Source organism: Corylus avellana, chromosome ca11 (genome assembly GCF_901000735.1).
Source record: "Corylus avellana chromosome ca11, CavTom2PMs-1.0".
Taxonomy (NCBI): domain Eukaryota; kingdom Viridiplantae; phylum Streptophyta; class Magnoliopsida; order Fagales; family Betulaceae; genus Corylus; species Corylus avellana.
In genome coordinates, this window is record NC_081551.1 from 9,679,602 (window position 1) to 9,743,853 (window position 64,252).

The 64,252-nt window shown below is 35.6% G+C and overlaps 2 protein-coding genes and 1 pseudogene across 4 annotated transcripts; 1 reads left to right on the forward strand and 2 right to left on the reverse strand.

The window, feature by feature from the left end:
* Positions 1-11,547: 11,547 nt before the first annotated feature.
* LOC132165402 (probable methyltransferase PMT26) lies at positions 11,548-17,929 on the reverse strand. The gene is made up of 9 exons (XM_059575944.1): positions 17,623-17,929; positions 15,590-16,790; positions 15,357-15,506; positions 14,516-14,786; positions 14,179-14,289; positions 13,910-14,084; positions 12,421-12,693; positions 12,117-12,311; positions 11,548-12,017 (listed from the first exon to the last, which is right to left on the reverse strand). The coding sequence occupies exons 2-9, from the start codon at positions 16,751-16,753 to the stop codon at positions 11,789-11,791; spliced, it is 2,568 nt and encodes an 855-aa protein (XP_059431927.1). The 5' UTR covers positions 16,754-16,790; positions 17,623-17,929; the 3' UTR covers positions 11,548-11,788.
* Positions 17,930-35,752: 17,823 nt separating this feature from the next.
* On the reverse strand, positions 35,753-36,677 carry LOC132165029 (4-hydroxyphenylpyruvate dioxygenase-like; annotated as a pseudogene).
* Positions 36,678-40,939: 4,262 nt separating this feature from the next.
* Positions 40,940-49,401, forward strand: LOC132166381 (protein trichome birefringence-like 14). 3 transcript variants are annotated; one of them, XM_059577185.1, is made up of 6 exons: positions 40,940-41,074; positions 43,714-44,008; positions 45,916-46,119; positions 47,098-47,293; positions 48,053-48,896; positions 49,083-49,401. In XM_059577185.1, exons 2-5 carry the CDS (start codon positions 43,852-43,854, stop codon positions 48,879-48,881), a joined length of 1,386 nt encoding a protein of 461 aa, XP_059433168.1. In that variant the 5' UTR covers positions 40,940-41,074; positions 43,714-43,851; the 3' UTR covers positions 48,882-48,896; positions 49,083-49,401. The 3 variants fall into 3 exon arrangements, with proteins under 3 accessions (XP_059433168.1, XP_059433165.1, XP_059433167.1); XM_059577182.1 differs by having other exon boundaries at positions 48,053-49,401; XM_059577184.1 differs by lacking the exon at positions 40,940-41,074 and adding an exon at positions 43,010-43,221 and having other exon boundaries at positions 48,053-49,401.
* Positions 49,402-64,252: the final 14,851 nt, after the last annotated feature.

Below are 64,252 nucleotides of genomic sequence, written 5' to 3' on the forward strand. Positions count from 1 at the left end.
TGAATGTAGCCGTTCTGTAAAGTATCCATCTAATAAGTCATCCAGTTTCACCCAAGATATAGAAACACACACATCAAACTTTCATGTCATACCCCACAAATTATGTACTAATGTGCTTGTGTAAGATCAGATCAAACATGTGAATTCTCAACTGCCAAAAGCAAGTAACCAAACTGAAAAATCCTATCATCACATCATGTGTTCAAACTTTTAAGCTCACCAATGAGAATCAAATCACAATTTATATGATCAACCAAAATTTTAAGACAACATGAACATGCATATATAATTTTGTTTTAAAAAATAGGACAAATTGTGTGTAAAGTGTCTCCCATACCCCCAAACCTAAATTACACATTATCTCCAATGTGTGTATAACATGGAAAGAATTTACCTGGGAGATGGATGAACTGTTTGGAATAGTATGGCTCATAGCACACCCCCAAACTTGAATTGAAACACATTTGTCCCTGCAAAACACTAAAGTAACAAAGGAAAACAAAAACAAAATAAAAAATAAAAATAAAACAAAATAAAATAAAAATAAAACAAACAAACAAAATAAAAAGGATATGTTGTGGGATGCCTCCCATGGCGCTAAATTTAACTTCTTCAGCCAGACTGTGGCACTTTAAACTTGAAGCACCAGTCTTTCCTTCTCTTGCACCAAAGGGAATGAATTCTTCCTATTGTAAAATGCTTCCAAATGTCTACAGATTGGGGATGACCATTTTAAGTTTTCTCAAACAGTTTCTCATCCGGTGGAGAATCATGAACTGGAATAAAGTAAGAAGAAAACTCGGGGAGCTTTTCTATCTTGATGTCCTTAATTTGCTCAAGTGGTAGCTCTAACAGACTTCTCTTTTGGCCTCTTGGTGTTTCAGGAATAAGAGCTAATGTTGAAGAAATCTCAGTGCTCTCTTCTTTTTCCTGATGTAGCTGAAGTCCTTCCCCTCTTTCACTTGATTTTCAACCACCTCTTCACTCCTCAATATGACAACTTGCTCATGATAGTAGATGCATTCTTCCTCCATGTAATGTTCATTAGGATTTGCCACCAACTGACCTTGACACTCTTCTTCTTCTTCTTCTTCTTTAAGTGTATATGATTTTTGCTTGAGGTGGGCCTCCATCCATTCAAATGATTGTGTGTGAGAGGCCTCCATCCTTTCAAATGATCGCTCTCTTTCCTCCATGCAGCTAAGATAAGCTGACACTTCTTCTTTATAGGCAGCATACTCTTTTTCTTAGGCAGCAACTGCTTCTTTTAAGGCAGACCTTTTTGGAGGAGGTGGTTCTTCTTGATATTGTTGTTGTGGAGCTGATTGAGAGGAATATGCATGATCATAGAATTGTTGATATGAGTGATGTTGTAGTCTATGAGATTGTGAAGCATGAATTCCAAGAACTTGATCTTGCCATAAGAGATTGGACTATTGGCTCTATGATGGGCTATAGGAATCAAAATAGCGGTCGTTCCCCAGTCTAGAGAACGATGTGTTCTTATGCCCAAAATTTTTTTTAGAAATTTGTCTCATTGAAGGACATTCTTTAACATGGTGATAAGGGTCATGGCATAATGAACATGGTCCATGGGGTGTTGGAATGCCTCCCCACATGTGTGAAATTAAAAATAAAATAACAAAAAGTTAAAAGAAAAAAATAAATAAAATAAAAATAAAACTTACGAAGATGCAGACTCAATTGACCCTGCATGAAAAGAAAAGGACTAAAAAAAATCAGATCTATAATTAGTGCAGTAACTGTCCTGCTATCCGAATGTGCGATCGATCGTACCGTGAGGTGCGCTCGATCGCCTTGGAATGGGCCCTTGAGCGCACCTCTAGAGGCAGAACAGGAACTACGAAAAAAAAACTAGAAAAACAAAAAAAAATTAAAACAAAAATAAACTAAGGAAAAAAAAAATCCAAACAAAATCAAACAATCCCCAGCAACGATGCCAAAAACTTGTTGTGCCAAATACTACCTAAATTAATAAATAATATTTAGTACGTTTTACTCGTAAGTGCACAAGATCAAACGATAGTATAGTGCAACAAGTACAAGATCGATCCCACGAACATTGTTAATTTTGTTTTAGAAGTAATTAAAATACCAAAATTGTCACGAGATTGATATTGATACTAAGGAAAAGAAATAAAGATAAAGATAAGGTAAAGGTAGGGCTTTGATATCCACCACTAATTATACTCAAATAATATAACAATATGCCAATGATCCAATCATAATGTTTGCCAACCTAAGGGTATGGGTGTCTACTCTTTAAGCTATTGATCTCCCTAAGCAATGAATTAGGTATGGGAGTCTACTCTAATTCTTTTCTTTCTTAAAGGATTTAGCATGGGTATTTACTAAGTTGTTCTTTAAGAAAGTATAAAACTGTAGAAATCGACAAACACATGAGGCCTAGGGCATGGGTGTCTATTCCCGGTTCCCCATGTTGATTAACCCAAGAACCCGGTGTGGATTACTTTTGTTACTCTTTTTAAACCCAGGACTCAATCATCCAAATTGATTTAATTAACTAGTCCATGCCACATGCATATGTTGATCAGACAAACACATATAAGGAATTCAAGAAAACAGGAATTAATCAAGTTAAGCAACACAATTTGATTATCACAAAGGCGCCAATATTGAAATATTAAATAAACATAATTAGGGCTTCAATCTAGCCCTCCTAAAGAGTTAGTTACACATAATTAAAGTAGAACTAAAAAGAAATGGGAAAGAGGTTTAGAGCTCTTACTTATAGGCTTAGGAATACTCTAGAAAGCTTAGAAACCTTAGTAAAATCGTAGGGTTTAGTCCTAGTGCAACTAGGACTAGAAAAACCCTAATATGGAAATCAATATAGGTCTGGCCGCAGTTTCTGGAATTCTCCAGCGCATGGATACCCTCGATCGCAATCCGTGTGTGCTCAATCGCACCTCTGCGATCGATCGTATGTCTTCTCTTCTCTTGTGCGCGCGAGCGCACACCTTGCTCTTCACGTTTGGACCTCTCTGGAAGTGCGCTCAATTGCAGATCCCCTATGATCGATCGCACTACCAGAATGCTTTTGCTTGTTTCAAATCTTCTAGCTTTTTTCTTTTTCTTTTTTTTTTTCCAATTTTGTCCTTTAAGCTTGATACTTTCAAGAATGCTTTTTTTTTTCTTCCAAAAACCTATACAACAAAGAAAATACAACAAGAAAATAAAAATAGCATAAACTAACAAAACTAAGGAATTAACAAATATAAGTTAAGGGCTAAAATATGAATATTTTGGCACTTCACAATCATCAGGACATCCAAAAATCATTCAAGTCATAGATAAAAATTTAAGACAACATATACTCCAATAAGTGCAACGTGAGACTAATATATAATCATGAGGCTTCAATTTTTCTCAAAATTTGGTGTACCTCAAAATTCATAGGAATTCACTCAGATGAAAACAACCAAGGCTTAGATCAAGATATGCATTTTTGTGTAGGTTGTGCAATGCTTGTTTCCCTTAAGCTTTCTAATTAACTCATGTAACGAGTAATGGGCTAGTGATTATATGTAGAAACATCCCTAAGGGCTTAATTACTCAAGTCAAAAAGGCTACGAAGCCAAACTAGCCATACAAACAACCAAATATTTTTCATCTTTTTACGCGAACACTCAATGCTTAGTGAGACATAAGGTCCGATTACTCAATGAGAAGCTCAAACTGATTTTGAATTTTTTTTTATTATTATTATTATTATTATTATTTTTTATCTATTTTCAAGCCAAGGTTTCATCAACAATTCATCCTACAAATCTCAAGATACACCCTAATCAATTCAAATCTCATACCTCACAAACTCTCTACTAATGTGCTTGTAGTGATTAACTTAGACATGTGAAGTCTCTCTAATCCAACAAATGAGTCAAAAGACTCGGATTTCTAATGACATGTTGTGTCTAAGATGTTAAACAAACCAATGACATGCAAACCACATTTTAAGGTGTAACCCATCCTCAATCAACAACATAGCAATTTTTTTTTTTTTTTTTAACAAAAAAAACAGACAAAATAAAACAATCAAACAGACATAAACAAACAAACAGACAATGTGTTTTATTCCACAAATACCCCCAAACTTAAATGACACATTGTCACCAATGTGGCAAGAAATACAATACAGTGGGATGAGGAAACCAGAGTGTGCAAAGGCCAGGGCGTCCCCCAAACTTGAACACCAAAACACCTGTCAAAAACTTACATCAATTTTTTTCACAGAACAAGCATCATCAGATCAGTTTGTTGTTACAAAAACAGAAAATAAAATAACGAAAAAATAAAATGAAAAAGGAAAGAAATTATGAAATGAAGTACGGAAATTAAAATGGAACAAAAAATTTATAGAGTTTTCCCCAATCATTTGTATGCCCAACCAATCCCTTCTACCCTTTCTTCTTTAAAATTTCATAGCCCTCTGGAAGGATGTTCCACCATCTTAGGTAGTCAATCTTGTTGCTTGGAAGGATCTTCTTAGGACGATGGTTCCTAGATTTGCTCGCTTGTTTGTATAGATCCTTGAGAATCTTGGCAAAAGATGGCTCTTTAAGACATTGAATAAATGAAGCTTGAGGTTCATGATGTGTCTCAAGAGGGATTGTGATGAAGGAATGAGCTTCAATACTCACTTCCTTGTCATTGGACAAACTTGGAGTTGACGAGGGCTAAATTTGCTCCTCTTTTTCTTCCACCTTGTTGTTCGTAATAATGAGAGGCTCGGCTGCTAACGAAGATGGGTTAGGGAAGGATATCTCAGTAGTTTTCCCATTCTCAGTCCGCATCTTGGGAGTGGAGTCCAATAAGGTATCAGCTTGCTCAAGTAACTTGTCAAGGTCTAGGTCAAATCCAAATTGAGCAATGCACTCTCCCAATGGATCCTCCAGACTTGGCTCATTACCAGTCTCCTCAATGGTTTCCTCACTCCCAATTGTGGTGGTGGCTTGGACATGCTCATGATAAGGATTGCTGGTATCATCCTCATCAATCATGTATTGCCCTCTCACCATCTCCTGACTTTAAAGCTCCTCTTCCTCGATTATATTGAATTCTGCAACTAGATGATCAATCTGTCCTTCCAACCTTGCAATTTCTTGAGTGTTGGCCATGGTGGCATCCTTGAGTTCTTGAATGGGTTGGTTGGCTACTTGCCTGAACGCATTGAGTGTGTCTTCCAACGATAATTCTAATTGTGGCATTTGAACAGTGGATTGGCCAATTAGTTGCTTGAAGGATTTGAGTCTTCCAATGAGGATTGATAGTCGTAGGATGAAGGATGGGAAGATTGGTTGTTGAACTACAGATATTCAGGATGGTGCAATTCATTGACTTGGGGAGCATAATTTCCCATAGCATGAGCTTGCCACAAGCAATTAGAATGGTTGCTTCAGTCTGGGATGTAAAATTGGAATTTGATTTAAACCTCGGACTGGAGAAATTGGTGTTCATTTGCTCATATGAAAAATTGGAAAATTGTCCAAATGATGGACAATTTCCAACCTGACGATGAGGATTGAAGCAATATGAGCATGGTTCATGTGAATTAAAATGGTGAGATGAGTTGATAGGAGTGGATATCCTACAACTAGTTGGAACATGTTGCAACCAATTAAAATCTTTCAAAGAATACATTCTCACTCTTGAAAATGCAAATATTCCACATAAAACAATAACAAATTTTTTTTTAAAAGAAATAAAATAAACAAAAATGAAAACTAACATAGAAACACAAAACTAAATAGAAATACCAAAAATTAAAAACAAAAAACTCACAAACGGACCAAACATAACTTTGGCAAAATTTTAGGTATTGTCATGTTTTGGTGCAGCCTACGGAGGTGTGCTCGAGCGCAGACTAGGTGGGATCGAGCACAGGCGCGTTGATCTGTCAGTGGTGTTGCCTGCTGCGTATGTATGCCCGGGCTTGTGCAACAATAGGTCCCGCGCAAGTGCGCTCCAGTGTAAGTGCCTTGCACTCGAGCATGCGTCTACTGTGCGCTTGAGCGCAGGTGCGGCTCGCCTTGCTGCCTTGTGCTCGAGTGCACTCGAGCGTGCTAAGTTGTGCTCGAGCATACTTCGTTTAGTTCCTTTGGCAGGGACTACAACAGAAACGAAAAACACCATAAAAACACTCTTTTTTTATTATTATTAGTAATTGCAGAAACAAATAAATTAAAATTAAAATTGCACAAAAGAAAAATAAAACAAAAGTGCTAATTATACCTAGTAGAAAAAAAAAATCAATTTAAAAAAAAAAAAATCTATTTTCACAAATACAAACTCCCCGACAACGGCGCCAAAAACTTGTTGTGAGTTTTAATGTTACTCGCAAGTGCACGAGTCATTTGCAAGTGTGAGGTCGAATCCACAGGAAATTGTATTCGTGCAAATAAACTTCTATCTAAACTAATCATATTTTAACTTAGTTCCAAATTTGTGTGATTTTTGTAAATTGAAAATAAACAAACATGAATTGAAACAAAATGAAATTAAACAATGGATAAAATACTAAGGTAATGGAATCAGCCCTCACAAACTCATAGCAACAACTTTCACGTTTATCAATATTTTTCGACGTTTCAAACGATACAAAGGATATCCGATTTAGTTCAAAATATCTGTTGTATCCATGCTTTGCACAAATCACAAGAGATATCCAAAGTAAACCAAAAGATTCTATGTATCTGTTGAACAAAAGACAATGGATATCCAATATATAACAAACAAAACAAGCAATAAATTAAAAGTGATTAACAATTAATTGAAAGAAATAGAACCATGAGAAATACGATTCTTATCAATGGAAAATATCAATGTACATGAAAATTAATTGTTGATACTCATCTATGAGGCTTCATCCTCAGCCGTAGTTAAAGGATTTAGCCTCTCATGACTACAAACATCATATAATTGATAAATGAATTCATGAAAACTAAAAACTTACAAAGAGAAACAAATTCAGGGCTACAAATGCGAAGAAAACGTCAAAATTACATTGAACGGCACCCCTTGGGCGGCTTCCCCCCGTTTTCCTAAAAAACTATGATATTTATAAGCTAATTTTAGGGTTTCAGCGCTTCCAGGTGAGACGAGTGCGCTCAAGCGCACACTAGGTGGGCTCGATCGCACTCGTGCAACTATCAATTCTTCTTGGGGCAAAACGCTCAAGCACTGGTGTTGGCTTGTGGGCGTGGGTGCGCTCGAGCGCAACCCATCTACGATCAAGCCCACATGCGCTCGAGCGTAGGGTTGTGCGCTTGAACCTAATCCTCCAGATTGCTCTTTTTCCAACTTTCTTCAAGACTTTGCAATTTTCACCTTAAAGCTGCAATTTTCTCTTAACAACCTGCAAAATGCTACGGCACCAAAACTAACAAAAACATCAGAAAATAACGAAACTAAAAGCTTAACAAATATAAATTAAGGGTCTGAAATATGTAATATTTGGTACTCAACAACTACAATCATGAGAATCGGTGATAGTTCAACTATATAATCTACCCTAAATATTACCCATTCTCAACAAGGTTGGCGCTATCCCAAGGAACCTGTAATACAATGCCGATGCCCCGACCATTGTAAACTACTGTCAATAACACTATCAGCCTGACTGAATGCAACCTTGGGTGGCCTATACTACTAATGATGTACGTCCTGTAGTGACCCACCCGTTAGGGCTACACTAGTCACAAATTAACCATTGGATTCAAGGCCCATATAACACATCTTCACACACATTTGACCATAGAGTTAACATGTATAGCAAGCCCATGGCGGTTATCCCGCACGTACCAGTGTACCATGTCATATGATGCGATTAGTCTTGTTCGTATTTTACATGCATGATTTTGTAAGTCTCATCGTTCCATTATCTTGTTAAGTAGTACAGTTTCACAAATGGTAAAGTTCATGATGCAACAAAATGTATTTCATGAGAGTTGTAAATATGCATGTTTAGTACACAAAATAGTCGTACAATGCGGGAAAAGAAATGGCAAGCATTATGTGAGTTCGTACTCACCTGAGTCGTATAAGTCCTCCGAAAAGTCCTTTAAGGGGTCCGAGTTCTTCAAATTTGTGGAAAGCCTACTATTAGTCCTAAGTTCAAGCTAAAACGAACCTAGAATATAAAGTAGGGGCTATTGGACGTTGAGCCGAGATGATGTTCCCCTGAAGCGTTTATGGGCGAGCGCTCGGACCCTAGGTCAAGCGTTCGGCCAAAGAGGTTCAAGTAGAACCTCATTTGGTCCAATGCCCTCCCAAGCCATCCTGCAAGTTCTAGGGTCACAAAAAGGGTTTCTAACACTTCCTAACCCAAAACAACATCATCATGCAACAAAAACGAATCTAACGGAAAAGAAAAAGCTTATAACATGATCAAGACTTCAACGTCTAGGTTTCTAACAACTAAGCTACCATAAAGCTAACATAACTTCTAAAGGAAAACACTTGAGAGAGATGATTACCTTGACACATCAAGAACCTCAAGAAGCTCTATCTTCTTTCCAAGAACACCAAGGCAACCACTCAAGGCTCACAACAACACTCAAGCAGCAATTCTAAAGGGCAACAGAGGCTAAATAAGCTTAAGGGGTCAAATGGGGGGTCCTATTTATAGGGAGAAAAGGTTGAGGGCTCTACAGGAGCTAGCCTGCAGAGCAACGAGCACTCAGTACTACAGTGCCGAGCATTCACGTATTGTTTACCTAGTGGTTTTTGGATTGCAGTCGTATGTTCGGGCAATATCCAATGGTCAACCAAAAGTCAACATACGCTCGGACTAGTCCCTACACGAGCACTCGTGTACTATTGACAAGCGAGCGCTCGTATGGTCCCCACACGAGTGTTTAGCCAAAGAGTTTGAAATCCCCAAAAAATGACCTCTAGGCTAGTGACCCAAAGTCCAATTATCCCCTAACCAAACTATCTTAGCCTAGTTGATTATTTTTGTCACTACATATCCACTTAGTCAATTACCAATTAACTGCACTAGAGAAATTGTCAGTAACCCTACCAAGATAGGTGGAATTAATCAACTTATTTTTGGGGGCATTACAATCAAAGAGTGAGAAACTCATATTCAATTTTATTACAAAGCCTAATTTTGACAATATTCATGATTGAAAATGCTTAATTCTGCGTTGCTGCATTAAAGTGATACTTTCTATTTTATTAGGTAATTCATTTAAAGTTTCTTTAGTCTCTTGTTTGAGGTCTAAATTAACTATTGAACTTATTTGTTTTATTTCATTATCTATTTTATCTACCATGATTTCTATCGACATCAACTTAGACTCAATGTAATTATGATTAATTATTTAATTTTTTTTTTCTAGATTTTTAAAACCATGAGTGACTACTATCACTAATACTATTTAGATTAGCACAAACATTATTAAGATTATTTTCAGACTTATGTTGTATATGCAACATATGTCCATAATCATCCTTATCATGTCCTAACCATGAATTAATACATTCTATCTTATTATTATTATGTGATGTCATTCTATATTATGTGATGTCATTCGATGGCTAATAGGAAATATAGGCTTTGAAGCAAACACATGCATATGGGTGTTACTTCGGCTAGAAATGTAACAACACACAATAATAATAATCAACAAGATCTGAAATAGAATAGAACAAGATAAAATGACATAGATAATTAGATATCTTTACTTAAAGTACAAACATACCTTATGGACTTGATTATAGACTCTCACAAGTAGTAATTTACAAAAGCTCAGAGGTTTTTTTTAGGGAGAAGAAGGTTGTTGAGTTGAGTGTCCAATCATTTTATGTGGGTCGTGGTAGACTTTCCCGTTATTGTAACTATGTAAAGAGTGCCTCAAGATCTCTCAATACATAGTTCTCCTACCATTTTCTTCTTTTAAGAGAAAAATACATTTTATCTTCCAAAGTTGAACCACATTTTTTATTTTACTTCAAATGTTTAAAAATTGGCAATGTTCTCTCCTAAAGTTTCTAAAATTATCAATTTTACCTATCCATTAACAAATTCCGCCTTCTCTAATGGAATATGGCCCATGTGCGCCACACATGGATTTTTAGGAGATGAAAAGGCCAAAATGCCCCTATTTTCTTAGGGAAAAAAATTGGTGGTAGCTCAACCACCCCCATTTGAGTCAAGGGGGTGACTTGGCAATCCCCCACTAGCCGGAATGGGGGTGGCGATCCACCCTTAATTGGATAGAATAGGGGTGGCCAGACCACCACATGGGGCGCAATAGGGGCAGCCAAAACCACCCACAAAAGTTTTTGGGACAGTTTGGCCACCCCTATTTGGGCCAAGTGTCAACAGATAAAATAGAACCAAGACAACAGAAAATGCAACAAATGAAAAGAGCCCATAATAGATTGAATTTCATCACAATAATACATTTTGATATCATTTAATTGTACAACAGTTTTCCATGTATATTTTCAAATTCAAAACATAAATGTTATCTCAAAAACAAAAAAATGTAATTGTATATAAATACACAAGTAATACAATTATGTGTTATCACTATCAGCATTTCAAATTTGATTTCTAACTTGGTATCAGAGCCTCCTAATCTTAAACCACCATTTCATTTAGAATCCCTTCGCACGCAATGGCAACGTCAGACATCTCAACAACCTTTGTTCTACCCAATATTACTCCTTCGGCATCTATCAAACTTGATGAGTCCAATTATCACAATTGAATTTCTCAATTTTTACTTGTTCGTAGCCATTACAAATTCACAATTTTTACTTGTTCGTAGCCATTACAAATTCATTTTGGCTCGGTTAAATGCCATATTCACATACTTCCACCGTCTATTCTTGCTTCTAATTTTCTCGTAAAAAAGAGAAAAAATAAATAAATAAATAAAGAGAAATGCTTCTTTGTATCTTAACATCCATCTAGCATACATACTGAGTTGGCATGCTCCATCCATCCTTATATATATATATATATATATATATATATATATATTAAAAAAATATTAAAAATTAAAAAACTAATGATGAATGGAGCAGGCCAACTCAACTAAAATTGACGCAAAATAAAATAATATAAAAAGATAAAAATAAAAAGCATTTTTCAAAAATAAATGAGTCCAATAAAGAACTTCGATGCTGCTTGTCCACCGTCTATTTTTGCCAGTTATTCTGGGCAATGCCAAAATTTGCACCTTAAGGAAACTCCCATTCAAACAGGGATTTTTGTCATCGGCTTTAAAAAAATACAAAGTCATAAGTAGATATCCATACTTCAAGTTACTTTAAATAAAAAGGATTGAAATTGAATGCACAAAATATTCTCTATCCAGGGAGGCAGAAGCAGCCCTCTGCCATACACAATTTCAGTAAATTGCAAAGAGTAAAACAAAACAGCATGTACAAAAATTCAGCACAAAAACGTCATTTCACCAGTCATAAATTCCAAAATCTTAGTTACATTAGAAATTTTGACCATTGAGCTTCTTTACACTTGCAAGAATGTTTCATTTTCTCCATCAATGACTCGTATATAATAAGATATTACAGTAAAAACTTCTGACAACCTCTTAATATAGAAATACAAACATATAAATCCGTGATTAAAAATAACAAGAGACTGAAAGACCTATCTAACATGATACATGTGCTAAGATAGAAGTACAGTTACCATGAATAGCAATTGCCAAGCAACAACAACAAAGAATATCTAATCAGTATGACTCCCTCAAGCACACCCACAAGCTTAAGCAATTGCATACTTGATCGTCTCCGACTCTTCCGGCCGCCACATGGACTTCTGAACACACAGCAATCCCTCACTGTCCTTAGAGTAGGTCAAGCGGACTTCCCAGTGCATGGACTTGAGCATGTTCTCCAGCTCATTGATGGTCTCAACATTGTCACGAACTATAAGCTTTCCTTCTGGCCTGAGGATCCGATCAACCTCTGCGACTACAGCAACTAAGTTGCACCTGTAAGACCCCGCACACAATTGTAAATTAGAGCAAAACAAATCAAGCAAACAATATTTTAGTGCGAAGAAAGAGAAGTGGAGTATTATTTCTACACACCTCTTTTTAACCTTGGAGAACAGATGGTCTGCATGGAGAAGATCATAGGACCTAGGGTACGTGTTAAATGATTCACACCAATCATGATATATACCAAATAGACCTCGTTCATAAATAATGGGTAGCGTATCTGGGGAGTCTATGGAGACCACATTCATGACCCAAACGCTCAAGTCTTTCAAAGCTGCAGCAAATCTGCAAGCACAAGCAAATATCAGAAGCAAAGAGAATAAACAAAGCTTTCTCCCACCCAAACAATCGAAAGAACTAAATGCTACTCAAGAAACAAATCAATTTTGCTTACCCTCCATAAACAGAATTCATGTCCATGGCATTCCTCACATTTGACCAGTTAATCCCAATCCCATTAAGATAGGACTTGGTCACTACGTGTTTCCAGTGCTCATGATCTGCAGTAAAATCCTCAGGAGCAGTTTTACCATAAACACCGACCTGAGAACTCAACAACCAGTAAGGTGCTTTTTCCAACCTAGCTGGCCATTGCTCTGGCCATTGTGATCCACGCACTGATGCATCTACAGGCACTTTGTGCATGCACGCTTGCAACGGCACATTCCTATGCCCATCAAGCAGATAAACAGTCAATCGGTTAGCCACAGTGCTAGAAAATTATGGGTGATTCTGGGTTCTGGGTTCACATCAGACAAAATGCTTTTTTGGCAATAACTTTCAGCTAACGGGGGACACAGTTTATGTTTCTTCCCAGTCTTTTGTGCAAATTTAGGAACACCGAGAAAATGTGTTACAGAGTAGAAAACATATCACTGGGCTCATTCAGCCATAACCAGAGCATATTTCTTTTACTCCAACCAAAATGAATCTTTAGCCAACAAATCTCCAGGAAAAAGGAAATCTAAGGGTCGATTTGATAAAATTTTGAGAAGTGATTTTTGTTTTAGATTTTGAAAAGAGTTTTGAAAAAAGTAAAAATTGAAAATTGATTTGGTGGAAGATAGATTTGAAAAAAGTGTTACATGTGGGATCCACAAGCAAAAATTCGTTTGGTAAAATTTTGCATAGTGTTTTTATAAAATAAAAAATTGAATAGTGTTCCCCAAAATTTAAAAAGAACAAAAATATTGTAATTTACGCTCCACAATGGTCACTGCTGAGCCATCATTCCTACGGGGCAGCTGGACATTCCTGGCCATCGTATGCCTGTCAGAAGTTCGTTGCAGCCATCGCAAGGTGGCCAGAAGTTCATGCCAGCCACCACGGGCCCATCAAAAAGTTCATGGCAGCCACGCGGAGCTGGCGGAAGTTCATGGCAGGCACCACAAGGCCACCGGGCAACCCTTACAAAGCTGCCAGACGTTCCTAGCAGCCACCATATGGCAGCCAGAAGTTCCTGGAAGCCACCACAGGGCAACTAAAAGTTCCTAATCGTCACTGGGAGGCCATTGACAGTTCATTGCGGCCACCGCAGGGCCTTCGAAAGTTCCTAGCGGCCACCTCGAGGTTGCCGGAAGTTCATGGTGACCACAGCAGGGATGCCAGAAGTTCCTAGCAATTATTTTTAAAGAAGTGTTTTGTGTATTTTTTTTTATAACTATTTTGTGGAAAGCTATTTTTTAAAAAAACGAGTTTTGTGGTTTGTTTTGAAAAGTATGTTAGTGGTGGGGGCCACATCCAAAAATCCATTGGTTATTTGAGAGAGTTTTCTGCGTTTGAGAAGTGAAAAGACTCTTTGAAAAGTTTGCCAAGCAGACCCTTAAATTCTACATTCGATGATATAATATAACTTTCATGTGTCAACTATTGAGAAAGATTACCAGGCTGCATTTGGATCATCATGCTCTGGGCACATAGGAGGTTCACTTTTTGATCTTTTCTCATAGCACTCATTAGAAGTAGGCTTCTTAAATATAGCAGCACCTACTTTGTTTACTTTATCCTTGCTAATCGACACTAGTTCCCAGCACATTGCTTTTGTTAGATCCTTCATCGCTGCAAAATTTTCCCACAAAATGCCCAAGTTGTGAGATTCATTATCAACTCAAGCTCTGTCAAGCGATTCAGAAATAAGGGATTCAGAACCTACCACTCCATATTCCAACATCTTCAGGAAGCTTCTGATAAACTGGAGTAGCAGACCAGACAAAGAAACCACCAGGTCGCAACACACGGTTCAGCTCCAATAGAAGTTTACCACCTGCATAGAGTAATTAGAAGTTAACTTCCAAAACAAAGGGAACTGTCAAATGGACGCCAGCCAGATCACGACAATCTGTCAGAGCAGGTAGGTTCAAGACCCAAAACATCAAAATATAAATAAGATTTCAAATTTAGTAAGAGAGAAAACAGCATTAAAAAATATCAAGCTTGAATCACTTTGAGCTCATTCAATCACCACTCTCCAAATTTAACCATTGGTGTACCTTCAATGTGCCATGGAACTCTACAGCGTGCACAGTGGACAACATCAAAAACTCTACTGGGGAATGGAAGTCTCTTTGTGCCCATCACAGCAGATATACCAGGAATTCCCCTTTCAAGTGCAAATTGAACTTGGGCTTCATGTTCATCCTTTGGAGCAAATGACATAGCAAGCACGTCTCTGTCAAAGAGATAGCCTCCAAAGCTAGCAACCCCACATCCAACATCCAAAATAACACGGGAGCGTTTCCCCCAGGCAACATCAGACACAGACTGCATAAAACATGCCATTGAAATTTAGCAAAATTTGTTCAACAATGTCAAGGAAAAAAAAACTCGTTATTAACATTTTTTCCCAAGCGTTGTGAGAACTAACTAAGATTGTGTATAGCTAATTAATAACCAATCAAAAATAATGTCAAATATTTTTTTTTAAAGCAGAAAAATATATGAGAATATTTCCTAGCGGAATAAAGCTTCCTTATTTCCAGGACATGTTTTCCCCAATTCTTAATTGGTTTTGATTGCTCACAAGTTTGAGCCAACAATTATTACTTATTAGATGTAAGGTTGCTTAAATCATCATGTTTGAAAGGAAATTTTTCCAAAGCAGGGTTTCAGGGCATGGTTTAGAGAACTATGATGATATTCAGAAAGAAGCGTCATGTACCCATCAACTGTCAAAAGAACAATGAACAAATTTCTGTGTACACACTCACAAACAAGCACGCATACAATTGGTAAGAAAAATGCAACCAATTAATGTACAAAAGTTGAAGAAGCAAGAGCAGCATGAAAGGTAATATGGAAATAATGGAGTTTGATAAGTATCAAATGACTTACTTCTTGTATAAAGTCAATGTAATGAAGAGCACCATGCTTAAATTGGGTTCCCCCACCAGGAAAAGTAAGATATTCGCCAGTAACTTTCACCCAATTCTGATGTCCCTTAATTTGCGCAAGCTTGGTGTGGGGAACATTATAGTACCAGATCTGCAGGAAAGTGCTTTATCAGTTCATCTCACAAAGAAGAAGACAAAGTACAAATGAATTTGATATAATTTTATTGAGTATACCTTTTCCCTGCATTTAGGCCACTCAATTGAGCGTCTATATCCTTCAGGAAGAGAAACCAGGCAGGTGGGGGATGCTTCTGGGCAGTGCCTCTCTCGATGTTCATAATGCTTGGTACTTCTAAGACTCTTGATTGCTTGCAAATTGTCGAGGCATGGGATGTAATCAGGCCCAGCAGTGACATTGCAAACTTTCCAAGTATAACCAGTCTGTTGTGTAGATGTTTGAACCTCCTCATTCTTTGACTCTGTCGCTTGAGTTGACCAAGCCCCAACTTTAGTAGTAGTTTCATTCAAAAGCTCCGATTGAGCCCCAGAAGGAAATACCTCACTTGAACTCTGGTTTGGGGCCTGACCATTTTCCTTTTTCTCGCTGGATTTTTCATCCGACTCCTTATTATCATTTTGCTCCACCTTCTCCTCTATCTGACCATCCACCTTTTCTTCTTCCTTTGTTTCATCCAGGTTCTCTGATTTCTTCTCACTCTCACTCGAATTAGATTTCTGTTCGGTCTCATCCAAGTCAGATTTTTTCTCACCAGAGCCCTCTTCAGAATCACCTTGTCCATCAGAACCATTCTCACCTCCATCAGTTTTTGTCTCCCCACCGTCTGAATTTGTTTCTTCCTTATCTGTTTTAGTTTCCTCGATATCTTTTTTAGTTTCCTCGGTATCTGTTTTTCTTTCTCCATCTTCTGTTTCAGTATTTGATCCATCATCTGACTTAGTATCTTCATTTGGATCAGGCTTTTCCTCCGGCTTCTCTTCAAGCTTTTCCTCCGCCTTCTCTTCAGGCTTTTCCTCCAGCTTCTCTTCAGGCTTTTCCTCAGGCTTCTCTTCCAGCTTCTCCTCATCTTGGACTTTTTGTGAATTAGAGTTGCTCTCAGAATTCACATTAATGTCTCCTTTAGTTGCGTCCTCAGGCAAATCACCCGGATTATCCTCAAATTGCGGAGTATTACCCACATCCTTCTCGCTCACTCCTCCCTTCACCTCATTCTTATTCTCCTGGGGCACATCCACATTTTGCACAGGAACCACGGACGATGATGTCATCATCCAAACGCCAACCAAGCAAAGTCCCACGAAAATTACAATCGACACTGTCGAGCAGTAAGATGACGATGATCTTCTGTTGTCTACTCTAGTATATTTCCCTAACGCCATGTTTTCTTCACACAACTATTCCTGGATAATTTAAAACCTGGAAAATCAAAACATAGTCAAAACCCATCTAACAAAACTCCAACAAATCCAACAGAATTGACTTATAAGTTCAACAATCACACCTCTGTCTAACAACAAGATCCACCTAGTCTACGACATTAATAACAATAAGAAAGAATTGCCAACATGTCCAAATCTGCAACTACTAAAACCCATTAACTGCTGTACTAGATTCAAACATTTAATGATGAAAGACAACAGATTGGCCTATCAATACCAATAAATATCAAAATGATGACTATATTTAGTAGCGTTTCATAGAGCATCCATCTCAAAAGCTTAAGTTAGTAAGTGGAAAGGCTCAATTAGTACATAAATCCATGTCAAAAGTACACAAATAATCAATGCGGTAATCACCGAGATCCCAACACTATGATTCATAAATGGCATCCAAACCTTGAACTTCACAAACATACAGCCTATTCATGTTCAGATTCAAGAAATCAAGAAATGACACCTAAGAGCAGTCACTATGGACACAATACACGAGAAACTAAATAGATCTCCACCGCATCTTAGCGAAAATCGGCTGAAATAGCTGGGCCAAAGTATACGCAATAAGAAACAAACAAAATCAACGACCTTGCATTAGATCTGCATGTAATCGCATTACAACTATGGAATTCACCAACATTAGAATATGAAAATTAGGAAATCTAGCATTAATTCAGCTCAAATGCGAGTGTGATAAACACATACACACAGACAAAAAAAAAAAAGAAAGAAAGAAAGAAAAAGAAAATACAAGAATACATAATCAAAGGAATGGCAAGAGATCCAGCTATCTGAATAAACCGAATTCCAGGTACCTTTATCGGAAAAATGAGAGCAGATCTGAGTGGAGCAGAGGTAGAGGCTAGTCCTCCATTTTCTGAGAGAGGGAGAGAGAGAGAGAGAGAGAGAGAGAGATTGATTGTTGCTTGGAACAGAGAATGAATCGAAGAAGTGAATGACTATTAATAGCAAAGAGAAAGCGAGGATTGGAGTTGCTTGCTCTTCAAATTACTTCCTCCTATCCATGTATTATAAAATAATAAATTCGAAAGATTTGAGAAAGAGAGGAAGAAAGGGACGGCCTTTGATTCTTGAAGAACGCAGAGAGAGAGAGAGAGAGAGAGAGAGCCTGCCACAAGAAGGCCGTAAAATCAGTGGGGATAAATATATTTACACACGACATGGTGCAGTAAAATCGTAACTCCGCAGTAAAACAATATTAACCTCTTATTATACAATTCTTTCTCAACTGTTGTAAATATAACTAAAAGTAGGTCATATTTCACTAACAATATATGGTTTTTCAATGGATATAACTAAAAGTAGGTCAAATTTCACTAACATGATAATTCACTTCATCACATATTGATAAAGTATAACGTTTGCTTAGTTTTTAAGTTTTCATGATAATTATGAACCGTAATGATGGCCTTCACCTTATTCAATATAAAATTTGGTGCATAATTTGTATAAAAATTACAACACATATGCCGTAATTTAGATTCTGTTAAAAAAATTACAACACATATACCTTTATGCACAATGTCCATAAGGTAACCATAAGCTGATACAAAATAAATTTGGACTTTTAATAAAGGGAAAATTACAGTTTATCACTTTAAAGTTGACAGCGTTTTTCAATTTGAACACCAAAGTTTTAATTTTTACAATTTTACCAATTGTATCAAAAACTTCCTATATTGCCCCTACTTTTTATTTTTTTATTTTTTATAAAAAAAAAATTAAAAAAAAATTCAGGGTGGCCGTAGCCACCCATTTGCTCATCTGGCCAATTTTGCACCCTTAAATTTTTTTTTTTCATAAAAAAAAAATAAAAAAAATTAGTGGCAATATGGGAATTTTGGGATAATATTGGTCGAATTGAAAAAAAAAATTGAAACTTTGTGGAGGTGGATTGCAAAAATTGAAACTTTGATGTTTAAATTGAAAAACGATGTCAACTTTGGGAGGATAAACTTTGGAGTCGATATGAACAATTGATAGACAGTGCAAAAATTGTATTAAAAAGTATACAATTTTGACGCGTGAGACACATCAAACAAGAAGTAAATTCAACAACTTACTACCTTGCAAAAACAGCCACAAATCAATAACAAATGAAAGTTTATCCCAAATCCATCTTAGATATTATACTTAATGAACAAATTGTTTCATCTTGATATATTAACTAAAGTCTTAAAGCTTTACTTTAAAAAATAATAATAATAATGTTAATGTGCAACTGATAGTGACGGTAATATAAATAGTATTACGGCTAATACAAAACGACGTGAAACATACAGCCGATCCACTATCTAAAGAAGAAGAAATCGAAGCACCGACTCAAGTAAGACAGCCACTGCAAGCGACATTTATGCCATTGTAATAGATTATTAATTGGTCCAAGCCATCCACGCAAGAGTCAAAATCGATCGTTACTGTTCATCCATCACAGATCTAAGACCATAACAGTGATGGTATGAGAACTCAAAAAGGAAAACAAAAAATTATATCTGGATTAGAAGATTAATATTATGTTTTTTATATTAAGGGTTAAATACTCTTTTGCCAAATAATTCTAAAAGTCTCTCTTGTGTTCATCTTAAGTCTCTCTAAGAATGACGTGACTATTAAAATCATTATTTGATCAAAATTCAATAATAATCAATTACACGTCCAATTGTGATTTTAATAGTCATATCATTCTTAAAGAGACTCAAGATGAACATAAGAGGGACTTGTAGCATTACTTCTCTTTTGCCCCTAGCGTTTCAATACTTTATTTTTTTTTTCCTTTTAAGGTTTCATTTTTATCACTAGAGTTATATGTGATTTTCATAAAGATCAAGACAATACTTCTGTTAAAATTTCATTCAAAACTTAACAGAATGCCATGTCAACACCAATCAAAAGTCGCCACAATACTTTATTTTTTTTTCCTTTTAAGGCTTCATTTCTATCACTAGAGTTATATGTGATTTTCATAAAGATCAAGACAGTACTTCTGTTAAAATTTCATTCAAAACTTAACAGAATGTCATGTCAACACCAATCAAAAGTCGTCACATGTCATCTTGATATATTTTTTGAAAAAATTATATTTTTTTAAAAAATATAATTATATGAAATTATATAATTTTATATTATATATAATTTTTTATATATTTTTTAAATTATAATTTTTTTTTTTCTGAGGATCTAGGGTCTTATTTCATTGGAAACAAAAATAATAATAAAATAACAAAATGAAAATACAAAAAAATAAATAAAAGAGCAGGCCATGCAAACACGTTCAATCATTTCTCTTATTAAAAATGATTGAGTGCTGGCTTTAATTAGTGAATGTCGGTGCAAGAGAATTTTCCGTCAGGAAGACCGCAAGACGCGCCATGTGCCTGAATTAAACCAAACACCGACTAATGATAATAAAGACGAATCTAGAAAAAAACAAAATTTATATGACAAACACTAATTTCCGACTTTTACTCGAGAGAGATCATCCAATTGCCGACAGCTCCATTCCTGGGTCCCGCTAAGCGTGATTGTTGGAAATTTGACTGGGCCCGGCAGCATCATGTACCGTCACCATGATGATCTTACGGTTCTAAATGTCTACGCTGGTGTACGCAAATATAACTCAGACGCGCCGTTCGCTGCCTTCTACAATTCCTAATTTCCTAGGATCCAGATCCTGTGAGGTTTTTTTTTTATTTTTTATTTTCGAGCAAATAAGGCAAGGTAAATGAATAAAAAACTGAAAAAGGGTTTCGCACCTCAACAACAAACTCAAAACAGTAATAAAAAACTGAAAAAGGGTTTCGCACCTCAACAACAAACTCAAAACAGTAATACAATGCAAAAAATATAAATAAATAAGAAATGGGCCAAAAAATGCTTGGTCCTCTGAATCTTGGTTAACAGACCAAGAAATGACACGATCAAAGTAATGTTTTAAGTAAACCAAAGATCTAACTAACTTTGAAACAATAACATCCTACAAAAGGAAGCCGATGAAAGGAGCAGATCCCCGTGAGGTTGGGAAGAGGTGCGATAAACTAACAGAAATTATCTTCTACTACTTGAGGACGGTGAGCTTATGGTGAACCTCATTGCGATTTACTGTTTGACCGTTGGATTCTAGGCTATGCACAAATTTTGGGTGCACCGTGCATGGATGCCATCTTGATCAGCTTGGAGCAAAATATGTACAAACTGAAACTCAAGTGAGATACTTACAAAAGAATTAAGGGCGGGTTTGGCAAAACATTCCTCTCTTTTACCTTTTTTTTTTTTTTTTTTTTTTTTTTTTTTTTTTGTTTTCTTTCTTTTCTTTTTCTATTATCAAACAATTTCCTTCGCTCTTTTCTCACCAAAAAAAATAAATAAATAAATTGTTTCACTTTTATATCATATCAATTTTCGTATTGCTATTCAAACAAATACCCACAACAAAACTTTTAAACAAATAGTCCCTTAGTGCTTGCAGAAGTGTTTGTTTTTTTTTAGCTTGTAAGAGCATGTTTGAAATTATATTTAAAACATAGAACTTTTAACTTAAAAAGCGTTTTTTAACAAAATCTTTATTTTTAAATTTTTGCCAAAAGTGGGTTTTGGTCATTTTTATGCTTTTTAAACCTTTAAAATCGCTTTTAATTTTTTGAACCAAACGAATACTTTTTTCTTTAAACGGACTTTTTGAATATTAAACGCACTTTTGAGCCCATCAAACACAATTCCAAACAGGCCTTAAGTCTGGATAGTGCTTGCTTTTGTAACACCCTCCATAAGCTCCTTGCATAATTCAGCCTTGTCGGTCATGCAGTGCTTGCATATAAACTCTCCATATTTTACAAAAGAAATGAAGAAGTAATATGGTATAATTCTAATAACAATCATTGATATTTTAATACAGAGAAATTATAAAAAATAAAAAATAAAAAAAATAAAAAATAAAAAATAAAAAAAAATAAAAAATAAAAAAATAAAAAAAATAAAAAATAAAAATAAAAAATAAAAATAAAAAATAAAAAAAAAAAAAAATACAGAGAAATTATGCTATATATATATACTAGTTGGAAGGCACATGCTTGAATCCCTGTGTACAACAAAAAGAACTCTATGTACGAGTTAATCTCAATGGCACATACAAAAAAGAGCATATGGTTTTGTTCTTAATCTACTAATCAGGGGCGGAACTAGGATTTTTGGATTGGGGGACGAACTTATATAATACATAAATATATAGATATATATAGTCTTTATTTATAGGTATGTTTGTGCGTGTTTATGCTAAATAAAAACAAAGAACTCTTAAATTTAATTTCATATTAAATTGTACGCTATTACAAAAGTTGCATGTCTATAGAATCATCGTAGAAAAGATCAAGAGAACTTTCTTTTCGAATACACAAGTTTCATATTTTGCTATAGACATGTACAAAAAAACAAAAAAACAAAAAAAAAAAATCCAAAAAAAGAACATTTCTCCTTTAAATTACGCTCGACGACGATCGCTAATGGAATAAAATTCATCCATTATCATCTCTGAAGTGAAAATTCTTAGCAATTTTTTTCTCAGTATAAACTACCAATTGGTCTACAAGAAACTCATCTTCTATTCATGTACGTAATCTAATCTTTATAAGTTTCATGACATAAAAAGCTCGTTCTACAGTCGCAATAGAAACAAGGAGAGTCAACACTAGGCGAATCAATCTGTCAATCAAAGGATAAATCTTTGACTTTCTTGAAAATGTCAATCCTCTGCATAATTCAGATAATGTAAATATATTTTGAAAATCTTGATGAAGCATAGCAAGGATAAATCGGCTACTTCGAAAGAGCCATGATCTCTAATGGTTACTTCGAGGGAGCCTTAACCTCCAAAACAAAGTAAATTATATTATAAAACAATAATCAGCTCATATCTGTTTATTGATAGTCTCTCCTTTAAATAGAAGAATAGTTACATAGAGCAATAGAAGACCTGATTTGGCGAGGACTAGGATTCTATTTTATTTCATGCTAAGACCTTTCCATATTGGATTCTGATTTGTGTAGAATTAGAATCAACCTAGGACTAGGAGATTTACTCTCCTTATTGGACTCTAACACGACATCGGACAATATCAAATAATTATGATTATATCACTTTGGCACATCAAGCTTATAATGCTACAATTGAAACTTCTTAGTTAACTTGCATATATCATCAATCTTAAATGATTTGTATACATCTTTAGAGCTTAAAGCGACGCTAAGAATGAGGAATTCCACAGCCAACTCACTAAATCTATTTTTCAATTCTTGTAATTGGAAGTTTATTGCAACAGTAAATATATCAACTCTAAAATAATGCTCCACCGTTGTTGGAGACCCTTCATCTTAACGATGAGATCTACTTTGAGCTCTAGTATAATGAGCATTCATAATAGGAATATCAATATCATTTTCTTCACAAAATGATTTAACAGTAGCAAGCAAAGGCTCCCACCCGTCATCACTCCTCGTTTCAATGGGTGATTGTGTAGTTGAAACTTGACTCATGGCATTTAAAATGTCTAGGGATTTTTGTTGCAAAGTTTGGCAAAGCATGTTAGTGAGTCACATAATTTCTTTTATCAAATGCAATATCAAAATAAATTCAAATGATGTTAATATCATGTAAGCCGCTTCAGCATCACCACATTGAGAATAATTAGCTCCCTCCTTTGAGATCTTGTTGATAACTGAACAAGTTGCACCAAACATTGTTATCATGCTACAAATAGATTGATAATGAGATGACCATCAAGGATCTCTAAGTCGTTGCAAAGTATCAATTTGGTTTGCCCCCATTCCAGTCTCAATTACATTAGAAGCAATCAAAATTTCAATTTCATGAGCGTAAATAGATTGCAATTCATCATGACGTTTAGAAGAACCCCCAACAATATTAATAATTGAAGCCAACTGGATAAAGAATTAATGAATATGATTGGATTCTCTAGATGCTGCAACTAAAGCTAATTGTAGTTGTAACCTATTCCATTCACCACGCATATTACTACCTCCATCATATCCTTGGCCTCGAATATTCTCGATTCGGTGGTTGTAACGAGAAAGAATAACACATATCTCATTTTTCAAAGATGATGCAGTAGTATCTTTTACATGCACAATATTAAAGAATCACTCCCTAATAAAACCATCTTTATCAATAAACCTCAAAATAATAACCTCAAAATAATAGCCATTTGCTCATTTTTTTGATTCATCCCAAGCTTCATCAACGAGAATGCAAAATTTGGCATTCCCAATTTCTTTTTGAATCGCATCCCATACTTTATTTGCAATGATATGTAGCATTTCCATTTGAATTTTATGTGATGTAAATTTGGCATTTTTTGGAGCATTTTTCAAGACAAGTCCAGCAACATCATCATTATAGCTTGCTAGGAGCTTGTAGTGACCCAAATAATTAACTAAGCTCAAGTATCTTAGTTAGAGAGTTAATTTGGGTTTTGGGTCACTAGGAATAGCTGGGAGGGCATTTTGGAAAATTTGGACTTTCTGATCATACATACACATGGAGGACCACGCGGATGTACGCCTACAAATAGTACACAGACGTACGCATGTGGACCACCCGAACGTACACTGACTTTTGGTTGACCATTGGTTAATGCATGTACATACGATGCAGCCTTTGGTCCTATGGGTAAACAGTACGCGAACGCACGCCCCAATAGTACTATACGTATTCCGCTTTTCAGAACAGCCCTGCAGTGCTCACAGCTTTTTCCTGCCTATAAATACCCTACCCCCTCGACTTTTATGCTCCATTTTTGCCCCTGAACCCTCTGGAGACCCTGTGTGAGTGATCTTGTAAGTTTATGAGTTCTTGAAGGAGAAGAGGTGGTTTCTTGGAGGTTTTGCTTCAAGGAGGTAACCTTCTTTGCGTAAGCTTTCTCTTTAGTTGTTATATTGCTTCTCTAGACTAGCTTAGTTGTTGGTTTGAGCCTCTAACTAGGTTATGCCTTTAATCTTTGTTTAAGTTTGGTTTAGCATTTCATCTTTGTTGAGCGGATTTTCTTGAGCATTGGAGGTATTATTTTGAGATAGGAGGTCCTAGAAATATTTTTGGTAGCTTTAAAACGAGTTTGGGAGGATAGCAAGATGTTTGGAACAAATAAGGTTCTACCTAAACCTTCTAGGTGGATGTACAACCAAGATCCTGGACGTACGGCCGGCCAGAAGCGTTCCAGGGAATGTCATTTTGGCCAGTTGTCCGATAGCCTATATTTCCATGTTCTAGGTTCGTTTCAGTTGGACTTAGTACTAATAGAATGTTTTTCACAGATTTGGAGAACCTAGATCGTTTAGAGGAGTACTTGGAGAACTTGTTTGCCCCAGGTGAGTTTTAACTCACATAATGCTTGCCCTTTATTTTCTCACATCGCACGACTATTTTGTGTACCAAAACATGCATATTTACAACTCCCACAATATACACTTTGTGGCACATGAACTCTATCATTTGTGAAAATGTGCTACTTAAGAAGATAATAACATTAAGATTTGTAAAAGCATGCATGTAAAATACGGATAAGGCTAATTGCATCATATAACATGGTACACTGGTACGTGTGGGATAACGGCCATGGATTTATTATACATGTTAACTTTATGGTCAAATGTGTATGTTGTTACATGGGCCTTGGATCCAATGATTATTTCATGACCAGCGCAGGTTTAATGAGCGGTTACTACACTATGTACATCATTAGTAAGGTGGGCCACCCGAGGTCGGACTCGGTCGGGCTGCTAGTATTATGGACTGTAGCGTACAATGTTCGGGGCACCAGCATTGTATTACAGGTCCCTCGAGATAGCGCCAACCCTACTGAGAAGGGGTAAAATCTTAGGTAGACCATACAGTTGAACTATCACTGTTACTCATAATTATAAGTATGTATTATATCTATATTGCATCCACGAATAACTGTCACATCTAAACTGTTGCATTCTTTACCAAATGGAGTTCATCATTAAATGGTATGGATATTGTGTGCATTATTACTCACTAAATCTTCAAAGACTTACCCCTTTTATTCTTTCCCCTCCATTATGTATAAATTACGTGGTCTAGCTAGCATAGAGGGAGATGTTTATGGACCAGACTTGGGTGATTGTTCAAGATTTGATTAGAGTCATTTTTTAAGATGTGGATCCAGTGTACCCGAAATCCATGTGGGATGATGGACGAACCACATAGGCAGGCATCATAGAGATCGTTATCGCGTTGGCATTACTCACGATTATGCGTTAATTTTATTACCTTATTTCCAGAAATTTATATTTTGGGATGTAATATTTTGATGGTCGGTCTATGACCAGCACATTGTATGACCTATTTATATTATGATGTTTCATCATTAGTCTGATGATTGTATGTGTGGAATTTAGTTGTTGCTTTCTATTCTTGTAGTTTAAAAGTCTTTGTTGTATTCTCTCGGTTAGGAGAGATAATGATCCCTGAGTCTTGTCCCGTGAAGAATGTAGGCTGGAAGACGAACCATAGAGTTAATTAACAGTTAATTGATTTTCACAGGGCATTACAGAGCTTTATCAATTTAATGAAGTTACCTTAATTTTTCGATTTAGTGCTTTCATCGTGACCTCTAAAGGTACATGCTTGGAATGCTAGTGTTATGTGCTAAAATATTCATATTTTAGCCCATTGATTTACACTTGTTAATTTCTTAGTCTTGTTATTTTGTGTTATTTTATTTTCTTTTTGTGTTTTCTGTGTTTTTGTAGGTCATGGAAGAAAATGAAGCATTTCTAGAAATCTCAGGCTTAAAGGGCAATTTGGAAAAAAAAAAAAGGGCTAGAAGTTTTGGATCAAGCACAAGCATCCAGATGCAGTGCGATCGAGCGCACTACACCTAGGCTCGAGCGCATCAGCGCTCGAGCGCCCAAGCCAAGGAGCGAGCGCAACATGTGATCGTGAGCAAGAAGAAGGCTTGAGCGCATATGCGCTCGAGCGCCCAACACAGAAGATCGATCACACAACTGCAATCAAGCGCACTCATATGCTGAAAAAAAAAAAAAAAAAAAAAAAAAAAAAAAAAAAAAAAAAAAAAAAAAAAAAAAGGACATGTGGCTAGACTCCTTTTCCTCATCAAACTAGGTTTTCCAAACTTAAACATACGAGTTTACGTGAGACCTCTCTGCATCATCCAAGTAAGTACACCCTTCCCTTTGAAACTCTTGTGCCTACTAATACTACTCTTGTCCCTTCTACTATCAAGGCACTAGAATTGGAGCTGAAGCAGTTACCAGAACATCTCACATATGCTTACTTGGGAGAGAACCATATACTACCTGTTATAGTTGCTGCAAACCTAAGTTTTGGGGAAGAGGAGAAGCTATTGAGAGTTCTTAGAGAGCATAAAACTGCGTTAGGATGGACTAGTGCCGACATCAAAGGCATAAGTCCGGCCAAGTGCATGCAACAAATCTTCCTTGAGGATGAAGCAAAGCCAACTAGGGATGCACAAAGAAGACTCAACCTGTATGAAGGAGGTAGTCAAGGTTGAGGTTTTGAAATTGTTGGATGTTAGCATTATCTACTCCATCTCAGACAGTAAATGGGTAAGTGCAGTTCAAGTAGTGCTGAAGAAGAGTGGGATCACAGTGGTGAAAAACGAAGAAGATGAGCTGGTACCTACAAGAATAACCATTGGTTGGAGGGTATGTATTGACTACCGAAGACTGAACAAGGTGACCCGAAAAGATCATTTTCCTCTGCCCTTCATTGATCAAAAGCTAGAGAGGTTAGCTGGCCATAGATATTACTGCTTTCTGGATGGATACAGTGGCTACAACCAAATTGCAGTAGCACCAGGAGACTAAGAAAATACCACCTTCACTTGTCCTTTTGGCACATTTATGTACAGACGGATGCCGTTTGGACTATGCAATGCACCCACCACCTTTCAAAGATGCATGTTGAGCATTTTCTCAAACATGGTGGAGAAATTTATTAAGGTTTTTATGGATGATTTTAGTTTTTTTGGCTCTAATTTTGATGAATGCCTCAATCATCTGAAGATTGTCCTCAAAAGGTGTGAAGAATGCAACTTAGTGCTTAATTGGGAAAAGTGCCACTTTATGGTACAAGAAGGCATTGGGCTGGGTCATGCCATTTTCAGCAAGGGCATTGAGGTAGATAAGGGCGAAATTGACATCATCTCCAAACTCTCTCCTCCTATGACGGCCAAGGATGTAAGAAGTTTTCTGGGCATGCCTAGTTCCATAGAAGATTCATTAAGGATTTCTCTAAGATCTCTAGACCCCTCTGTGCACTACTAGCCAAGGATGTCAAGTTTGAATGGGCTGATGAATTCATGAATGCTTTCAACATATTGAAAATTTTGCTCACATCTGCACCAATAATGATGGCACCTGATTGGAACCTTCCATTCGAGCTCATATGTGACGCCAATGACTTTGCCTTGGGAACTGTCTTAGGTCAAAGAGTCAATAAGGTACCTCATGCTATCTATTATGCTTCTAGAACCTTAAATGATGCTCAGCTAAATTATTCTACTACTAAGAAAGAATTGTTTGATGTCATATTTGCTTTGGAGAAGTTTAGGTCATACTTGATTGGTTCTAAAGTTATTGTATTCACTGACCATGCCGCTTTGAGATATTTGTTTGCTAAGAAAGATGCAAAGCCTAGATTGATCAGATAGGTACTTTTATTACAAGAATTTGACCTTGAGATTAGGGACAAAAAGGGTAGTGAGAATGTGGTGGCGGATCACCTATCCAGGTTATTTCCTGATGAAGAAGGAAATGAGCTTCCTTTAAGTGAAAACTTTCCAGATAAGCAGTTATTATAAAATAGATGTCCAACTTCCATGGTATGCAGATATTGTTAATTATATAACTCCTAAAGTTTTTCCTTTAGGAATGTCTAGTCAGGAAAGGAAGCGGTTGATGTCTATGTCTAGACAGTACCATTGGGATGACCCTTATCTTTTCAAATTCTGCCTTGACCAAATCATCCAAAGGTGTGTGCCATAGGAGGAGCACATGAGCATATTATAGCATTGTCATCAATTTGCCTGTGGAGGGAACTTTGGAGCTAAAAGAACAACACTTAAGGCATTACAATCTGGTTTTTATTGGCCTAATGTGTTTAAAGATGCTGTTGGGTTTTGTGGTTCTTGTGATAGATGCCAGAGGACAGGTACATCTCATCTAGAACTCAGATGCCATTGCAAAACATTCAAGTGGTAGAGTTCATTGATGTGTGGGGTATTGACTTCATATGCCCATTTCCTAACTCATTTGGTTATTTATATGTTCTTGTGGGTGTGGATTATGTGTCTAAATGGGTCGAGGTTGTCCCCTCAAAAACTAATAATCACAAAGTTGTTGTGAAGTTCTTGCAGGACAACATCTTTACTAGGTTTGGGACTCCAAGGGCAATAATCAGTGATGGAGCTAGCCACTTCAATAATCAGGATTTTGCTTACTTGATAAAGAAATATGAGATCACACATAAAGTTGGCACTCCATATCATCCTCAAACCAGTGGTCAAGTGGAGATAAGCAACAAAGAGATCAAAAGCATCCTAGAAAGGACAGTGAATACCAGTAGGAAGGATTGGTTTTTGCGCTTGAATGATGCATTATGGGTCTATAGAACTGCATACAAAACCCCTATTGGCATGACCCCATATAGGTTGGTCTTTGGGAAGGCGTGTCACCTACCAGTGGAGTTGGAGCATAGAGCGTACTAGGCCATCAAGAAATTCAACTTTGACATGAAACAAGCAGGTGACAAGAGAAAGCTGCAACTGAATCAACTTGAGGACTTGAGGCGTGATGCATATGAGAACGCCAAGCTCTACAAGGAAAGAACCAAGGCATATCATGATAAGCAACTGGTCAGGAAGGAGTTTCATATAGGATAGAAGGTGTTGATCTATAATTCAAAGCTAAGACTCTTCCTTGGTAAGCTCAAGTCTAGATGGTTTGGTCCTTGCATTGTCACCAATGGGTTCCCTCATGGAGCAGTGGAGGTTCATAGCCCAAAAAAGAATTAGATATTCAAGGTGAATGGACATAGAGTGAAGCCATACATTGAAATGAACTTTGCACCAAGAGATGAAGATTTGGCACTCTACTCTATCTAATATGCAGAATTACCACGAGTGTTTGAGCCACATTCAGTGGAACTCAAATGCATCTCCCCAGAATAGTAGTACTGAAGCTACTACCAACAGTCTGGCTGAAGACATTAAACTTAGCACTCGTGGGGTTGAATATCCTTTTTATTTTTGTTGGTTGTTTATTTTTATTTTTGTTTGTTTTCCTTTTAATTTTAGTAGTTTGTTTTTCAGGGATAAGTGTGCCTGTATTCAAGTTTGAGGGGGATGCTATGAGCCATACCTGTTCCAGTCAGTTTTTCCATCTCTCGGGTAAGATCTTTCCATGTTATACACACATTGAGGACAATGTGTAATTTAAGTTTAAGGGGTATGGGAGACACTTTACACACACACACACACACACACATACTTTGTCCCTACATTTTTGAAAAAAATGCATGTTCATGTTTGTCTTAAAATTTTGGTTGATCTGAAAAAAAAAAAAAAAAAAAAAAAAAAAAAAATTGTGATTTTCATTGGTGAGCTTAAAATTTTGAACACATGATCTGATGATAGAGTTTTAAGTTTGGTTACTTACTTTAGGCATATGAGAATTCACATGTTTGATCTGATCCGACACAAGCACATTAGCACATAATTTGTGGGGTATAACATGAGAGTCTGTTGTGTATGTTTTAATGTCTTGAGGAAGCTGGGAGACTTGTTAGGTGGATACTTTGGCATAATAATAAAAATAAAATAAAAAATAATAATATGATTGCAACATCCCAGTCCCATACTGGAAAGATGAGAAGAAGCCCACATAGAGTGGGTAGTTTATAAAGATAGTCATGGGTGCTAAGTTCCACACTGCCTAGTTACTAGGTAAAACTAGTGTGACGTCCCACATCGCCTAGGTATGGAGATGAGGATGTGCTTAAATGTATACTACACCCTTAATGACAACAACGCGTTTTAAAGCCGTGATGGTCATGATCCCATCAGAATTCCGCAGTTAAGCGTGCTTCTGCTGGAGTAGTACCAGGATGGGTGACCTCCTAGGAAGTCTGGTCCGAGGGGAGCCAAAAGCGGACAATATTGTGTGTCATTGGGGTGGGATGTTACATATGGTATCAGAGCCATTGCCTAGCCTGAGATGGGGGGAGCATGCACAAGCCCATGAAGGTCGCTAGCGGGCGCTCGCTGGGGCGGACGCCAAGAATGGGTTAATCCCATGAGGGTTGCCAGCGAGGACGCTGGGTCCTAAGAGGGGGTGATTGTGACATCCCACATCGCCTGGGTATGGAGATGAGGATGTGTTTAAATGTATACTACACCCTTAATGACAGCAACACGTTGTTGAGACCGTAATGGTCATAATCCCATCAGAACTCCGCAGTTAAGCGTGCTTCTGCTGGAGTAGTACCAGGATGGGTGACCTCCTGGGAAGTCTGGTTCGAGGGGAGCCAAAAGCGGACAATATTGTGTGTCATTGGGGTGTGATGTTACAACTGGGCTTTATAGTAAATTATAGGGAAACTCCAAATTGACTAGTCATTTTGGAGTAATAGCGCAGATGTGGCTAGCGCTTTTTCCTAGGTCGTTACAAGTGGTATCAGAACCACCTACTAATGCCATGACATATGGTATTAGAGCACTGCATGACGTGGCCTTGACGAGAACGTCAGGAATTTAAGAGGGGGAGTTTGTAACACCCCGGTCCCATATTGGGAAGATGAGAAAAAGCCCACATAGAGGGATTTGGCTTACATGCTGTTATTAAAATAACAGCATGTATGCTGTAATTTAATCAACGGTAAAGATTGAATTTTTCAAAATATCTTTTCATTTTTTCTCTCCTATTAAATGCTTCTAAAAGTAAGTCAACTTTAAAATTTAATCTTGATCGTTAATTCAACTACAGCATGCATGCTGTTATTTTAATAACAGCATGTAAGCCGGATCCCACATAAAGTGGGTAGTTTATAAAGATAGTCATGGGTGCTAAGTCCCATATTGCCTAGTTAATAGGTGAAACTGGGATTTATAATGAATTCTAGGAAAACTCCAAATTAACTAGTCCTTTTGGGGTAATAGCGCAGATGTGGCTAGCGCTTTTCCCTGGGTCGTTACAAGTGGTATCAAAGCCACCTACTAACTCCAGGACATGTGGTATTAGAGCACTACATGATGTGGCCCTGACGAGGACGTCAGAAATTTAAGAGGGGGAGTTTGTAACACCCCGGTCCCATATTGGGAAGATGAGAAGAAGCCCACATAAAGTATGTAGTTTATAAAGATAGTCATGGGTACTAAGTTCCACATTGCCTAGTTACTAGGTAAAACTGGGCTTTATAATGAATGCTAGGGAAACTCCAAATTGACTAGTCCTTTTGGGGTAATAACGTAGATGTGGCTAGCTCTTTTCCCTGGGTCGTTACAATGATGATCATTGATAAACTTCTCACTAAGTAACTGGACCTCTTGCCTCAGTAAGCAATGAGTGTTCACGTCAAAATGTGAAGAATTTTGATTTGGTTAATGTTATGGTTAGTTTGGTTTCGTAGCCTTTTTTTACTCGAGTTAGTAAGTCCTTAGGGGTGTCTTTACACCTAATGCCCTAAAACCATCTGGTTTAGGAATCATTGACTTAGGATCAATTAAAAAGCTTAAGGGAATCAACACTGCACAGCCTAACCAAAAAGAAGAAAAAAGAAAGTTATGCCATGGTTTTTCATTCTAATAGGGATTTCAATGAACTTTGAGATATTGAGACATTGCACATTAGAAATCATTAGAAGCTTCATAGTTATGTGCTAGTTCACTTTACACTGTTTCGAACTTGTGATGTCTAAGCCTGTCTTTTGTAAGTAATTAGATTTTAAAATTCCAATTCATTGAGAAGATAGAGCTTATCCTTTTAAGTTTGCTAATGAATGAAAATTATGGTTTTGAGTGATACTTCAATTTTTGGATAACATGAACTTTGCATAATGTTTGTGGGTAACATTCCTGGAAAACCTTCATGAGACTTTACTCGTCCTCTAGGGAATGCCTAGGGTTTAAAAGGCCTGTTGCATACGCTAAATGCAATCGTACATCCCACGAAAGATGGATTTATTTTTTTGTTCTCTGTTTTTCATTTTGTTTTTAGTTTCATATTGCTAAGGGAATATCAATATGTAAGTTTGGGACTAGCAATATGTAAGTTTTAGCCCCTTAATTTACACTTGTTAATTTCTTAGTCTTGTTATTTTGTGTTTTTTTATTTTCTTTTTGTGTTTTTTGTGTTTTTGTAGGTTATGGAAGAAAAGGAAGCATTTCTAGAAGTCTCGCGCTTAAAGGGAAATTTGGGAAAAAAATGCTAGAAGTTTTGGATCAAGCACAAGCATCCAGACGCAGTGCGATCGAGTGCTAGCCATTGAACACTATCTATAGAGGTTTTGAGCCGCAACTGATTATTCTTTGTTTCTTGTAATATTTGTATTTCAACTAACTTGTCAATATGCCCTGACTGATTCATTAGATCCTCACAACATTTCATAACAATTTTATGTGGTGAATTTGGATCTTTCCCCACATGTCTCATTAAAGAACTATTCATCTCATCACTTTTCTTTTTCAAATTGTTAAAACATTTCCCTGTAAATGCATCTAATCCTGGACGACATGTTGGTTTCTTAGCAAAAACATAGCATTGAAGACAAAACATAACATCCTTTGATTCTGAGTACTCCAACCAAGTTGAGTATGTCTTAAACCAAAAGGTTTGAAATCGGCGACGATTATTACCCGTTCTGAGCTTAGCATTCAATTGGAATTTGGAAGAAAGCTTAAGTAGTGAGCAATCTAGTATTGTCAGCTTACATGTTTTATAATAAATTGTAAATTGTAATGACCTTATAATATGCAATTGGTAGCTAAGAGTGGAGTTAAGTCACATGACTATGGTCCATGGATGAGAATGAGACGCCAAAAGTAGAGAAAAATAGACTCAAAGTAGATAAAAAATTTTTTAGAAAAGTGTCCTCCAGCTATGACCTATCATAGACTCAAAATAGATAAAAATAAAAACTGAAAGAAAGGCATCTGTGTTTACATTCAGTATACATTTATCACATCTAACACGTAAAATTGTACCAAAAAAAAAAAAAGAAGGTGAAAAAGGGGAAACGAGGGACAAGCCTAAGAGTAATGATCTCCATTCTCCAAGTTGATTATCTTCTTCTCTTTTTTTTTTTTTTTTTTTTTTTTTAATTAAGTTCATAATCTTTTGCGTTGCTACCAAAATTCACAAAACTCAAAGGGAAATAAAGGCACCGACTCACCAACAACAAAATTAAATAAAAATAACAACAAACAATAATACATGTAACATGTGGTGTGACACAGACTCACCAAACAACAAAGTAACAAACAACGACAAAATTTTTTTTAAAAAAAAATTCTAAGATTATGATGCGAATTGCCTTGCGGATATGTGTTTTTGTTGAGGTTTTTAATAATTTTTTATTTAGCAAAAAAAAAAATGAAGAAAAAAAAAATTCGATCTATTAAGAGAGTTTGATCTTTTTCCTTAATGGAAAAGAAATCATAGGATCTATCATGGTGAGAATTATAAGGAAGAACTAAATAGCCTTGTATAGGAAAGAGGATCACCCATCACTTAGAAGAAACAAATATATATAGAAAAACAGGATCACCCATTTTATATGCTTGACAGGTGTTCAATTATTATCCAATTCACACACATGTTAAGAAACAAGAGAATTTGGTTAAGAGTTGTGTTAGAGATAAATTATTATCCAATTCACAAAGTGGTGTGGCACGGACTCACATCACTCACCAAACAACAAACAACAAAGTGACAAACTTCCTAAAAAAAAAAGAAAAAACAAAAGAAGGCATCCGCCTATCCCTTTCTAAGCTTTCTCAGTTTCTCTTTCTTTCTCTCCCTCTTATTTTTTTCAGCCTTTTATTCTCTGGGTGTCTTCTTTATTCTCCTTTGAGTCTTTTGGTTATGCCTTTTCAAATGTTTGAGAGAGCAAGTGAGAGTCTTTTGCAGAGGCCAGACTCACCACGCACGACTTTGGGCTTTAGTTCACCAAAGAATCAAATTCAGAGATAAGGAGTTGCAGTCTTGCAAATATACACTGGCAAAAAAAAAACAAATAAGCTTCAATCTTCCAAGCTTTGATTTTCTTTCAAATGGATGATGGATCTAGAGAGATCCATGGCTTAATGAACACTTTCGTTCTAGAGACAGTGTAGAGTAGTTTTGAAAGTGAAGAGAGACGAGAGAAGCTGAATCACACGGAAATACTGATTTTGTTTTCAAGATGTGATTTTTGTTTTGATGCTAGCAGAGAAGAGATATTAGCATAAGTTATTTTTATGCTTGACTCTTGATGTGACGCTACAAAAAGGCTTAAAGCTCCAAATCAAATTGTAGTCCTACTAGTTATAAATGAATGGGTGTAAGTTTAAAGGCAAACAGAATGATGGCATTTTCATTTGGGGTGAAATTAAAAAAAATAAAATAAAATAAAGGGGATAAAAATATTATTTTGGGGGGAAAAGTTTATTGATTTATGAGACAAATTTGTAAAATATATATATTTGAGAAAATTACACTTTACACCCCCCTAAAGTTTGAGCCGATTTTCAATTCGACCCTCAATGTTTCAATTTTTGCAATGCACCCCACCAAAGTTTAAATTTTTTTCAATTTGGCCTATCCGTTAGTTGCTGCCATCTTCTTTAACGGAAATGTGATCACGTGACCAACACGTGATCACTTATGCTGATTCTTTTTCCAAAATGCCCCCAACCCCATCTTCCCTTTTTTGTCCTTGAGCATGAACCATACTCTCTAGATGATCTCTACGAACATGGTTAGTATAAATATATGACATCAGTCAAACAAATTCGTTAAATATGTCAAATTTTTTATGTAATTATTAATTTCTGCAACAAAATTGGCATACCGATCTCCAACGGGCTTGGTGAAGATCTGAAGCAAGGTGCCTTGTTCATCCCTATCCACCAAAATCCCCAATTCCTCGCATTCCTTGATCTGCTCATCGGTCAACATGTCTCCGGATCGGTTCTTCAGATTCTTGTAGTAGCTCGGTGGCGGCGACGACGACGGCATGAACTCGAAGCCCCTAACCCCACTACGCTTCCTCATCTCCCTCAGCGTCCTAAAGATGTTCGACGACACCAGCGCTAGGTGCTACACCTCGGCCCCCTTGTTGTGCTCTCAGAATGTATGAATCTGACTCTTCCGCTTTGTTCCGTACACCAGCTCGTTCATCGGCAACAAAACCATCTCGTCGTTGTTTCCCCAAACCACTGAGTTTAACCCGCTCTCGCTCGTTCCGACCTCATCTGTTGTGAACTCAGGGAACTCGTGGAATCTGGTGAAGCTTTTCACGTAGGAGACGGTCGCAGATAGGTCTGGCACGTTGCCCAAGGGTGTGGTCTAGCCATCGGAGCCCGAAGTCCAACGAGTAGGATGAGAGCCCGTCCATGAGTTCGAATTTGGGCAAGAACTAGGAGTCCGGGTCTTGGGAGTCTTGGGAGTCTTGGGGGTTCGAGTTAGAGCTGTTGTAGCTCATGTAGCGCAAAACGATGTCGCCGTAGAGGTGGACCTCTGTGAGGCTGGTACGGATCATGTATTCTAGTGACAATGATGAAGAAGATGGGGTTGTGGGCATTTTGGGGAATGAATCAGGATAAGTGATCATATGTGGGTCACGTGATCACATTTCCGTCAAAGAAGACAGTTGTGACTAACGGATAGGCGAAATTGAAAAAAAATTTAAACTTTGATGAGGTGCATTGCAAAAATTGAAACATTGGGGGTTGAATTGAAAATTGGCTCAAACTTTGGAGGGGTAAAGTGTAATTTTCCCTATATATTTAAAGAAGAACTTCAAAAAATTTGGGGGGACATTCGCCCCCCCACTACAACATGTCCATCCACCCCTGCTACTAATATAGGTAGACAAATTAATACACTATGATGAGCGCCAAATGTTGCACATTCAAACCCCTTAACTTGAATATGTTAATTCCTTAACATTGTTATCTATTTGATCTTATTTTGTTTAAATGCTTTCAGGTTCTTAGGGAGAATACAAGAAATACCATTGATTTTAGGCGTAAAATGCACTTTGAGAAGCTATTGGCAGAACTAGGATCGAGCCCAAGAAGCTCGAGCCCACCTATGCTCGAGTGTGCAAGCAACTAGGCTCGAGCGCATATGCGCTCGAGTGCATATCACCTAGGCTCGTGCGCACACAAGCGGCTGAGATGACCTGGAGTCCGAAACTGCTATGGAAAGCCTTTTCAGGTCTCTTAATCCTATTGGGAGACTGACTTACGAGTTTATAGGATTCCTAGGGCTTCTAGTATTTGTTTTACACCCTATAAATAGGCCTATAAGCCTTGAAGAGATGTGTGCTTAGTTTTAGAGAGATAATTCACACAAAGATCTTCTTGGAGACGTGAAGAGTTAAAGAGAAGATGAACATAGCAAGAGACTATCCCAGCACCAGCATGAACAACTAATTTTGTAATAGGGTGTTGATGTATCCATTTCCAAGTAACAATAGTTTAATTGTATTTTAATTTGAGTTTTTTTATATCAATGATGGTTGTATAACTGTGAGAATTGATCTTAATGTTTATATTCTATCATTATGAAATTCTATTGTCTTAGAAAACTTTTTATATTGATTCAACTCAATCCTTTATATTTTCTGTGATTATATGAATGATTGTTATACAACGGTTTTAATTGACACATGATTAATAGGATTTAATAGGACATGTCTAGGAAAAACGAATTACTCTACACCCTACCTTAGTGTAATTTATGTTGACAATTCGTACGACCCGAAGATGGGTTATGCTTATCCATTAATTACATTTAACTTATTAAGATATTTGGTAGTCCATACATAAGGAAGACGAATCGTACCACATCTAGAGGTTAGGCAGATGGTCTGTGCCAACCGAAAATAGATTACACTTATTTTTTAATAATTGTATTTTCTTGACTACTCGAGTGACATGAGTCTTATTATGTATATAATGAATTTTACTTATTAATTTATTATTGACCATTATTATGCGGTTAGTGGTGAAATCAACTCCCTATTCTCTCTCTCATCACAATCTACTTTTGTTTTATTTTATGCATTTACTTTATAAACTCAAAAACAACAATCATATTTTAATTAAGTTATATTTAATTTTGAAAAATTTGATAATGTATTTTCACCTTCCGCATTATATTTATTTTGATTTGTCAATGGACGATCCCCTCAGTTAGTTACGAGTTAACTGTATTGGAGGAATTGACATTAACCCTATCAAGGTAGATTGAATTACTTGATCCAATTTTGGGGGCATTACAGTTCGGTATACTGTTGGACCAATGGACCTAGGGTTTCAATCAAATGTTCCAAAAAAGCATTGAAGGTTTGAGTCTAGAGTTAACTTCAAACATTCCAAGGGAACTTCGAATGTTCGGCTATAGTTTTTTTTTTTTTTAAATATTAGTTGTTAGGTATTTGGGAAAATTGGCCTATGACACTAGTTAGATTGATTTTAAACATTAATATCAAATCACGAGTGTTGATTTTTATAAAACATGATTAAAACATATAATTACTTTTGTCTTTTTATTTTATTTTATTTCAGAGTATTATACAAACCCCTAAAGCCTCCATCTTTGTTGTCATCATTGTCGAGCTCTCGCTCACGCTCAGTTTGTATCTTTTTTAAGGTGGAGGGGTTTCTAGGGTTCTTCAGAGACATGGAGGACTCGTAGAGTGTTGGATTGGGGTGTAGAGGTAACAATGGTGCAATGAGCCCATAAGGTTCAACCTATACAACATTTTCTTGATGCCATGGTTCAATAGGCTCTACACAAATAGACGAGTCTACGAGGCAAGCAGGGGGGTGAACGAGAGCTAGGGTCTATGGTGGTGGATTGCAGCAGTGGTGCTAGTGACAGTGACGACTATAGTGGTTGGTATTAGGTGTGGAGAAGGAATAAAGGCGGGTGATTGGTTGGGGATTTAGTACGATTAGACTAAAATGATCTTTTTCCTATTTTGAATAGGGATTTAGTATGATTAGACTAAAATGATCTTTTTTCTATTTTGAACACTTCAATTTCATCTAGCTGTTGTGACGAAATCTAAGACACAAATTTGAAATAAGGGAAAAATATACTTTAGTCTATGAACTATGCCACATTTTCACTTATGCCTTCAAACTTTAAAAAGTGATATTAGAGTCCGAAAAATGTTAAGGTCACAACACAAATCTAACTTATAGCTAACTTCTCTTCTACGTGTCATTTAAAAAAAAAAATTGAGAGAGAAGATTTTGGGATTCTGAAAATTTGAGAAAAAAGACAATTTATTTGGTTTAAAATTCAAATTTTTTTTACACGTAGGAGAGAAGTTGGCCATAAGTTAGATTTGTGTTGTGTCCGTATCAAACCTCTTAAAGTCCTTTGAACTACCGCTACGTGTCAAATTAGATATTTTTACATTTTTTTCTTCAAAATACTCTTGAATTTATTATAAAATAAAAAAAAAAAACCAATTGAAAAAACTTAAGGGCTCTCATATGACAAAAGGGCTACTCGTTTTGGGTATTTTCAAAATTTTCCTTTTTTATTTTAATTTTTTTTTCAAATTTTAAATTTTTAATAACTTTAGGGGTATTTGAAAAGAAAAATAAAAAAAATGAATAATATACATATAGGGGCCGAATGTTATTTTTTAAAGATAAAAAACGCAAATAAAAATATAATAATAATGAGGGGCTGAAATATATTTTAGGGGAAAGTCCACATAACCCCTTCAAACTGACCCTTTGTCGACACCTCTGTTATCATGGGATAATGTTCCCTTAAATCAAAAAGTCATTAAATATTTCTCCTGAATTTAATTTAAATTAATTCCCTTTAAGAAAATAAAAAAAAAAACTAAAATTTCTAGAAAAAACCTAAAATTAACAAAAACAAAAAAATCCAAACGTTGGCCAATTTTTTTTTTTTTAAAAAAAAAATCAATTTTATAAGAAAAAAATTAAAAAAATTTCGATTTTTTTTTTATAAAAATTGAAAATTTTTGTTTTTTTTATTTTTATTTTTGTTTTATAATTTTATTTAAATAAAAATTTACGTTTTAAAAAAATAAATTTTCGTTTAATAAAATGAAATTTTTTGTTTTTTAAAACTAAATAAAAAAAATAGTTTTTTTTTTTAAAATAAAAAAATAAAAATTTCCGTTTAAAAAAAAATTAAAAATTTTTGTTTAAAAAAATTGTTTTTTTTTTAAAATATTGTTTTTAAATTAAAACTTTTTGTTTTTTAAAAAACTCAATTTTTTTTTTTTGAATTTATAGAGGTATTTTTCTCTTATTGAGAAATTTATAGGGGCATTTTTGTCTTATTGCTAGTCTTGGGGGGGACATTGATAATGTTTTGAAAGTTTGGAGGGAACATTGTCACAATTGAAAGTTTGGGGAGAACATTGTCAATTGGGTGGTAGTTTGAGGGGATATGTGAACTTTACCCTATATTTTATACTAAAAATATTGAGAGCTAACAAATTAGCAATGGAAATGAATGCAATTAATGAAAAAAAAAAAAGAAAAAAGAAAAAAGAAAAAACAATAGACGTTCACTATTAAGAATTGGAAAATGCTAAAGCCCCAACTAGTAAATGATCCGCACCGCAAACCCTGCTATCGTAAATTGCCACGTCACAAGACAGGAACGTTTTAGTCATTTCATGCATTGTGATTCAACCATGTCTTTTCATCAAATGACGAAAATATTCTTCCGTTTCTGCAAGTGTCGAGATGTAATTGGCCGAGGAGGAAAAAGAATCTCCAGTAGCGATAAAGGTTGTGTGCCTCAAACGAAAGAGAACCCCCCACCTCTCTCTCACTTGCTTTCAAACGAATTGCTTTCATCTTTCTCTTTCTTTATCTGTAAGCTATGGATCTAAGATTGTGAAATGGGTTCAGCAGCAACCATCTCAATCATACAAGAAAGAACCCACGAAGGGGATAGACAAAACAGGTTCTTATTCTTCTTTTTTTCCCCTTGAGATTTACTTCTTTATTATGATGTTTTTTTTCAAGCTTCTGAAGAATGATTAGTGCTCACACATGTTGAACTGGAACCAATTATATTTTGAAAATGGTATATGGGTTTGTTATTCAAATACCCAGTTTGGGTTTGTAAATTGTACATGTTGTGGAAACTTTTAGAGAATGAAAATTGGAAAAGTTCTCAAGGATCCCACTTGAATTATACTGTACACTTTCGTTTTCTGGGGTTGTACTTTTGGAAATTGTCCTGGTCCCAATTGGGTTAACATTGTTAATTCGATAGAAGATATTCCATTGTCTGATGCATTCTGGGATTGGTCCAATTTTAATCAGAAGATATTCTGGGTTATATGAGTTCCTTTCGTAGGAAAACTATTTGACGTAAGCCTCATCATTAGAGGGAGCTATTGTTTTTAACAGTTTATAAACAAAGTTGAACTTAGCTCCAAGGCATGATTTTTGCTTATTTTCTATCAGAATTTCTTGAATTAGGCCTACATATGTAGTGCCAATTTAATCACTTGTTTTTTGTCTTATGTTTTATCTTGTTTTGTTTTGTTTTGTTTTGTTAGTGAAATGACTGATCAACTATGCAATTAAGCAAGACGGAGTAAACATTTGATTGTTCTTTTAGATGTGTGTTATAGTGCTTCTGTCTACATGCCAACTTCAGCATTGGATATTATGATGGCTCGAAAAGTTTGCTTATATATATGAATGTATGTATCTTGTATTGCTTTCAATGATTCTGGCCATGGTAGCTTCAAAAAGTTTGCCAAAGTCTGTTACCATTCTCAGATTTCTTTGTATTCCCCTCGTATTTAATAAAGGTTTCGAAAAGGTGTTGGCCATCTATGTAAACCTTCTTGACTTGTTTGAACTGAATTTTTTTGAACATTTAATTGCATTCTTTGGTTTTGAATTTATTGATATCTCACCAATCATAAAAAAAAATATGGTTTTTATTTGGATCATTCTGTGTATTTATAGTTGTCCAAAAGAAAGAAGTGTATCCTTGCAATTCTTCTTAATATTTTATCTAATGGACTTCATTTGATTAATCTATTATTTCATTCTTACATCATTTTTTTCCTTCTTAAACTACTATCTATCACATTCAGGGCTGACTCAATAGGTAGGCCACTTAGGCCATTGCCTAAGGCCCCCAATTAGAAGAGAAAAAATAGGCCCCAAGAAGAAGAAGAAGGCCCTAAATGTTAGCTAATGAAATTGTTAGTGCATTTTTGTCTCTTCTCGTGGAGTTTTAACACACCTATGTTTTCTCTCTCTCTCTGTGACAGTTTTGTATTTTGGCCATTCATTTCTACATCTGTGGGAGATCTAGAGTCTATAACAATGAAACCTAATAAAAACCTAGATTTGCAAAATGAGAATAATGAATTTTAAAGAAAAAGATTATAATATAGAAATTTAAATAAATATTATTTAATTAATAGTTAAATATAAGAAAAGGTCTTGCTTAAAATTATCGCCTAGACCACAAAATTTATTGAGCTGGTCCTGATTACATTAAGATTGCGGTTGCTTTTATTGATCTTGAAATAGCGACTTTATGCTTTCATCTAGCTTCATTTGTTGGAATATCAAAAAGTTAGCCATGAAGAGTCAGGTTCAGGCATATCAAAATCCAAGGATTTGAGGACTTATCTGGATATCAAAATAATGTTGTACACTTCAATTTCTTGGAAATTTTTTTAGATTATATAAAGTTTGATGGGCTTAGTAATATTTTGCTGTTTACTTTCCAAGTTTATGTACATCAATATGCATCGTGGAGACTCTGCTGTAGGTCACTATAATAACTATTAGAGGAAGGAATTTTAGAAGAATTTTCTGGATCCATGCAGTATTGGCGTAATGATGTGATACTTATTTTTGGCAGTAGTATCTGCCTAGAAGAGTTCTTGAAAAATAGAGAGTTCAGCAAAGGAAGCATGACTTGTAACTTCCATCAAGAAAAGCCATTTCTTTTGATACCAATAACAGTATGCTGACACTTTGACTCAAGCTTTTGTTGCAATATGCTACGGCCTCTTTTAAGAAGAAAGCATTCTGAGCTCTTGCTCTCTTCTATAGGAAAGAATAAATATCGATGTACGATCTCTTTCAAGTAAAGTACTATATTGATTTGAATTCCACTTTATCAAACTAAAGTAAGTTAGCAAAGTCAAAATGCAAGATAGCCAATTGGTGAACCAACACTTTCTGGGAAAAGAAATTAATTACAATCTTGGTATCCATCTAAAGTACTGTGCTAAGTATTGGAAATGTGTCTACAGTGTTAATCATATTCTTAAAGTTTAAGTTCTTAATTTGAGTTGTACCTCCAAGAAAGCTGTGTTTGGTCATGAGAAAATATTTTTTTTTTGTTCCAGTTTCTCTTCTTAATTTTTATACTAGTAAAGGCCAAGCAATTTCAAAGTACTGTGTTGCAAATCAATAAAGAGGTCTTACATGTGTATGAGTGTGTGTCTGTATTTTAAATATAAGCTGCCTAATAAGTCCAATTTAAAATTATTTCCTTTTCCTGTTTCCCATTTCTGTGTCAATGCCTCTAATCTTTTTCTTTTCTTGTCCTAACTGCAGGCAGATGAAGCCTGCACTACACAATGGCTGCTTCTGAGTATATGATGGGCTTTTGCTGAACATATGCCCTTAGAAAAAGCTGAATAAGCATTACGATCTGAGTGGGGGATCCATAATTCCTGTTGTCTATGAGCAGAGATGAAAGGAGGAAATACTTTTAGTTTGAGGGGGAGAAGTCTTTCTCTCACTTTGGTTGTTCTCATTGTTACAACTATAGCAATTTGGGCTTGGGAAAAAAATCCTTTTGCTAATAGTCTACTATCGGCCCAAGAGCAGTATACAATCCCTACTTCAGGTTTGTGTGTCAATGCATTCATGTATAGACAAACGTACTTGTATTTTGGTTCTTTTATTTGTAGTAAAATTTTTATTTGGATCCAAAGAGTCAAAATAATACTACATATTACTGATTCAATAAACCTATATACGAGGCTCTACTAAGAGAACAGAAGTTTATGCTCTGACAATGGGAACTAAGAAATTATTTATGGTCCTTGCACTTATATAAGCATGCTGGTCATGTATGCAGTCTTGGTGTTACATCGAATAGTCCATCAAGAGGATGTATTGACCCCTGTACTTTTGACTTGTTGAGTATATTTTTGGAACAGGTTTTTGCTAAAAAGACTAGTACTAATACCTAGATGAGTTTTGTCTGCTCTAGTACTTTAGATTTTTCATGGTGCCAGCATTGGTTAAAAATTCGCATTTAGATCAAATGGATAGAGCTTACAGTTTCTACCTAAAAACAAGCTCCAATTTTTTTTTTTAGGGGCTTCAGATATTTGAAGAAGAAATTTGGTGGTTCCATTTCTTTATGAACACCAACTCACACACACAAACATGAATGGAGCTAGAAAAGTATAATAAATCTCTAAATACTCCAGTCGAAATTCTGATTTGAGCATAATACACCTTAAAAGGATTATTTTTTAGAGGTAAGAACTTTTGTGTGCCAAATAGTTGTAAGTGTATTGATAAGCTAAAATACTAGTACATGAGCCAAAACATCATGTGGTGTAGGCATTATATATATAATATCCCATAAGTTGTGATTTTTACTCAAGTTGTTATAGACTTTAGTTGGAGAATTGGGTTTAAAAGAAACTGATGGCTGATAAATACTTGTAAATGGTTGTATCTGTTATTGTGGACCGATTTTCGTAGGAGGAATGGTGGGGTTGGAGACACCGGAAATAGATGAAGACTGGTTATGATCTATGCACAGTATTAACAACAAATGTTCAGGATATCATTATGGCAAAGTGAGGATGTTAATTAGCTTTTCCAAATAGATTAAATGATAGTTGCTTGCATGCATGCATGAGAAGTTACTTGTGGCACTAATTGAGCAAAATGAATGAAAGTTCTTGTGTCTGAACATTCATGTATTAGGCTGATGATTCCACTTGTATGGAATTGCTATTTATCTGAAGTTGAAGGGTGTTGAAGGGACAAGAAGGCATAAAGGAGTTAGGATTAGGTCATGGCAGAAGATATGATTGGTGATTTTTTCTGGATGTGATGGCTCCATAATGAGCTAAGTGGATACATAATAACCTGTATAAGTGACCATGTATAACGGATCAAGGCTTTCTTGACTTTATTTAAGTAATATTGAACAGTCGCCTTTCCTTATATGAATAATCTTCTAGTATATATTGTAGAATTAACTTTAAACATTGTTTCGGGAAAGTTGCAGTTGCAGAATTTTCATATTCTGATAGATGAGTCAGGTTGAATGTAAGCCCTGTGTAAAATTTTCCATCTCATACCTTTTGTACGACCTATGTGTCGCAGAGCCCATTTATGAATTGAAATCCCAGCCCAAGCATATGCATGCCAAAATATCACATCAACTGCATATTCATACCCATTAATTGTTGTTACCCATCTAATGCACATACTCTATATTTTCTTTTCTGTTCTTTAAAAAGAATCATACTAATCTAGGAGTGACAAATGGATAGCTCCAATTAACTTGATATTTGTAGAGTATGTTGGCCATGGATTAGGAGCGTGCTTAGTGAAACTTGCCCACTAAATTATTGAGTGGTGTAAACTCAGCTATGCCACCATTTTAAACTTGATTTGGTTCTGAGTGGTAACATTTTTAAGATGTGATCTTATTATCCTCAGCATGCTTTTAGCTTGCTTTTAGGTTTGACTGCCTACTGATGAATTATCTTTATTGTGGCTTAGAGTTTCGTGTGGGTTCCCGAAATGATTCTGTAGTATCCATGAAGCCAACAGAGAAAATTGAGGAAAATATATCACACTCAATCATAACAGAAGAAACAACAGGAGAAGAAAAGTTTGGTACTGCACCAGTCGATGCTATATCTGCATTCTCTCCTGAAAAGATAGAAAGTGATGGGCATGTGATATCCTCCTCCAAAACTAAAGGTACAGTTATTTTCATATCTGAATGGTGCTTCTTCAACATCTTGCACAAACTTTTGTTTTACCATTATTGTTTTCTCATTTAAATATTTAATAGTTGGGGCAGCCCTAGTAATTAAATTAGCTTTATCAACTTCATGACTCAGCTAAACTAGAACGACAAGTATTAATAAATAACCATAAAACAGAGGTGCATTTAGGAGCCTTTTAAAGGGTCATTACCCAGAGGTTTTAGTAGTTGTTTCATAGTATCAACTCTCAATTGTTTTGATGGCCTCTTTTTAGGTAAGTTGTATAAGGGGTGGCTATTCATCAGCCTCACAATCAATTTCATTTAATTGATTGTAACATTTTAAATGGCATAACCTCTTTTGTCCTGTGTTTGTCAAAATTAGCCTCTCAAACTTTAGGAAGGCAATCAGAGGAATTAGTCAGTCCATGCAACTATGTCTTCTTATCATTTTACTCTGTACTTTTCATGTATTATTTTCAACTGTTTTACATTGAATTTTATGGCTTTCAAGAGAAAATGAAGCTTATGTTGCGCCCTCTAGCTTGTACTTGCAGGTAGAATTTTTGCCTATGACCATCCTACATAAACATTGACAATTGGCTTTGTATCTCTTTGGCTGAAATCCCAGAAACATGTTACCTATCCCTAGCAATGGGTTTATCCATTTAAAGGAACTTATGATTTTTGATATCTGGAATTGTGATTTCTTTAGTTCTTCTGCTAAGGAGATGAGGCTAGGAAGTTGGAACATGCATTTAAGTGACAAGAATTAAGTTTGTGGGCTCTATTACACATTCATAGTCATGAAAATAACCAGAGATCAATTTCTCTTATAAAAAGGATGCTGGGTGTAGGAAAACTAAAGATTTTGCAGCCATTCTGAAGGCTGATTTTGATGTTTTTCATCTGATTCACTCTATGCACTCTTCAAATCTAATCTAAGGTTGTCCAATTTTTCACCTCTGCAGTCTGCAATTATGCCAAGGGTAGATGGATTGCAGACAGCCGGAGGCCATTGTATTCAGGATTCAGGTGTAAGCAGTGGTTATCAAAAATGTGGGCATGTAGACTAACACAGCGAAAAGATTTTTCTTATGAAGGATATCGGTGGCAGCCAGAAAATTGTGACATGCCAAAGTTTGAGAAGTCCACATTCTTACAAAGGTTGGTCCCTTTTTTTTTTCCCCTTCTTGACCTTGTGTGGCTTTATAATTGAATTCAAAGAATTTTCCATGGCCTTGGTAAAAGTTTATATATGAGTAGAGGATCATGAAATGGGCAATACAGAATTGAAGCAAAGGGTGCTACAAACTCTCTTCTCTTGGAGGATATTGGGGTTTTCTTCGCAAGCTTCAACGCTTACGGAATTTATAGATTTATGTGCGTCCTTTTCAGTTTAAAGCTCGTGTAGTGGGCTCTTTTGTATACTTCCTGTGTACATGGGTTGCGCCCCTTGCGCTTTTTATACAATGACTTTTACTTATCAAAAAAATGAGTATCTCGTAAATAAAATTTTCTGTTGTTCCTAGTTTGACGAAGTATCCTGACTTGATCACTGCATTTACTTGACTTTAATCAAGTTTGCATAACATAGTTAACTTCAATTTTCAGATTGTATTTTAAAAAAAGTATTATCAAATTTTGCTACTGAATCAAAATCTTGAATTTGTCTAAATAGATTATCACTGATGTCCTATGCTTTTCATTGGCACCCCCACTGAGGTTTTTGTTTGACTTTTCAGCTAGATTTTCTTAACTTTTTTATTGTTTTTTTTTGAGTTATTAATGATCATTTATGCTATGGTTCACTGACCCCTAATATGCATATTGACATGGGTTTGTCGTAATTTTGAAATTTGGTGCCATATAGACAAAGTGAGGTTTTTGGTTATGTTCATGATCTAAAGTGACTGTACATTCCAGAATGCAGGACAAAACAATTGCATTTATAGGAGATTCATTGGGCAGGCAGCAGTTCCAGTCTTTAATGTGTATGGCAACTGGTGGGGAAGAGAGCCCAGAAGTTGAAAATGTGGGAAAAAAATATGGTCTTGTCAAAGCTCGTGGAGCCATTCGTCCTGATGGTTGGGCTTATAGATTCACAAAAACAAATACCACCATTTTATATTACTGGTCAGCAAGTCTGAGTGACCTAGTGCCCCTTAACATTTCAGACCCATCCACCAATGTGGCTATGCATTTGGATCGTCCCCCGGCTTTCATGAGACGGTTCCTCCTTCATTTTGATGTGTTGGTTCTAAATACAGGACACCACTGGAATAGGGGTAAGCTTAATGCAAATCGTTGGGTGATGCATGTAGGTGGAAAGCCAAATGAAGATAAAAAACGTGCTGAAATCGGGCATGCCAAGAATTTTACAGTGTATAGCGTTGTCAGATGGCTTAATTCACAGCTTCCCTCACATCCTCGCCTTAAAGCTTTTTTTCGGACAATCTCGCCTCGGCATTTTGCTAACGGGGACTGGAACACTGGGGGTAGCTGCGATAACACCGCTCCATTGTCTGGAGGAAGTGAAGTAGTGCAAGATGGATCAAGTGATCCTCTTGTTGAGGGTGCTGTAAAGGGCACATCAGTAAAGATTTTGGATATAACTGCAGTATCTCAACTGAGGGATGAGGGTCACATGTCCCATTACAGTCTTAGAGGGAATCTGAATGTTAGTGATTGCTTACATTGGTGCCTACCCGGAATCCCGGACACATGGAACGAGCTCCTTATCGCACAAATATAGGCTCTGCCACGCTGAGTATGCATTGACTAAAGATTGATTGAATCTCCTATTCTTTATGGTCTAAAGAAGACCATTTTTTCTCATTTACTTGTGACTCAGCTTTTTTACTGATTATAGAGTAGGTAATTAGCTAGAGCCAATCCAATTCTCATGTTTACATGGAAAATGTATTCCTGAGTGTTGTAATTCTCATATTTACAGGTAGTTTATGGATAATGAGGCTGCCAAAAGAAGGAAGAATACCAGAGGGCTTCAGCTCCATTGTTACAGGTTTAAATGGTGTTGTATGTATCATTAGTACATTGTCACAAGAAAATCTCCTAGAGGTCTCTCTATATACCTCTCTCTCTCTCTCTCTAGGGTTTATTTATTTCATATATGTTTCTGTTTAATGAAAATAGCTTCAGTGAAGGAAACAAGGAGGAGGATAAAAGTCTTATACAAAATCAATAGAAAATTAATTTATATTCATTGAACTTGGAAGTCTTCATTTATGAATAATTTCATTTCCTTCTGGATCTCTGTATTTCTCCTTTTTGCCATTTCTTCCGTTATGTAGAAAAATAAATAGTTCTTCTATCACATTTTCTACCGGAAATTAAAGTTATTACAATAATCTCAAATTCATTGGTGATTTTAAAAGCCACATCACACTTAAGAGGACTCAAGGAAGACTCTGGTCTTCCTTATATCATTACTCTTATAATTATGTAAAACTTGTTTAACAGAAATTGAAGAATAGCTCCAAGGATTAAGATCCAGCAATTGCCCGATCAACAATTTTATTTTTTATTTATTTTTTAATCTACGGCCAGGAAGGTTCCACGTCTACCTATATTTAAATTTCAAATTTTAAACAAAAATTTAGGTGGCTTTTAGTCAATTAACTCACCCCTTTTTCAAAATTTTCCTTGCCATAAGTTATTTTGAAATGTCATTTGTTGCAGTCTTTTAACAATTTTCCTTTTGGATATCAATCATAATAAAAAATTATAGTCTTTCAAACTCCCCTACTTTCAATTTTATAATCTATTTTGAGAAGCAGAGAAACAAAGAAAGGAAAAAGATAAAGATAAAGAAAAAAGGGGGCATCACTTTTTAAATCATCACTTTTTAAAGAGTTAATTAGAAGAAAAGAAACTCCGATAAATCATCATTTTTTTAAGTGTTAAAGGTTTCTTAATCGGTCAATAATCCCTTAAAACATGTGGCCTAAACCTTCTTTCACTAACCTTTTAGCAAAGAAAAAACCTAAAATACCCTCACTGGACGAGCACTCGTCCAGGGGACCACACAAGTGCTAGTATGGACAGTGTATTACCCTTTGTGCAAAACTCAATTGTACAATCTGAGCATTTTTTACCTTTTGTGAATAGTATACGAGCGCTTGTATGAACAATACCTGAGCACTCGTAAACTATTCCTTAGACTGTTGGACAATATTCAAATCGCACGCTTGAAAAACATTTTTAACTTGTAGTGAACAGTACACGAGCGTTCGACCCAATACTACATAAGCGCTATAAATTCTTAAAATTTATAGCTTTTCTACCCTATAAGTACCTTCCTTCCCATGCCATTTTCTACCCATCCTGCCCTTTGAGCCTTAGAGAAACCCTGCTGGGTTGATTTTTGAGAGTTTGTGAGGTTTGTGAGTGTTCTTGGAGAAGGAGGAGGTGTGGAGCTAGCTATCTTCTAAGGTGACTTCTTAATCATTCTTTTACGTTTCCTAAATGTTGTTAACTACTTTCTTAATGTTACGAGAACCATGACGAGTCCTTATACTTAGTTTTCTTGTGAAAGCAAAGAATGATTTTGAAATTTTTTTAATCAACTCTTGTTGTCTCTAAAGGTTGCATGGTAATACGTTTGGTGCCTATTTATTAACAACACCATGAATGTTTAAAAGAGCTTTTAAACATTTTTCTTTGATTGTATTACCTAGTGGCTTATGTGTTTATTTTAAGCATAAGAGAGGAGACACCAACCCATAGCCTTAGATAGAAGCCTAGGAGCATTTTGGGGATTTCTGGCCAAAACCATAGCCCCTAGCTGAACGCTCGCCCTCGGGAACGAGGGCTCGACCAGAGGGTGGGTTACATGCCCCTTAGCCCCTAATATCTGCACAAAGATTTTAGCAATCCCTTTTTCGTTAGATGAAACCTCATAGAGTTCTCTAATACTACTTATAACGATGGGTCGTGTTTTGTTATAGCAGAGATTCGTGATGTCGAAGGACTCGAGCGAGCGAACGAGGTAAGTAAACACTTATGAACACTTTCCCTAAAAACGTAGCATATGTCAGCTGACTGACCACACGTATAATATGAACATGTATACTTTTTGTAATAACTTGGTAACTGTTTAATAACTAGTTGATAAGATACATTGTATGAAATGGTATACCGGTACGTGCGGTATAATGGCCATGGGCTTACTATATAAACTTGATTGTATGGTCAAATGTGTATGTTGTTATATGGGCTTTGGATTCAATGGTTGTTTTGTGACCGGTGCAAACTTAACGAGCAGTCACTACAAGACGTACATCATTAGTAGCGTGTGGGCCACCCGAGGTCGGATTCGGTCGGGCTGTTAGTGTTATGTATGATATACCGTATACAATGGCCAAGGTACTGACATTGTATTATAGGTCCACCGGGACATCGCCAACCCTACTGATAAGGAGTAATATCTCGGGTAGACCATATATGATAGTTATGACCTATAAAGCATTAGTTTTCTACATTAAAAAAATATTTGGGTAATTGCCACCGGGAATACACCACTCTTTTATTAACTAAACGATACTTTTATGGTGTATTAACGTAGACAACACTTCTTTTAAAGGTTTACCAAAAGCTGCACGTTTATTTCTGCTTTATAATAACTAGCTTATAACCTGCACTATGTGCGGGATTCTTAATTATAATAATTTAATTTTAAAATTTAAACACATCATTTTTCATTATAAGTTAAAAAGACGTATGAAAATATATCTCATATTTTTAAACAAAAATGAATAAATCTTTATTCCTATAAGTATATATGATTTAAAATGAATAGTATAAAGAAAAAAAAATTAGTTAACGCAATTAATGATGCTAATTAATAACATGTGGATTATATTGAAATATAATTAATGCAATTAATGACATCATATATATATATATAATGCAATTAATTATATTGAAATATAATTGACGCTAATTAATGATCGTTTTTTTTCTTAAGAAACCGGTTATATATATATATATGATGTCTTTTTTTTTCTTTTTTTTTTTAGAATTCTAAACGTATTAATATACATATTAAATTGACGTATTAATACATAATAATTTTATTTATATTATTTCTTTCCTTATTTGATTCGGACATTAATAATACTTAATTTATTGAATAATTTTTATATGGAAAACTCTTAAAATACAATTAACGCAATTAATGATTGGGTTTTTTCTTTTTCTTTTTTAAATGAAAAACCGGTTCACTTTTAAAAAACCAGTTAAAAATTATGCCTTAAAAAACCAGTTTAGCCTTTTAAAAAAATGGGTTCATGCCACATGTCGCAATTTTAAGACATTTCTATGAGGGGTTTCGCCTTATATATATTATGCACAACCTTATCATTTAAAATAAGCCCAAAACACTATCAAAAGCCTATATATAAAAAATGGTTATTAATTTTAATAACCACTAATCACCGGTTATAACATTACAGCTAACCGCCTAAGCGAAGTAGTTGCGGTTATTAAAATTCAATAACTGACATAAAGCTTCCTTTAAGTTTTTCTAGGTCGAAGAAAAAGGCTTTGGAGGGAGATGTGAAATTTGGGTTGATGCGTCACAAAACCTAAGTTTCATGTTCCAAGCCGTTAGACGCAACTAACAGCTTGGATTATAGAAAATGCTATCCTCACTCCAAAGGTTGTTTGAAACATATCCTCTCAAAATTTGGTCCATCAATCACAAAAAATATTTTTTGTATCGACAGATTGTTTTCATCACATCAACCAATTTTTATTATTATTTAAAAAAAAAAAAAATTCAAACATACTTACCAAATTCTTTGGGACGCCGACCTATCCCTCTTTTCTCCCTCAAGTACAAGTACAACTACAAAAAAAGAAAAAAAAAAAAAAAAATCCTGCCACTTTTCTCCAACGTACAAATCATAATTAAAATTGACTTATAATGCTAAAATTTTGTACAACTTTTTTGTTTGTTTTGTTCATACGACTTTTAAATGGAAAGACCCATGCCTAATTGGTTTTTACCAAATTATCCACCAGGGAAACCTTGATAGTTGATACCAAAAAAATAGAGTCAAGAACCTCACCAAGTTTTTTTTTTTTGGTTTTGTTAATTTAAATCCTGTTATATCCAATTAAGATAATATTATCACCATGCATGTTGGAGTTGCTACAATCAATCAATTTATTACAAGCCTTGCAAATTAAAGTTCATCGAAAAATCCAGTGATATCATCGGTCCGTCTCGCACTCTAGTACATGGAAGATGTAAATTAAAAAAAAGAAAAAAAAAAAAGAAGGTAAATTACTTTTTGGTGTCAATATTAGTTGTTGAATATAATAATCTGTTTTTCAAGAAAGGGAAAAATAGTCGTACACTGAACTTTCCGAACTAATTTAATTTTCCTCCCCTTCTGGGGTACCAGACTAACGAGTCATGAGCCAAGTCAAAGCTAAATGATAAGTAGTCCATACATTTAACTTGAGCCCTTTGTTGGTCATATCACATGTTCTTTGAATTCAAATGAAAAATTCATGCAGCAATTTGTCACCTACATTTATGGTAGAGGGTCCATGAACTTGAAGCATTGTGAAAGAAAGTCTTTTTCTTTCTTCCTTTTTTATTGCAAATCTAGAAGAGTTTCCTCTTTCCATTAAATGGATTAGGGCAGGAGTGGTCAATTTCCATCAAGTCAAATTTCTATTTAATAACTATCTTACAATGCTAAATTGGTCAGCAATTTTTTCATCTTTCAATTTTTTTTTAGGGATAAATACAAAATTGGTCCTTATAGTTGACCTAAATTACAAATTACTTCATGTGGTATAAAAAATAATTTTGAAGTCCCTATAGTTAGCCTAAATGACAAATCATTCCTCGTAGTATAAAAATTAATTTATATGTCCTCAAGGTATACCAAAATAATAGTTTACTCCCTAAAATCAATTTTCCTTAAGTAAATTAACAAAATATGTCACTTTGCCACATCATACTCAGTAAAAACGTGATACGTGTTATTATTAATTTATGACTTTCAAAGATGATGATTAGGATTTTTTACATCATTTTACGACGTTAACTAAGATTACACATCATCCCTCACTTCATGTCATACTGTTACAGTAAATTAACCTATTTTATATTCCCAAAATTTTACCCTATGTGTAACCCTCCATTGTCTTCATCTTCCTTAGCCGCTTTACAAAATGCAATCTTCAAATTCTCGTAAAATGCTCCAAAATCGTGGTGAGAAAGATGGAAAATGAGGGAGGGTTAAGGCACGGAGTAAAATTTGGGGATAAAAGAGATTATGTTAATTTACTTTAGTAATATGATGTAACAAAATAACAGATTCTTTTAAGTTACTTAATGGAAATTGATTTTAGGGAATAAACTGTTACTTTGGCCTATAAGGGTGGGCAAAAACCATCCAAACCTGCAAACCCGCCCCACCCCTCGTGGATTTTAAGTGTTTTTTTGTGGGTACGGGTGGATTTCTCCCAACTCGCGCGAGGTGGGGTGTGTTGCAGGTTTTGAAATTTTTTCCTTGCGGGTACCCACCCCGCCCCGCCCAACCCCGCATAAGTATAGAACAAAAAAACCCTAACCCTAATCATTTTTTTCTTGTGCCGTTTCTCCTCTCTCTCATCACTCACGTCTACTCTCTCCATCTCCTGCTCTCTATCGTCTCTCTTGCTCTTTCTCTGGTCTGTTCTCGCTTTCTCGTTAACGACTCTCTCTCCATCTCTTGTTTGCTTCTCTCTTCGTCTACGCCACCGCTCGACATCCTCAGGCCACGGGCTATTGCGCCGCTCCCACCTCTAGACCATGATCCAAGTTTTTTTTTTTTTTTCTCTCTCAAGAGATCTCAAGTTCTTGGTCTAGATTTCAAGTTTTTTTCTCCCTCGTCAAGATTTAATTCCAAGTTTTTTGGTTTAGGTTTGATTCAAGGGTTCTGATGTAAGGATTGTGTAACTTGTGTTTGTTTAGGAGGAGAAGAAACCTGCAGAAGAGATGAAACGAAAAAGAAAGAAGAGAAGCCGGCGGAGGAAAGAAAGGACAGGATTTGAGGAAGAGAGAACCCAACCCGCACAACCCGCAAAACCCGCACAACCCGTCCCGATCTATCACGCCTCGCAACACCCGAACCCGTGCGGATATTGTTCATTGTGCTCGAGTGGCAGGTTGGAATTTCCAGAACCCGCATTGTGCGGGGCGGGTGAGAAAAATACCGATACCCGCCCCTCCCCGACCCGTGTCCACCCCTATTGGCCTACATTGAAGAATTATAGATTATTTTTTATACCATAAGAAGTGATTTGTAATTTAGGCCAACTCCAACTACAAAGACCTATAAATTATTTGTCATACCACAATAAATGATTTGTAATTTAGGCTAACGATAATGACCATTTTACATTTATCCTTTTTTTTTTTTTTTAATCTACGGCCAGGAATGTTCCACGTCTACCTATATTTAAATTTTCAAATTTCAAACAAAAATTTAGATGGCTTTTAGTCATTTAAATTTTCAAATTATTTTTTTAAGTATAGAACAAAAAAACCCTAACCCTAATCATTTTTTTCTTGTGCCGTTTCTCCTCTCTCTCATCACTCACGTCTACTCTCTCCATCTCCTGCTCTCTATCGTCTCTCTTGCTCTCTCTCTGGTTTGTTCTCGCTTTCTCGTTAACGACTCTCTCTCCATCTCTTGTTTGCTTCTCTCTTCGTCTACGCTGCCGCTCGACATCCTCAGGCCATGGGCTACTGCGCCGCTCCCACCTCTAGACCATGATCTAGGTTTTTTTTTTTTCTCTCTCAAGAGATCTCAAGTTCTTGGTCCAAATTTCAAGTTTTTTTCTCCCTCGTCAAGATTTAATTCCAAGTTCTTTGGTTTAGGTTTGACTCAAGGGTTCTGATGTAGGGATTGTGTAACTTGTGTTTGTTTAGGAGGAGAAGAAACCTGCAGAAGAGATGAAACAAAAAAGAAAGAAGAGAAGCCGGCGGAGGAAAGAAATGAGAGGATTTGAGGAAGAGAGAACCCAACCCGCACAATCCGCACAACCCGTCCCGATCTATCACGCCTCGCAACACCCGAACCCGTGCGGATATTGTTCATTGTGCTCGAGTGGCAGGTTGGAATTTCCAGAACCCGCATTGTGCGGGGCGGGTGAGAAAAATACCGATACCCGCCCCTCCCCGACCCGTGCCCACCCCTATTGGCCTACATTGAAGAATTATAGATTATTTTTTATACCATAAGAAGTGATTTGTAATTTAGGCCAACTCCAACTACAAGGACCTATAAACTATTTGTCATACCACAATAAGTGATTTGTAATTTAAGCTACCGATAATGACCATTTTACATTTATCCTTTTTTTTTTTTTTTTGGTTTATCTACGGCCAGGAATGTTCCACGTCTACCTATATTTAAAATTTCAAATTTCAAACAAAAATTTAGATGGCTTTTAGTCATTTAACTCGCCCCTTTTTCAAAATTTTCCTTGCCATGAAAATGCCTTTTGTTCCCAAACCACTGCTCAAGACCAGTAAAGGGGGCAAGTTTCCTACTAAAAATACATTCTGCTCAAACTACTAAAGGAAAAAACGTTAGGCTCAGGGGCGGACCCAGGTGGCCCTTTGGGGGCCTGTAGCCCCAAAAATTTTAAAACCCTCCCCTAATTATTATTATTATTTTTTTAAATATACCCTTAAAGTTAAAATCATGTTTTTTGCCCCCACCAATTTTTTATTTATTTATTTTTTTTCTCCAAAACTAAAAGTCTAGTTCCAGCCTTGCGGCTTGTTAACTAAATGAAGCCCATCACAAACATAAAAGAGAAAGAAGAAACAGAGTCAGGAAAAAAAAAAAGGAAGAGAAGAGAAAATTAAGAGTTCTGCATCTGTGTTCAACTTTTTTCAGGAGTACTTATGCGGCAATTCAAACCGCAGAGATTTTTCTTTGATTCAGACTAGAGATGTACAAGCACAGTAGTTATAACTATCCAGTAACAATTAATCGCTAACTGTATAACCACTTTTGTAGTTCGTTATAAAAAATTGTTAACCGCTTAAGGCGGAAACGGTTAGTGGTTTTAGGAGTAGGAGTAGGTGGTTAATAACCAAAAACCACCTACTCTTATATATAATAATATATATTAAATATTATATATTTAATATAATGTTTTAGTGTTTTTTGAATTGATTTTAGATTTGTAATGCTTTGGATTTGTATTTTGATTTGGCTTTCTGCAAGTTATTTTGAAATGTTGGTGTTTTAAGCAAATCACCCCTCATACGTATTGTGCATTTTGGTATTTAATTTCCTACTGCAATTTTCTTTTAATCTTTCTTCATTTTCTTTTATATATATATATATATATAAACAACCTTATTATTTTTTTAAAAAATAAAAAATTATTTAAAATAAGCTAAAAAAAAAAGTACAAAAAAACTCAAAACATTTTCAAAAGCCTATATATAAAAAACGGTTATTAACCGGTAGTTATTGGTTTTTATAACCGCTTACCGTTAGTTATAAAATAACAGCTAACCGCGTAAGCGGAGTGTTTACGGTTTTTAAAATCCAACAATTGGCTTAGTCGATTGCGCTAATAACTGCTAACCGCAACCACATGTATATCGCTAATTCAGACCATAAAGCTTCATTTTAGTTTTTCAAAGTTGAAGAAAAAACGCTTTGGAGGGAAATGTGAACTTTCTGTCGACACGTCACATATGCCTTAGTAACACAAAAGATAAGTTTCATGTTCCAAGCTGTTAGATGCATCTATAGAAAATGCTAGCTCCATAGGCTGCTTGAAAATTGAAACAGATCCGAACCAAACTTGGTCCGTCCATCACAAGAAACATTCTTTGTATCGCCATATTGCTCTTATCACATCAATCAATTTTTATTACTATTAAAAAATAAAAATAAAAAATAAAAAATTTCAAACACACCTACCAAATTCTCAATTGGAGCTCCTCCAGGTCACACTGGGACGCCCCCCCTAACCCTCTTCTCCCTCAAGTACAAACAAAAAAAAGAAAAACAGACACTTGTTTCCAACGTACAAATCATAATCAAAATTGACTTGTAATGTTAAAATTCTGTACAACTGTTTGTCTGTTTGTTCATACAACTTTTAAATGAAAAGACCCATGCCAAATTGGTTTTTACCATATTATCCACCAGGGAAACCTAATACCAAAAAAATAAAGTCAAGAACCTCACCAAGTGTTTTTTTTTTTTTTTTTTTTGTTAATTTAAACCTTGTTATATCCAATTAAGATAAGATTATCACCATGCATGGTGGAGTTGCTACAATCAATCAATTTATTACAAGCCTTGCAAATTAAAGTTCATCCAAAAATCCAGTGATATCATACGTCGATCTCGCACTCTAGTACATGTAAGATGTAAAAAAAGAAAAAAAAAAAAAAAAGAAGAGTAAATTACTTTTTGGTGTCAATATTAATTTTCCTCCCCTTCTGGGGTACAAGACTAACGGCTCATGAGCCAAGTCAAAGCTAAATGACAAGTATTCCATACATTTAACTTGAGCCATTTGTTGGCAATATGTCACATATTTTTTGAATTCAAATGAAAAATGCTAGAAGTCAACTTTTTATATTATAACTATCTTACAATGCAACTTGGCAGTCTCAATAAATCTCAATCAATTTGACACCTACGTTTATGGTAGAGGGTCCATGAACTTGAAGCATTGTGAAAGAAAGACTTTTTCTTTCTTCCTTTTTTATTTTTATTGCAATCTAGAAGAGTTTCCTCTTTCCATTAAATGGATTAGGGCAGGAGTGGTCAATTTCTTCATCTGGCAGAAAATCAAATCCTCCTGCATGTATGAATTTCGGCATGCATTGAATAATTAAAGTAACTTTTTGTTTTTCCAGGATTTTTCATTTTTTTCTAGCTTCATAAATTAACCTTCTGAATGCTATATATCCACCTCTCTTTTAATGTTTGTTTTATTTAAAGTGGAGCATCTTTATTATATTTAATTGTGTTTACATTTAAGTAACATGCTGTATTTACTATTTATAGAGACATTATGGTAGGTGAGATATTGTCGGATAGAAAAGGGAAAGAATTGTCTCCAAGAGGTAGTTCAATCGGCTAGGACCATACCTAATGAAGGGAAGGTCACTAGTTCGAATCTCCTTCCCTCCTCTTGTGTAGACATGTCAAAAAAAAAAAAAAAACAAGGAAAGAATTGATAACAAATCTACAAGGAAATTAAATTAAAGGCTTAACATAAAAATTTAACTAGATTAGGTGTGGCAAACATTAATATTTGAGCATCGGGTTTGTGTAAGTCGCTGGTGGTGCGTGAAAGCGCATGAGACACGTGATTTTCAAAAGATGTGTGTGGAGTGTGACACCTTTGTTTGGGTAGATTTTGGTCGCCTTATGTAGATTGGCCTTTGAACTTTTGATTGTGTTCACAAACATTGTAGGATTGATGCTTGTAAGGTAGTGATTCAAAGCAAACAATGGTTGAATGTCGGTGAAGAATGATGAGAGGAAGGTTCCGCTGGGTATAAAGGAAGGGAAAAGTTGGAGTCTATAAAAAAATGGTTCTGATACTATATTAAATCACTATCTATCACAAAATTTCAAGTCAATAAGAAATTGTAAATTTAGTAATTTAATTAATATTTTAAAACACTGTCTGGCCGCCATCTTCAACCATCGTTATGCTACTACCTCTAGCCATAATCCTGCCACCACTTACAACCCCTGTTTGGCCACCACTTTCAGGCACCTCCCAATCTCACGTCCTGAATCCTGACGCTTTGCATTGTTTTCTTTATTGTACCATTCACCAGAATTGTTTGATCTAATAAAATCAATAGGGTTTGTTTATCTTTATTGCAAGCGGTTAAGACAATAAAAACACAATGTACGACTAAATGGACGTAGGATTCTAAAATCGAACCATCCTAAAATCTTTTCCCTCTTGCTTCCACTATGTTTCTCCCATTTTATAATCCATCATAAATTTCTACAACTTTTTGGTTCCTAACCACGATAAGGTTGATTAATAGTTTTAAAAGATAAAGAGACACTTTAGAAAAAAAAACAAAACAAAATGCACGTAAAAATCACTTACTTTTTAAATCTATGTTAATTTTAATGGACTGAATTAAAGAAAATTATTCGGATATTACTTTGAGAAAAACTTATATGCTTAAGGAAAACGTTTATCACTATTTCATCTAAACTGTCATCACTTGCATCAACAAACGCGTATGGCCGTGTTTAATGAGAAAATGTCAACTTTTAAGGGCTTTTTTGCAAAATTTCATGTTAGGTTCCTCCCCCCACAAGCCACAAATTAACGTGTGGGGGCTCCTCCTTTTCCTTCTATTTATTTCTGTGGAAAAAAGAGTACTGATGTGAAAGGATATTCCATTCCGGGCCCAAAGAATTAATTATTTTTATTTCTCTACTTTATTTATCAATCATCTAGAGTGAAGAGAAATAAAATGGCAAAGTCAAAATTGTAATAACCTATACAGAAATTGCTAGAAAGCATAATACAAGTCTCAACCGATTTTTTGAATTTTATTTATATTTATTTTTTAATAATAATTGATCAAAAGGTTAGTTAGAATGGCCACACCAGCATTGTAAAATAATTGTGAGATAAAAATATAGTTTCCAAAATTATTCAATCTAAATATTAAGGAAAACTTCAAAAACTCCCCGAATTTTCACTCGTTTTCAAAGTATCTTCTAAAGTTCAAAAACTCTCAATTTATGGTATCGAACTTTCAATTCCCTTAAATTATCCAATTATGTTAAGATTTTTTGTTAATTTTTGTCAAAATTTTCAAAATACCCATATTTTCTTATTATAAAAAAATAAAATAAAAAATTCTAAAGATTCAGGTGTTTATTTTTTTTTAATAAAAAAAAAACATTTGCAATTTATTTTGTTTATGATAAAAAAAAAAGGGTATTTTGGAAATTTTGAAAAAAAAAATAATGAAAAATCCTAACGGAAATGGGTAATTGAAAGAAATTGAAAATTCGAGACCCTTAATTGAGAGTTTTTAAACTTTAGGAAGATAGTATCAAAATGAGTAAAAGTTTAGGGAGATTATCTGAAAGTTTTTCCTAAATATTAAGAACCAAGTAATATACATCTTTAGGGGTCTTATTTTAAGGAGTAAAGACCTCGAGAATGGACTTGAAATTAGTGATAAGATAACTTCTCTCCTACGTGAAAAAAAAAAAACATTTTAGGAAAAAATTTCTCTTGAAATTCAATAATTCTAGAATTTTCATTTCTCCTTTCCCAATAGAAATTCTAGTTTTAAAAAGGTAAATTGAATTGTTGGAGTTGTCTAGACTAATTAAGCCCCCTGGTTCTAGATGATTAGAGCATGATTTACTGCAAAAGAAAGATTCCTTTTGGATATGAAGATCAATTGTTTGACAATCAACATGTGAATTTTTGTTTTACTTAACCCATTTCAATGTTTTTGACATATTTAGCTACACCTCTGATTCTGATGATTCAATGGATCGGAGTCGACCACAGCATTTGCAAAATACAGCAAGAGAAGAGATGAGCATTGGCTCCTTTCACCAAACAAAACATGTCTTAATTTGTTTTCTATTTTCGGAACAAATATATTAACAAACTCAAAATACAAAAATATGATTTGAACACTTTTTCAAGCTAAAAATAAATAAATAAAACACCTTGCAAAATACATTAACAGCCCTACCAAATTGCCATTCCATTTTATATTCTAGTAGGAGAACACCCCAATTTTTTAATTTTTTTTTTTTATTTTACTATTTCATTTTATTCCATCATCATAATTCATTTCTTTCAAAAAAAATGCAAACTCTTCATTTTATGGGACAGTGTATTCATTTCATGGTCAGAACTTAAAGTTGGTGTATCTAACGGTATAAATAATTTCTCATTTAAGGGCACTAGATTCATTTATTTTTTATTTTGTTTTATGGGTAAGTGACCAAAGTCCCTGAATGCCCCACATATGGTCTTCCATGCAATTTCCCCGGACGTATTTCGTGCTTTTCTTAATTCTTACGATGAAAATTGTCAAACACGCGAGTGGTTGACATTTTGTTAGTCTAAATCAGTACTGACTTTTGATGCCCTACTTTCCTTCCCCATATATATGTAGAGACACATAGGAATTAATGTATTCTTCTGCCATCATCTTCTACCTCTCTCTCTCTTTCTCATTTAAGATGGATCAAAGGAGAGTGATGATGATGAACAATATAGAGCTAAAAAAGAAAACAAGAAAGTGCAAAGCCAAAGGTGACCACCTGCCCCCCAAGAGAGGATCTATCAAGCGTCGGATTTTCTCATGCTTTCTCCAAAAGTTGATGAAGATCATTAAAAAGCGTGAGAGTACTCTTTGATGAAAAAAGCATATTCATCATCATCATCATCATCATCATCATCATCTTTAGCTTATAATTAGCTTCTTCTTCTTGTTCTTCTTTTTTTTCTTGCTGCAAGTACTAGCTAGCCATGATTGTTGTATTGAAGTTTCTGTATTTTATTCATCCAAAAAGACAAAAAGAAAAAAAGGGTTCATTTCTGTATTGTGCAGTATTTTTATTTTTATTTTTTTGTACAGAATAGAAAAGGGGACAGTCGCCAAGAGCATAATGGATAGAAGCTTGTTTTTGGATGAAAAAGAAAATAAAGAAGCAATCACAAAGCTAGGAAATGCCTTGGTGGCTCTTGAAATGTTACATTAATTTAGCATTTTACAAAGGATGGTGAACACAGAAAGAAAGAAGGACACGTTAATGTGTAAGATAAGAAAAAGAAAAAAAAAAACGCGTGAAAAAACGTTTGGGAGAAGCCATGCGATGTGCTTTTTGACTTTAAACTCGTACGATGACAAGTCCACTGCAACTCATTTTTTTCCCATTTTTTCTAATTCGCAACGATTGTTGCCGTTGACGAAATATGAATGCTTTGGAAAAACTAGTTTTGTTGTTGTAATTGACTTCATTCATTTCCTCAATATATATATGTATTTGAAATGAATGAATCAATCTATATATATATATATATATATATATCGCTTGCTTGTACGTTTCTCTTAACTTTGCGTAGCAAAAATAAAATTGGTCTGATTAGTTAAAAAAAAAAAAGTAAAAACAGCAAATACAAGCATGAGCACCTGGATTTTTTATTTTTTATTCTTTTGAGAAAACCTTTAATCAGGACCTGTTGTAAAACATCATTTTTATAGCATCCAATAGAGCACTAACACGTTAGCAAATAGCACCTAATAGAATAGTACCGAAAACATTGAATTTTTCAGCCTAAATCAACAAAAAAAACCTCTTTTTCTCTTGTTCAATCCTAACTACGTACAAAGACCAAAGGCACTGCCCAGTGTCCACGTATAGAGACCAAAGCCACTAGACACCACCGCCTGCCATTGCCCAAAGTCGTCGTCCACTACCCAACGTCGCCGGCCACTGCCCAACATCGCCGGTCATTGTCCAAATTACGACCACTGGCCCAACATCGCGGGCCAAAGCCCAAATTCCAAGCATTGCCCATATTCGCTAGCCACTACCCTCTGTAACAACCCTCCTCTCCTCTCCCCCTCCTGCTGCACCACCAGAAACCCTGGATCACATCCCAACCATCGATTTTCCGCCCTCCTCTTTTCCTGCCTTGGATCCTCCCACCGACGACAAGCCTAAGATCCTCAAACCCCTGCTCTCCAAGAACAGATTGACCAATACCCACAGCGGCACCACCGACAAGGACTTATCCGACGGCAAGGAGGAGACCACCAGCCCGCACCGCCACCGTTGTAGCCGATGAGACCCCCAACCGGACTCCAACACCGACAATGCCAGAGACCCACGGCAGATTCCATGGGTCACGGCCTGACCATGAATTCTGACGGTTGCTCTCTCTTAAGCAGATTTCGGCGTGGCTAGAGGGGTAGGGTGGTTACAGGTTGGCGGGTTAAAAGGAGATGTTGACGGGTTAAAAGGAGATGTAATCAGATGTTTTACTCTTGATGTATTTTGGTGTTCTTAAGGTGTCAAATTTTGATTGGAG

What these genes read in the sequence shown, in the direction of transcription:
- LOC132165402 (XM_059575944.1), bottom strand. Translation starts at nt 16,753, where the DNA reads ATGGCGTTAGGGAAATATACTAGAGTAGACAACAGAAGATCATCGTCA. An exon ending in AGTTCCATGGCACATTGAAG is followed by an intron (nt 14,290 to 14,515) that starts GTACACCAATGG and finishes TACTCTATGCAG; the next exon opens with GTGGTAAACTTCTATTGGAG. An exon ending in GATGATCCAAATGCAGCCTG is followed by an intron (nt 12,694 to 13,909) that starts GTAATCTTTCTC and finishes TGATGGGCATAG; the next exon opens with GAATGTGCCGTTGCAAGCGT.
- LOC132166381 (XM_059577182.1), top strand. Translation starts at nt 43,852, where the DNA reads ATGAAAGGAGGAAATACTTTTAGTTTGAGGGGGAGAAGTCTTTCTCTC. An exon ending in ATCCTCCTCCAAAACTAAAG is followed by an intron (nt 46,120 to 47,097) that starts GTACAGTTATTT and finishes TCACCTCTGCAG; the next exon opens with TCTGCAATTATGCCAAGGGT. An exon ending in AAGTCCACATTCTTACAAAG is followed by an intron (nt 47,294 to 48,052) that starts GTTGGTCCCTTT and finishes TGTACATTCCAG; the next exon opens with AATGCAGGACAAAACAATTG.